Here is a 72089-nt window from a genome sequence, read left to right on the forward strand (position 1 = left end):
GGCATAGTGTACAGAAACATCTGTGCCGAGTATAACCTGGAAGTCCCGAGGTCAAAATGGGAGATGCCCCCAAGGGTGGTGGAGAATGACCGAGCTAAGATCCTGTGGGACTTCCAGATACAGACGGACAAAATGGTGGTGGCTAACCAACCGGACATAGTGGTGGTAGACAAACAGAAGAAGACGGCCGTAGTGATCGATGTAGCGGTTCCCAATGACAGCAATATCAGGAAGAAGGAACACGAGAAGCTGGAGAAATACCAAGGGCTCAGAGAAGAGCTCGAGAGGATGTGGAGGGTGAAGGTAACGGTGGTCCCCGTGGTAATCGGAGCACTAGGTGCGGTGACTCCCAAGCTAGGCGAGTGGCTCCAGCAGATCCCGGGAACAACATCGGAGATCTCTGTCCAGAAGAGCGCAGTCCTGGGAACAGCTAAGATACTGCGCAGGACCCTCAAGCTCCCAGGCCTCTGGTAGAGGACCCGAGCTTGAAGGATAAACCGCCCGCAGGGGCGTGCTGGGTGTTTTATATATATATATATATATATATATATATATATACATACACACACACACACACACACATATAAATACAGAGACAAATATAAATAAAATATACAAAGGGGATAAATAGAATAAATAGGAATAAAAAATAAAAATACAAGTGAATTGCACATTTCAAGTATTGAGTCTATTGCACTGTTGACTATTTACAAAAAGTATTGCACAAGGTATTGTACAGTGAGGTGAAGAGGCACTACAGCTTAGTTGTTCCCCCCTCCTTTGTCCTCCTGTTTCCCCTCCCTCTCCCCTCCAGAGAGGAGTTAAACAGTTTGATGGCGTGTGGGACAAAGGAGTTTTTAAGTCTGTTAGTTCTTGTCTTGGGGAGAAGCAACCTGTCACTGAACAGACTCTTCTGATTGTTTATGGTCGTGTGCAGAGGATGCCTGGCATTGTTCATAATGTCCATCAGTTTCTTTAATGTCCTTTTCTCTGCCACTGTCACCAGAGTGTCCAGCTTCATGCCGACCACAAAGCCAGCCTTCCTGATCAGTTTCTCCAGCCTGGATGAGTCCCTCTTTGCTGTGCTGCTCCCCCAGCACACCACAGCATAGAAAAGTACTCCAGCAACCACCGACTGGTAAAACATCCTCAGGAGCTTCCTGCAGATGTTGAAAGACCTCAGCCTCCTGAGGAAGTACAGTCGGCTTTGGGCTTTTTTATACAGGTGCTCTGTGTTGCATGACCAGTCCAGTTTATTGTCCACCCACAGCCCGAGGTACTTGTACTTGTTGACCACCTCCACCTCCTCCCCCTCTATCTGAACCGGCAGTGGACCTTCTCTGGACCTCCCGAAGTCCACAACCAGTTCCTTAGTCTTTGAGGTGTTGAGTTGCAGGTGGTTTGTGTGACTCCATGCGACAAAGTTCCTCACCAGACTTCTGTACTCCTCTTCCTGATCATCCCAGATACACCCCCAAAAAGGCAAATAGAATAGAATAGAATAGAATAGAATAGAATAGAATAGCCTTTATTGTCATTGTACAGAGTACAACGAAATTGGAGTGCCACTCCCTTGGTGCAAGTTTCAATAATAAATATAAATGTAAAATATAAAAAGTACAAAAAAAAACAATCGTAAGTACTCAAACAATAGTAAGTACAATATATACAGGATAGCAGCATTAATATAATGACAGTATGAATAGCAGCATAATATAATGACAGTGACGGAATGGAATAGGTTCAATTGTTTTTGTGCTTATTTACTACGGTGATAGCTCTGGGAAAGAAGCTATCCCTGAATCTGTTTGTCCTGGTTTTATGTGACCTGTACCGTCGGCCTGACGGTAATAGTTCAAACAGTTGGTTGCTGGGGTGAGAGTGGTCCTTGATGATATTGCCAGCTCTGCTGAGGTACCGAGAGTTTGCAGTGACCTCCAGGCTGGGCAGAGAGCAGCCAGTGATCTTCTGGGCTGTGTTGATGACCCTCTGCAGTACTTTCCTGTCTGCAGCTGAGCACCCTGCATACCATGTTGTTATGCCGTACGTTAGGATGCTCTCTATGGTGGCTCTGTAAAATGTCACCAGCAGCCTCTCCTCCAGGTTGTTCCTCCTGAGCACTCTCAGAAAGTGGAGACGCTGCTGGGCCTTTTTAACCACCGCTGTAGTATTTGCAGTCCAGGAGAGGTCATCAGATATCTGCACGCCCAGAAACCTCATGGAGTGTACCCTCTCCACACAGCTCCCGTGAATGTAAAGTGGGGCCGGGTCTGCTCTGCCCTTCCTGAAGTCCAAGATAAGTTCACGAGATAAATACACGAGAAACAAGTAAGGACAGAGAGATTTCTACTCCTCTGCATATACTTTATATATCACACCTCATCCACTATAATAATCTGTTGATTTTAATAAAAGTATAACACAAATAGCCATAAAATTTTGTGCACAGCAGTATAATTTTTCAATGCACATATTTAATAATGGCACCGAAGACTTGCCGATTTAATATCCTGAAGCTTTGCAAATAGTAATTTAGAAATTGACTTTCAAAGCAGAAGCTGAAATATGAACCCAATTCTGAAAATGTTGGGGTGCTGTGTAAAATTTGAATAAAAACAGAATGTAATGATTTGCAAATCCCATAAACCAATGTTTTATTCATAAAAGAACAGATGAAACTGATCAAATATTTAATGAGACTCTTTAATTAGAAAATATTAGCTCATTTTCTATTTGTTAATTGGCAGCAAAAGGCTGAAAAAGCAAGTGGTACTGAAAAGAAACAGAAACAGTTGGTGAAACATTTTTTCTCTTTTAATTAGGTTAATTGGCAACAGGTCAGTGTGAGTGGCAGAGTTTTTTAAAAAGTGAAGTCAGATAGTTTACCAATTTGCAAAAAATGATATCTACAAAATGTGGAATTACTTCAGAATAATCTAACTCAATGTAAATTGCAAAAAAAAAATGAATCATTTGTATAAAACAAAGAGAATCTAGAGAAATCTCTGTTTCCCAGTGATTGGATGCCAATGATTTTTCAGGTCTGCAGATGGGCACTGCATCAAAAACAGCTATAAATCTGTCATGAAAAATCATTTTATGGGCTCAGGACCACTTGTAGAAATCAATGACTGTGAACCCATCTATAAATGCAGGTTAAAGAAGCCATATGTGAACATTGCCCAGAAATGCTCCCATCTCCTCCGGGCCAACACTTAGTTAAAATGAACTGAGGCAATGAAAAAAGGATCTGTGGTCAGAAGAATTGAAATTCATATTACCAAAAAATTTAACTCATATGATCCTTTGGACTAAAGAGGAGAGGGACCATCTGGCTTGGTTTCAGCATTCAATTCAAAATCCCACATCTCTGATGGGTGCACTAATAGAAATGGCCACACTTTAAAAGGTACCAATAAGGCTGAAAGCTATATACAGGTTTTAGAGCTGCATATGCTCCCATCCAGATGGAGTATTTTTCAGGGAAGGCCTTATTTCAGCAAGATGTCAATAAATCACATATAAATCTATTACAACAAGCATGGCTTCATAGTAGAAGAGTCCAGGTGCTGAACAGGTCTGCCTGCAGTCCAGGCCTTTCATCAACTGTAAATATACGGCCGAAAATGAAATTAAAGGATCCGAAAAAAGTATTTATGCGACACACGGCCCCGTCCCAAATTTTAGGATACCAATCTCAAAATGAGCTTATTTTTTCTTAAAACTGGTTTCCTCAGTTTAAACATTTGATACATTTCATGTGCTTTGTTGTGAATAAAATGAGGGTATATGAGAGTTTTAAATCATTGCATTCTGTTTTCAATTTACATTTTACACAGCAGCACAAAATTTCTTGAATTGGAGTGGTAAATATCTAAATTTCACTGTTATTAAAAAAAAACTCACAATGTTTAGTACTTTATGCAAATTGTATAATGGCTATTTTTTGATAAATTACATAAAAAGCAGAAGATGGAGTAAAAAAGGCTTGCAGGTGCACATCCATAGGACAAGGTTAGATTTATAAATTGTTTCCATCATTTTTTAGGAGACTAAAAACATGTAATGGTTGACTGGCAAACATATGTCTGGGTACCTTCTGCATCTGAAAGTGTCTCCCACACAAATAGTGAAAACAAAAATCATGACCAGGGCTTGGCTTGCTGACAAGCAGGAGTGGGAGGTATGAGCCAAGGACAACAAAAGTAAAGATGATGAGAGACAGGTGAATAATAGGAAGTGTGGTGCAAAGAAAATATATGCAGGGAAAACTTCAAGGGAAAATGAGCAAAAATGAGAACAGAGAGAAAAATTGAAGGACAAAAGAGAAGCAGATAAAGTATCTTAAAACAGGAGTAGTAATCTGATTCATCTTGAGACTTGAATTATTTGTGCAATTTATATTGAAGGATGACTTGAGCAGCAATCCCAGTCCTCTGCAAAGCATGAGGTAATGAAGGCAATGATCAGAAAATCAATGAAAATCAATCATAGTAAAAGACTTGATGTTTGATCAAGGCACCAGATGTAGATAGTGTATTATCAGGCAAGCCTACAATTTAAAAACAAAAATAAATGATCCTGATGTCCTGTAGTATGAAATGTTACAAAATGATCTCTTTTTGAGGAGACTGAAAACTTTTGGTCAAACAAATGCAGGCTAATTTGGTAAGAATCAGACCATAAAGCGTTGCTCAAAAGCTACCATGTAACTACAGATTAAATTAAACCGTGGTGATGTATCCATAATCTTTCATCAAAGTATTGTGATTTATAGTAAAAAAGTACAATAAGAGTACAGTGATTTGTAGTGTAGAATTTGGTCCACCGCTTTACTGTTTATCCACATATAATTTACTGACAAATAATGCTTTCAGATATAAAATTGCTAGATACAAAAATCGAAAATGCTTCATTTAAACTTGATCTTTTATCTTGTAATGACATTTAAAAGACAGAACTCCTCAAATACATGAATTATCATCTTTTCCCCAAATGTGAATTTGGGAGAAGATTTAATAAAAACAATAATATTATTCGATTTTTATTGTTACGCAATTTTGCTTTTTAGTGTAGAGACCGGAAACAATGAAGTACAGTTCCAAAATGATTGTGTCAGACAACCTGTAATGAGCTTTGCTAGCATCACTGCTGTAGACCCAATTAGCTTAAAAGGGGTCTAGTGGTAGACTGGCTGAATAGGATGGATCAGTAGTATATATGTGCTTCCCTGAGAGTGTGTGTTGGGAGTGGAACCACATGTGGGCATCTGTATGTTTGATCATATGCTTGTGGGTGAGCAGGAGCTGTAGTGTTGTGTCAGCACAGATATATTACCCAGATTTATGCTCACTTGTCAGGAACACATGCACACACATCTGCACTGCCAGACACACTTCCTGTCTCTGAGTGTCAGTCTTCCTTTACATCTCTCCCATCAACGACCTCATGCATAGCTGTCAAATCAGAAAAAATAGCTTCAGATCAAAATGGATATTACTTCTACGTTACTGTATAGGAGCCAAGGAAATAATTTATTACATGACTTTAAGAAAACTACACTTGATTTCTTAAATGTTTTGCATAAGTAGTATAGAGTCAGGTCTTGGTCAGCCAGTTTTTACTGTCACGTAAAGTAAAAATACACTTGGTTTGCATCAATGCTTCCACGGCACAGCTGTGAAGCCCTGGTTCAGAAGGCACACCATTTAGATGAATGCTTACAAACCTTGGGGCACAAATTATTCCTTTGACAGGAAAAATACCTGTTAGCCTTGAGAGAGACATGTTTGATTCCCTATCCCTGTGTGTAGACAAGCTGCCTGCGTCCTGAGCACAGTGAAAGTCCAGCACCGAAGCAGCCCTGGCAACTTTAAAACAGCACACTCAGCTCATCTCTTGGTCACAAATTATTTAAGTGCATCTCTTACTCACTTTTCTTCATCCTCCATCTATCCTTACTGTTCTTCAATACAGACATGCTGTTAAAAAAGTGTTATGCTTCATGGCTAACTCACATCACTCAGCGTTCTGTGCAGCGGTGTTATTTTCAAAACGTGCTGTCACTGGTCTGTGTTTCACTAATTATCACGTGCCATGATGTTTGGCCTGTTACCATTCATTTTTGTGTTGTTTGATTATAACCATAAATAAAAATGATGCACAGTTGATACAGCTCCTTATAGGTCATTGTAGCTATTGATATAATACATTTACATGCCGTTCATCCACAAAATACACCTTTCACTGTAGTAAAACAGAGTATTTTTCAGACCTGGAATGTAAATTTGCTTGGCTGAAAATGACTGGAAATGACAAAAAAGACTTATTATGTTCAGACATTTTCATATTTCATGTTTGAGTTTTTCAATTCCAGTCAAATAATTCAACCCATTTTTTCAGTGAGATGAATATATTATTTGAATGTCTGAATGGAGTCTCTTGGTAATCAGTCTGCAACAGTAACAAGCATGATGACCAATAACACTTTAACGTACTGAAGAGCTGACATTTCCCCCACTGTGCAAGCTACCTGGATATTCTTTGCCTCTGTTAAAGGACTTTGCCAGTGACCTCTGTCTCTTTGCCGGGGGTCTGAGTCTGTCTGAGGGATTTCCCTCCTCCTTCTCCTCCTTTTGTTTCTTTTGGATTTCTCTTTTTCACTGGTTTTCATCTGATGTTGCCACAGTAGTGAACAGTCTGCCTACACACATCAGAGTTTGCAATACTTTCATTTACTGTCGTAAGATGTCTCCACACGATGCTCGTCTTTCTCTCTGCCATCACGCTGTTGCTCACTGCAGCCTACACGTGTCATTTCAGCAGCACTGAGTCATGTGACGGCACGACAACAGAATAAGGGAGGGAGAGGAGCAAAATGTGCATGTGAGATGTGAGAGGAGTGATGTTTGCAGACATGTCTACTTTTTGATGAAACTGGAGTAATGCGCTGAATGTAGAAGAGAAAAACTGAAACTGAAGAATCAGTTCGATTATGCAGGTATTGATCCAATACCAACTCTACCAGGAACTGCAAGATGTTTTAGGAAAATACACATTTACAAAATTGTCTCTTAACCTTGTTACTGAGGAAGCTAACATCAGAATTACCAATAAATGAGAAGAATTAACTACCCCCCCCCCCCCCCCCCCCCAAAAAAAACCCCAACAACAACAACAAAAAAACAAAAAAACAAAACGCAGGATAGCCCAACAATTTCATCATCAAAGGTGCACCTAGAATCATTCAAAGACACTGTTTCATAATAGTTTATTATAAAAAACATACTTCTATTTGAATGTCTGTTGTTAATCATGCTCCTTATTTACCACAAACAAACGAGGGCCAAAGAATTTTCAGCTACTATTCCATGCATTGTTTCTTATCAGATTGCTATTACGTTAGGTTTACAAGCAGAATGTAACTTCAACATCTGCCAGAAAATGCTGAGGATTTTCTATGAGTCTGTTGTGGCCAGTGCGATCCTCTATGCTGTTGCATGCTGGGGGAGCAGGCTGAGGGTCGCAGATGCCAACAGACTTAATAAACTGATCCGTAAGGCCAGCAATGTTGTGGGGATGGAGCTGGACTCCCTCAAGGTGGTGTCGGAGAGGCGGATGCTGTCCAAGATAAAGACAATGTTGGATAACACCTCCCACCCACTCCATGACATGCTGGTCAGTCACAGGAGCTCGTTCAGTGAGAGACTGAGATTACCGAAAAGCACCACTGAACGACACAGGAAATCATTCCTGCCTGTGGCCATCTCCCTGTACAACGCATCCACTTAACACACTGTTTGCTGCTACAGCTACACATGTTTCTTTTCCAAATATTTATTTATAAGTGACTTATGTATGTATGTATGTATATATATGTATATATTGTACTATTCTTAGTTAGTGTATTGTCTGTCTTGTCTTAATGTTGGTTTAAAATGGAGCACTGTAACAAAAAATAATTTCCCCCAGGGATCAATAAAGTATTCTGATTCTGATTCTGATTCTGATAAAAAAAAATATATGGGTACAGGGACCAAATTGTCAAAATACCTCTTTGTTCCCCTCTCACTTATTCAATGCATCACTGATTATATTTTGAAACTGTTAAAACAAGGTGCGCTTTGAAGCCTTACACTGTAAAGTGAGAACTTAAAAGAGTCAAAATCTTTGATTAACAGCCCCAGAAGGCAAAGTGCAGCACTAACTGCCTCTCATATATCAGTTTCCTCCAGCACTTAGCTGGGATATACTTAAATACCACCATGCATGGGCATTGAGTCAGCTAAAGTAGCAGAAAAAAAGACAACCAGGCACCAGAAGGAAAGCAGGCAGAAGAGCAGACAAGATAGCCTAAAGGCTCACAGACATTCAGAGAAAAAAAAAAGCCAAGATGATGGGCTTTTAAAGGTAGTGAGGCTGTCAGAATTGCAGATATAAAAGTAATTCAGGCTGAAAACCAATTAGAAAAGCAAATGGAGTACTCACTGTTATAGAAGATTAAAGCATATTCACACATACCACCTGAAGAAAGGTTGAAAGGTAAATTACTTATCGTATATACTGTTATGTATGTCACATTTTTATAATTATGATACCATGTAATATATTAGATTTTGGTGACATGTTGATCATCTCTGTCTTAGTGTGGCTTCAGTTGTATGGGAAGTCTCCATGTCAGTTACAGTATGAGAAAGGAATCAGAAAACAAAAATGTAAGACTTTACCTTCCAGTAAAATTTTACATATGTTTAAATAAGAAACTATATTATACATTGCATATTGTGATAAATATGGAATTAAGTTTCTAAAGGGTGTAACGCATGTAAATGTATAGCCTAGTAGTATTTCCAAACATTAACTGTTTTGTTCATTTGCCTTTGAGAAAAAACATCAGCAGAAATCTTTCATTTCACCCACATTTTGTCTTACATTGTGCATTGTATTACAAGATTTAGTGCAGCAATTTTGACACACAGTAAAAAGGCATGCAAATACAAACTGAACTAAAAGAATCGAGGTGGTCCATACAACCGCACTTTTACATTTCAACCCAATATCACAGCAAAGCGTGTAATAGACACACCCGTCCACCGTGTCCATTTCACACTTTGCCTCTCCAAAACGTGAAATGTATACGCATGCAGAAGTTGCAGTAAATTGCATTCAATTGCAATAACAGCAAAGGGAGATATTTTAGTTCAAGCCAACATGAAAATAATCACAGGAAAGTGTTTAAACAGGCATTATTAACACATTTACATTTATGTACGCTTAATCACCTCTGCCTATTAAGGACTCTGGAACTAACTTAATATGTTTTTTTGCTCACTATCGACTTTGTGGCTTTAACTACAGGGAGTGCAGAATTATTAGGCAAATGAGTATTTTGTCCACATCATCCTCTTTATGCATGTTGTCTTACTCCAAGCTGTATAGGCTCGAAAGCCTACTACCAATTAAGCATATTAGGTGATGTGCATCTCTGTAATGAGAAGGGGTGTGGTCTAATGACATCAACACCCTATATCAGGTGTGCATAATTATTAGGCAACGTCCTTTCCTTTGGCAAAATGGGTCAAAAGAAGGACTTGACAGGCTCAGAAAAGTCAAAAATAGTCTCAAAATTGCAAAGCTTCTGAAGCGTGATCATCGAACAATCAAGCGTTTCATTCAAAATAGTCAACAGGGTCGCAAGAAGCGTGTGGAAAAACCAAGGCGCAAAATAACTGCCCATGAACTGAGAAAAGTCAAGCGTGCAGCTGCCAAGATGCCACTTGCCACCAGTTTGGCCATATTTCAGAGCTGCAACATCACTGGAGTGCCCAAAAGCACAAGGTGTGCAATACTCAGAGACATGGCCAAGGTAAGAAAGGCTGAAAGACGACCACCACTGAACAAGACACACAAGCTGAAACGTCAAGACTGGGCCAAGAAATATCTCAAGACTGGTTTTTCTAAGGTTTTATGGGCTGATGAAATGAGAGTGAGTCTTGATGGGCCAGATGGATGGGCCCGTGGCTGGATTGGTAAAGGGCAGAGAGCTCCAGTCCGACTCAGACGCCAGCAAGGTGGAGGTGGAGTACTGGTTTGGGCTGGTATCATCAAAGATGAGCTTGTGGGGCCTTTTCGGGTTGAGGATGGAGTCAAGCTCAACTCCCAGTCCTACTGCCAGTTTCTGGAAGACACCTTCTTCAAGCAGTGGTACAGGAAGAAGTCTGCATCCTTCAAGAAAAACATGATTTTCATGCAGGACAATGCTCCATCACACGCGTCCAAGTACTCCACAGTGTGGCTGGCAAGAAAGAGTATAAAAGAAGAAAAACTAATGACATGGCCTCCTTGTTCACCTGATCTGAACCCCATTGAGAACCTGTGGTCCATCATCAAATGTGAGATTTACAAACAGTACACCTCTCTGAACAGTGTCTGGGAGGCTGTGGTTGCTGCTGCACGCAATGTTGATGGTGAACAGATCAAAACACTGACAGAATCCATGTATGGCAGGCTTTTGAGTGTCCTTGCAAAGAAAGGTGGCTATATTGGTCGCTGATTTGTTTTTGTTTTGTTTTTGAATGTCAGAAATGTATATTTGTGAATGTGGAGATGTTATATTGGTGTCACTGGTAAAAATAAATAATTGAAATGGGTATATATTTGTTTTTTGTTGAGTTGCCTAATAATTATGCACAGTAATAGTCACCTGCACACACAGATATCCCCCTAAAATAGCTAAAACTAAAAACTACTTCCAAAAACATTCAGCTTTGATATTAATGAGTTTTTTGAGTTCATTGAGAACATGGTTGTTGTTCAATAATAAAATTATTCCTCAAAAATACAACTTGCCTAATAATTCTGCACTCCCTGTATATTATCTCCCCCTGCTAGTAATGCAATTTATGCATGCATTAATGCAACGCTTTGCCCCTCCAAAATGTGACATGGACACAGTGGACTGGTGTGCCTACTACACATTTTACTGTGATACTGGGTCGTATATTTTTATGATGTCTTTGTGTGTGTGTGTGTGTGTTTGCTGCGGTTTGTCATTAGCTCTCTGAGCTCCATGCAAACCCTGATATCATGCTGATATTTTCACAATAGCACATTTAAACTCAATCACTACCCCTGGGCATATAATTTTCTGTTTGTCTTACAGCAAACCATGGCATTCAGGATTTCAGGACTGTCTTGGATGCACCAGAGTTGAACTTTCCTTAAAATTATTCACTTCCACCTTCCACTTATCACCCAGGAGGGTCGGCCTTTCAACACCATCAGGCCGACCCTCCTGGGTGATAAGTTAGCAGCGATGCAGGTGGATGCTTCTCTGGTGTCCTGGATTGTTGATTACCTGACAGGAAGACCACAATATGTACGTCTCCCACAGTGTGTGTCTGACAAGGTGATTAGCAACACAGGGGCACCACAGGGGACTGTCCTCTCCCCCTTCCTCTTCACCCTCTACACGACAGACTTCAGCCACTGCACAGAGACCTGCCATCTTCAGAAGTTTTCTGATGACTCTGCGGTGGTTGGATGCATCAGCAGGGATGATGAGACAGAGTACCGGGCTGTGGTCGACTCCTTTGTCACGTGGTGTGAGCAGAATCATCTGCAGCTCAACGTGGCAAAGACCAAGGAACTGATCGTGGACTTCAGGAAGACCAGGAAACACTTGACCCCTGTTTCAATCCAGGGGGTCAGTGTTGACATTGTGGAGGACTATAAATACCTTGGAGTACACATTGACAATAAACTGGACTGGGCTAAAAACACCACAGCACTTTACAGGAAGGGCCAGAGTCGTCTCTATTTTTTGAGGCGACTGAGGTCCTTCAACATCTGCCAGAAAATGCTGAGGATTTTCTATGAGTCTGTGGTGGCCAGTGCGATCCTCTATGCTGTTGCATGCTGGGGGAGCAGGCTGAGGGTCGCAGATGCCAACAGACTTAATAAACTGATCCGTAAGGCCAGCAATGTTGTGGGGATGGAGCTGGACTCCCTCAAGGTGGTGTCGGAGAGGCGGATGCTGTCCAAGATAAAGACAATGTTGGATAACACCTCCCACCCACTCCATGACATGTTGGTCAGTCACAGGAGCTCGTTCAGCGAGAGACTGAGATTACCGAAAAGCACCACTGAACGACACAGGAAATCATTCCTGCCTGTGGCCATCTCCCTGTACAACGCATCCACTTAACACACTGTTTGCTGCTACAACTACACATGTTTCTTTTCCAAATATTTATTTATAAGTGACTTATGTATGTATGTATGTATGTATGTATGTATGTATGTATGTATGTATGTATGTATGTATATATATGTATATATTGTACTATTCTTAGTTAGCGTATTGTCTGTCTTGTCTTAATGTTGGTTTAAAATGGAGCACTGTAACAAAAAATAATTTCCCCCAGGGATCAATAAAGTATTCTGATTCTGATTCTGATTCTGATTCAATAGACAAGATATTAAAAATACAAAATCCTGCTGTGCTGTGGTGTCACCTGCTGTTTCACGGATTTATATTTCAGAGAGACGGAAGGACTAAAAAAAAGCAGAAGTAATAAAAGAAGACGAGGAAAAGACAGAAGATATTTGCCATGTTTGAAGCAGTTATGGGACTGTCTAGAGTTCAGACTTGTTTTTCTCTTTCTTTAATCCAATGCCATGATGCAGTTGGGGAGAAAGGCGGTGGGGGGAGTTGTCAATTGATCCACTGGGAATTTGACCAAAAGCCAAGAACAACCCGTGGGAGCATTAGCTGGCTGATCGCTGCAGTGCCTTACCAAATTAATTTAGTTAACAGTAACACTGTTAAATTAAATAGTAACAACTGAAATATTTTGTGAAAAAGCCCACTTTGCCTTTTTGTGCTTTTATCATGATCATTAATGAGAAATTATTAGGCATTGGCCTTAAAAGACACTGAAGAGCCCTCAGCACCACTAATTAAAAGATTTAAGAAAATGTGTGTATATCTATACTGACCTTGTGTGGACTAGGCAAAATCCAAATAAATTTAAATTTGTGCACCCAATTCTTGCTTAAAAAAAAAGAAAAAAGAAAAAAAGATGTATGTCGTATACCATTCAACCGGCTCAAAGAAACCATTAAAAGACCAAAATTACCTTGACCGTCATGCCCAAGATGAGTGTATGTAAACTTCTGATCACAACTGCATGTGCAGTTTTACTATCACTAACTCGGAGAGACACCTTTAGTCTTAGTTTTAGCCTTTTTACATGTAACAGCACAAACAGTGGTCCGTTGACATTGTAGGGCTCAAAAGGCACAGTGTACAATTACTTGAGGCATACATAGACATGTAAGATGATAACATAAATGAGACGGGCATACTACAGATTTGACCAGAATTGTTTTAGTTGCTCAAAACTAACTGAAGAAGTCTTTCCTCCAAGATTAATTATTGCCTGCAATGTCTCAGACTTAGCTGCAGAGTCCAACTTTGTATCCCCAAAATGAGGATTTAAGGATATGGCACAACAGAAAGAAATATAATACTAATTAGCTGATACAGAGACAAGATTGGTCAGGACCTAATGATAAATTAGTTAGTTTTACTTTTCTATAAGTCGAACAGAGTCAAAAAGTTACAGCTAATTTAATACACAGCAGCTGCAGACTGACGTCAGATTGGCGTCTAAAATCCAGCAAGGCTGTCGGAAATGTTTATTTTACCGCTCATAAATATCTGCTCTGTTTGTTGAAGTCACAAATAATTTTCACCACCTGAGATCTAAGTCATCATTAGTGATAACTAGCTCCATTAACACACAGTACTAGTACTTGTAGAAAACTGTAGTTGTTGGTCTACCAGAAGGGGCAATGTGCTGTAGCAAGCAGTGAAGCTAGATTAGAAGAGCTAGAAGAGAGATGACAGTCAGTGAGCAGCAGTATGGCTTCATGCTGAGAGAGTACTACAGATGCATTGTTTGCTTTGAGAGTGTTGATGGAGAAACTTGGATACAGAGAAATATGGTAAAAGTTAGAAGGAGTTGCACTGTTTCTTTGTGCATGTAGAGAAAGCATATGATCGGGTGCTAAGAGAGGATCTGTGGTACTGCATGAAGAGTGGCAGAGAACTATGTGAGGCTGGTGCAGGACACGTATGAGGACGGCAAGAGGTCAGAAGGAGAATGACAGTGGATCCAGTATTGACCCTTGTGGAACCCCACAGGTTAGACAAGTAGTGTAAGAGAAGAACTTGCTTGTCCTAACAGAGAATGTCCTTCTAGATAAATAGGAGGAAAACCAGTCTAGTGCTGAACCAGAGATCGAAGCCAGAACCTTGAGCCTATCATGTAAAATAATGCAGCAATCAAAATGCAGAATTATAGAAATAAGAAACAAAATTAAGAAACAAAAGTTCTGCAATCGGTCAAAACCGTAGGGCAAGCCTATTCAAATGGCGGCCCAGAAGCAACCTGCGAGTGGCCCTGCCTGTGGTCCTGGCAGAAACATAGAGAAAATGCAAAAAATTAATTCATTAATTAATTTTAAAAAAATTAAAAATTCCTACAGCGTAGTGTATACTGTGAATGCAACACTCCTAGTAGCCTAGCAATATTTAACCCACAATGCACCGTGATGTAAACATATTAAACAATCATCGTAATATATGATGCAACAACAGCATGTCTTTCTCACTCCAAAAGCGCAAAATTGACAATGAAAACTGTCGGTTTAACCCTGCCTGGACTGACAAATACTTTTTTACTTTTACCGAGTTTAATAATCTTACAACCGGAGTTGTATGACCATGGTGAGGGTCCTGTACAGCCCAAGAGAGAGCTGCAGCATCTTCCCTCCGTGTTTGCTTCTTGGCGAAGAAGAAAAGGCCTTTCACAGATTCTGAAACAGTGAAATACTGCATGCTGGCCGTGGTGGATGCAGTGAAAAGTGATGAAAAAATTAAAGTAAGTGTGAGATCTGCTATTAAAAACGTACCCCTGTAGAACAGTTCAAATATTCGTAGAGTTGAAGTTCTGGTGTCAGAGGAGTTTGAAATGCTGTTAGATGACCTGAAGAAAACTGATGTAATGTCTATAGCAGGAGATCACAGACAGAACTGATAATGCACAGTTGTGCGTATATGTCCGTTTTTTGGATGGGAAATTGCTCGGCTTACTACCGTTAGAGGGACACAAAGCTGGCGAAATGATGGTTGAGAAGATTTCAGCTCTTTTTGAGGAAAATGGTCTGGATATGAAGCGTGTCTGTATACTTGTGACGGATGGGGCTCCATCCATGGCAGGAAAAGAGAGTGGTCAGCGAAATATTTATTTTAATTTGAAAAGGAATTATCAAAATGTTTTCTGTTATTATTATTATTATTATTTCAAATGTGCAAAAAATAGTTTAGTTATAGCTCCCTTTTTTAAATGGACCTTTTGGTGTGCATTTGTGAGAGGTCACCAGATTTACAGGGGAAAAGGAATAAAAAAAATACTTGTTTTTCAATACAGTTGTGTGGGTTTGAAATTGATCATGATCTGCTGCTTACTGGCTTCAAAAAAAAAAAATCTGGCCCAGATAAATTCCTCGGTTTGAAAATCTGGCCCAACTAACTTCGTAGTTGAATAGCCATGTCGTAGGGCTAAAGTCAAGGCAAGTCAGCAAGAACACACAACTTTGAAACAGAACTACTTTGAATTATTCATAATAATAATTATTATTATTGTAAATTATTTCCTTTTGTTTGATGTGGGGTCAACTGAAACTCCCAAATCCCAGGCTAATGTTCAGTCTATTAATTAAACACATGGGGATAAGATGATGTCGGCTAAACATCTGGCACTAAAACAACGCGAACATGTTGACAAAATAATGGATCATTGCTGGAATCAATGACTGCAATGTGCAGATATCTAACTTGAACTCTTCTTACAGTAGTTGAGTTTTACTACTTTATTCATAAAGATATAAATGTTGTTTTGATACTAACACAAGGTAGAAGTGAGAGACCACAGACCCAGTGAGATGTTAAGGTGGAGGTTATTCTACCCCAACTGAGCAGACAACACTTATTTTATTAGATAAGAGAAGGAAGAAAGGACAGGTTTTTATGACTATACAATTTCTAACTGCAGAACCACTGTCAACACATTTCCATCATACTCACATTTGAAATTTACTGATTTATGACAGCAGCAGAATACTGTATATTAAGAATTTGGCATCTAGACTATAGTGAGCTCATCACTTACTGCAAAAACAATACACATAGAAACACCCCCAGGATCCTGGTTTGGTCGTGAGGTTAAACATTTTTTCTGCAGATTAAACAGACCACAAAATTAGGAGGTATGTTGGACAAAGGATAGGGATTTGTGCTTATATGTAGGCAACGCTTAGTGCTGGAATGTTATCTGGTAATTGCTAAGGAAATGAAAGGGAGCAATAAAATGAGTAGTTTTTCTGCATGTAGTTACTTTTTATTTCTTACATAGTTATTCAATAAAGTAAAGATTAATGCTTGTTTTTTTTTTTTTTTCGATTAATGACCCCAACACTGCTGAACGACACCATGAAGAATGTGTGCAACAAGATTCATGTTATCAGGTATTAGCACTTATGAGATTTCACCTATCAAAAAGTATTTATGATTACAATTATCACCAAAGCTGACCCTTTCAACCTTCTACTCCCTGCAGACTATAGCAGTCACAAATACACACTCACACCTACACAAACACACACATACACACCCATCCTCGCACACAAGAATTTCACTCGCATGTGCTGTGCCAGTGTGCCTGCACATGTGATGTGACAATAAAAAGTGATTTGATTTGATTTGATTTGATCCATCTACTTCCATCCGGCTGTGGGCTCTACAAAGTCAGTCCGACAGTCCACTAAATTGTCATTGCAAGGTTCAGATTTTTTTGACAAGAACATGTCAGCTGCGATTGTCTGACAGTTATAGACAGCTTTACAGGCAGGTAAACACAGTGAAAGATAACAAGATGGACAGAAAAGTAGGAGGCTAAATCAATGGATGTGCAGCAAGTTCACTGATCTGACAGATAAAGCAATATCACACATATCCCACCAAAACACAGCAACATTTATTTGTTGATCTTTCTGATCACAAAGACACTTGTACATGGTCCTTAACTGAATTGACATGGCTTCACCTTTTAAACTAGCATCACTGTGTTGCCAACTGGGTTCATCTGACTTGGCAACTTTGCTTCTATATTTAGTGAGCTCCTGGAAACTGTCAAATCTCAAGCTTTTTTGCACAGTTTGATGTTATGTTTACGCGGTGACTCATAAAACATTTGCTGTCTCTTTTGATGACTTCTAAAAGCATACCTGCATGGAAAGTGTTTCAGCAGTATATTTTAGTTTTCACTGTTATATACGTCAGATGGAATGCATATAAAAAGCTCCTATTTTAATCAATCCAGACTCATTTATTTTTTCAGTCCATTTTTCCACCCCATTCCCTCAAGTAGCTGTGTGTCGTAATAATAGGGCATTATTGCTTTAATAATAATCTAGGTAAGCTACTTAGAGACGTGCAGAAAGTTTCAACAACTTAACTTAAAGTTAACTTTACAACCATTACAATTACAGCTCAATACCTTCTTTGTCAAAATAGAAAGACTATGAAAGTTGATCTTTGAATTTTGGTTTTTGTTTTTCTATATATATATTTTTTTTTTTGTTATTTTGGATGAAAAGAAATGCTAATTCAAACATCACATAGGAGCACAATATCTGAGAGCACATCAAAAAGTTCTGAAAAAGTTGCGCATTTGTGATGTTGGTTCTGTTTTGTAGTTTTACAGCGTTCTCGTATTTTTCCCAAATCTCATTCCAATGTAAGACTAAATGATATGCAACTGTACAGAAGTAACACTAGCTTCCCAGTCCAGATCAGTTTTTAACACTTGTCAATGTTGTAATTAAAACATTTTAAGACATCTGGAGCCGTAAAATACAGATCATTGGATTTTACACCTTTCAAATTGCTCAGCATTCCTATTTCATTTCTGCATCGTACCACACTCCTGATTATGAGGTCTGTGAAAAGATCTCTGGCAGGGGTATTTTGAAAACATTACAGCAACGAGGTCTTAGCGGCAGCACGTCATTACAGTAAAAGGCTTTGGTGATCACTGTGAACACCATGAATAAAATTTTCAAGGCTTGGAGAATTGTTGCTGACCAATTATTTCAATATCAATCAATGATTGCAAGTTATTACAAAAACTCACAGAAAATGAGAAGCAATGGGCTCTGTTTAAAGAAAAACAAAGTGTTTAAAAGAAAATACCTCGGTCCATCAAGTCACCTCCACATTAAATTTTACTGGCACTGTTGATGGATGGGAAACTTGTCAGGGATTGTGTTCTTGTCACTACACTGGTGGCTCTAACTGCTTGACCAGAGCGCCTGTGGGAAAAGTAACAGGATCTGGGGGGGTTGCATGAGCTTCTAAGTGCGTCACATCCTCCCAGGAAAGTTTCATTCTGTCAGGTGAAAAGAAGAAGCTGTCAACTCAGTGTTTACCACATGAGAAATGCAGCTGTCCAAACTCTCCACAGAATAACAGCGGGAGCTATTCAACCAGAGCTGCAGTCCACAGGCCAGTGGAGGTTCAAACTGGGAGGAAAAGAGGAAAATTAATTGGTTGGTAGTAAGCATTTGTGCTTAGAACTGGATGAATTTCATTAGTCTTGGCAGTTATATTACATAAAACACTAAGAAGCAGCAGAAAATATGACAGGTCTGGTCATGTCATGAATCTCTCGTCTCAGCGGTTTTGCTGAGTATTTCTCCCTCCCCTATGGACACCTTATGAACCTGTGTTAAGCCCTAATATGATGGGCTCGGCTGGGGATGCAAACTGCTGTCTGTAGGACTTTCAATGCCAGAGGGCAAAGGCCTTGCTGTGGACAAAGTATTGCAAAATTCTGCCAAAACAGATAATGACAGCCATCAGCATGGTGTCTGTCTAATATATAGTTTTGAGGAGAATAGGGTGACTGACGTTGTGTGTGTGTGTGTGTGTGTGTGTGTGTGTGTGTGTGTGTGTGTGTGTGTGTGTGTGTGTGTGTGTGTGTGTGTGTGTGTGTGTGTGTGTGTGTGTGTGTGTGTGTTTGTTTGCCTCATGGCAGGTATTCTTGATAAAAAGTGCACCCTCAGCCATTAAGGATTACGTTCAACTGATGTTTTTGATGGAAGGCAGATTGCAGTGTGTTTACATGTGTATTTGCTCAGCTTGAGTAGTCTTAATAAGAAAAGTCCCTCTCTGCTGAAGAACTATCTAGTTGTGTTTTGCCATATAAAGACCGATTAAACTGATTGAAAATTGAAAATGTCAAACTAACCAATGAACAAAAAAATACTGTGCTGGTTTTCTTTCTGGATTTGTTGAAGGTTTTTGACACAACTGATCATGTCACCTTGGAGGATATTGTATTATAGATTTACCCAAGCAAAACTATAGCTTGGCTTTCAAATTACTTGCCTACTAGAACACAAAAACACACATTTTGCTGGGCCTTCCTTCCTGTATCCAAAAAGGATGCCTCCATATTATTCCGTTCTTTGATGGGCCTTCCTTCTCATCACACCCTTTATCCAACTATATCCCTTGATAGCACCAAAGCTCTTCCCATACATAAAAATGATGTTTTGATTTTAATACATTCATTTATTTCTGCCTTTACCCAGATGATACAGTTCTCTACTGCTCATACCTGTCAATAGAACAGACACTTGGTTTCCTACAGTGTGTCTTATATGTTGCTGAGTCCCAGTAATAGTAGTAGTAGTAATGCTTAGTTATAAATACAGACACATCCAACTTTATACTGTTTTAAAATGGAAAAGAGTCATCATTTAAGATGAGACACCATCATCTACACCCGACTAAAACCCATGCTGTTCTTTTTTGATTTATTTTTATTACTGGGTATAAGAATTGTTAATATCACAACTTTCTCTGTGTTGTTACTAACTGAGCATCTCTGTATGCTCACAGGTTTTTCCATTTGTTCACTTTTATATATAAAAATCTCACCTCAGTTCACTTTTAGAAATATTTTAAATATTCCTAAAATTTCTAATATTTGTTTTCCTGGACTGATCTACAGAAAGACCTGCAAACTTAGTCTAGTGGAATTTAAGTCATTTACAGAGAATCAAAAAATAGAACCGTGGTCAAGGGGATTTCTCTTAAATCTGTGTTTTGTGTAAAATTGTATCTGTTTTTTTATATTGAGTTTCTTAATCACATATGATCTGAATATTGTAAGTAACATCTGTACTGGTTTGTATTTGATTATGTGCATAAATGTTACAATCCCTGCTGTCATCTTAGCCACATCACTTCTCAAAACTTTTATTCCAGTTAAGCTTAAGGAAATGATTAAAGGGTCACTATAGCTTTAAGCCAAACAACATACGCTTTTAATTTAGGATGTTTTATGTGGGTCTTATTCAGACTGTGATAGGCATGGTTGATCTGAGCTCGTTCAGACATGGTTACTTTTTGTGTGCACTGAGGATTTTATGGTTGTCTTTGTTTGCACAGGTTTTTTTTTTTTCAAAGCACTGTTTGGAAACAGCTCTGAGCATGTCTCTCCTATTTCATTGCTATGTTTAAGTCAGAATTGATTTGGGTTTTTTTGTGGGGTTTCATGACCGATGATCAGATCTATCTATTCAAAGGTCAGCCTTGAATGTAATCTATTCCTGTTTGTCGTTTAAGAAACAGAAGAGCTGGTCATTAACATCACTGCAAGATACACATTATTGGCACGTACTCATACTTACACATCAAAAATGCTTTTATCTTAAAGCTGTTGATTAACTGTCAGTATTAGAATTAGAATATTAGAAACAGAAAAAAAACTCAGACAGTGTTTTTCATTGAAATGATATGTAGATATATTTCACATATATCTTCTCACTGTCTGAACTAATCATCAGCAGTAAGAAGGAAACTGAACTAAACAGAATAAAGAAGTTACAGATAACTTAATCAGAGGGAAAGAAAGCTGTGTGTTTCCTTGTGACAGAGGGAGAGAGCAGAGTGCTTCAAGCTGTGTTTTAATTAATTGTGTAGCACAATGCAGTACTTTTAACTGTTCTTTAACAGGTTTTAAAAAGAGGTATCACTCCAATTTAAGTTGACAATGCAGATGAGAGTGACTCTTAGACCCTGGAGCAATGTGAGATGAAACTCTGATATGCACGTACAGGTAAGTAAGTAGATAATATACACCATATAGACAAAAGTACTGAGGCACCTACACATAACATCTACAGGAGCTGCTAGACCAGGGATGGGCAACTCCAGGCCTGGAGGGCCAGTGTCCTACAGGCTTTATATGTGTCCTTGATCCAACACAGCTGATTTAAATGGCTAAATGACCTCCTCAGCATGTCTTGAAGTTCTCCAGAGGCCTGGTAATGAACTAATCATTTGATTCAGGTGTGTTCACCCAAGTGATAGGACACTGGTCCTCCAGTCCTGGAGTTGCCCCCCTTGCTAGACCATGGGATGTCATTAAGTAAACGGTGCACAGTTTGTTGTGTTGATGTTACTGCCAGTGGAGGTTTGGAACTCTGCAGGTACTCAGTTAGCAGAGCATTGGTGACTATACCGCTCAGCACCTCTCTTTAACAGGAAGAAACCTCTGGCAGAAGCAGGCTTAGGGAGAAGCAGCCATCTGCCACTCCAGGTTGGGAGTGAGGGAAAGAAGACTAGATAAAGAGAGCCAGAGATTAAAGATATCTATTATTAATCTCAAATAATAACTAAATGCTATAGTCATGACATAACCAGGAGGGAAAACATTTCACAAACTGATTTATTGCAACACTAGCATCCTATTACAGAACTACCCATACAGAAAAGAAATAGTAAAAACTTATATGTGATTACTCATGAAAGTGGCCACTTTCATGAGTAAATCATATAAGGCTTACATGATTTACTCATGAAAGTGGCCACTTTCTCATTACTTTCATACATTGTTTCATTATATAATTTTTCAAGGGATCTTATATCTGTTTTCACTCTTATATGCTTTTCATACAAGTTTCACACAAGACAGATACAAACTTTATAAGATTTATATATATCTTTTCCATATGGGTATGCTCAAATTTAGTGAGCTCTTAAGTACAACCCATTCTTTCCTAAATGTTTGTAAAATGGCTAGGTGTTTGATTTTATACACCTGCAGCAATTGGACCGAAAACATCTGAATTCAAAGATTAAGACATGTGGCTCATATATCTTGGTGAAAGTTATAGAGGGAATTAAAAGGTACTCAAGTATATAACACAAACTGATCATTGCTAAAGTTATGATTAAGTAAAGTCTTTGAATGAACTCCTACTTGTTTGTGTGAAAATATTAATTAATCTCATTCATCCATGTCAAAATTGCATGCTGTATTTAACTATTCATTCACTCAGCAAGCTCCCTGAGAATTATTCTAGTACTAATCTCACCCTACTTCCACCCACGTTCTTGTCAAGACTCATAATTCATAAGGCAAGCGGAGATCAGAAAAAGGTGAGGATGAAAAAGTAAACATTGTATGCATAAGAGTGCACACTGCTGCATTTGCAGTTATTTTGCTTCTATAATTTAAAACCATCAGTTGAATGAGTGAACTGGTTCTATAAGGCAAACAGTTGCACGGGCTCTTTGTTATCCAGATCATCCAGTGGCCTTCATTGTTATTTCAGTTCCATGGGAGGAGGTGGGAAATGAAGCAGGGATTTGAGGGTGTCTGGGGGTGAATAATTGTGGACAGCTGCAATGTGTGCACTGAAAGTATTATCATTTGATTGTGATGTGTTCCTTTCAGTGGACTGTGATGTGTTTATTCTATTCAGTATGTTTTATGTTTGCTTATCTCGTGTAAGAATGTGACTGTGATTCAAACATAATGAGCAGATGTATAATTGAGGACAACTGAACAAATAGTCACAGCCTGGTTTAAGCATAGTTGGTTCAAGTTAAAAGCGACCCCTGTCATGAGGTAGGGAAAAACCAAAAGGTCTAAAAAATGTGTCAGACAGGAGGAGCTTTGGGAAAACATGGCTCAGCTGACGTTGCCCAGTGTGCTCATCAACAGGAATGCTAAAATCTGAAATGGCAAACCTGACTTTTTGATCCCCTCTAGAGTGCTGCTCAGCTCTCTTGAACCAAGTGAGATGTCAGTTTGATGAGTACATGAGAAGGATAAAAATGTTTGCTGTATCAGAGAACTTGCTCCTGGAAACAGGGATGTAATAATACTCCACAACAGTGGGCATTTTATTAAACAAACTGTTTTTTGGTTTTGGGGGTGTTTTTTTTTTTTTTTTTTGTTCCATACAAACAGTTCACAGTGTGACATTAAAACTGCCTAATATTGAGTAGGCTCGTGGGGTTTCAGCAATCTTAGTTTTATTGCAGTCCTGTATAAAATAAGAAACTTTGATATGACATAAAGTTGGATGTAAATAGACAACAGGAGGTAGAAAGTTTTGACAGCAAACAGAGAAAATATAAAAGCAATGATTTAAAACGTGAAATAGCATTTTACTGTAGAAGGCTCATGAGTCAGTGTCTTAATAAAATGTGAAATCAGAATGAAATGAAACAAAAAACAAACAAACAAAAAAACAACAACATATGAGTCCCAAGTCCCAAGCTTGAAGGTTTGTTCACATTGTTTATATAAAAAAATGTTTTTTGTATGTACATTTGTGTATTTGTGAATGTGCTTTTGTTAAAACCAAAGTCAAAGCATGGTTGAATGTGTTGCTTCTTGTTATGTCTGATGAATTTATTGATGTAATATTTGTTTTCTTAAAAAGAAATGTCTTTACTGACAGGTGACAAACGTCTGTGGCCGAAACGATTGATATACATGAAATAATGATAACAACAACAACAATAACAACAACAACAAAGAAACTGTTTATAAAATAATTTCACACTGTATCATCAAAATTGTTACTTTTAAATTACCTGAATAATTTCATTATAGATCTTTTTTTTTTCCAAAATCAAGCTGAAATGGCACATTTACAAGTTACAGAATTCAGAATCAGAATACTACAGTTATTATGCTTGTTAGTTTTCCCTGTTTAAAAACATTTATTTAAAACCTTGTCTTTAAAACCATAAGTGCTTAACGCAGTCTTCTCTCTCTCTAACCTACCATTGTTGCTCTCTCTGCACTGTCTACATCCTTAAAATATCTCAGGACTAAAATATTGTTCATTTTCAAGTAACTAAGTAACAAACAGTGATCAAACAAATGCTACTGACAGTAGTTTGATCCCTGATCACATGTCATGTGGCTTGCAGTTAAAATTCCCAAGCTACAAGCTGCCAGGCTTCATCATTTAGTCGCAAAAGATTAAAAATAAGATTGTAACCTCCTTCCAACTAGGGAAAAATCAGTGGTTGCCTGAGGACTGCAGTGCAATCTTTTGCTGCCAGAGACTGATGGAAATTAGTTGTGGGAACCAGCTGGTCATCCAGAGGTTGAGAACAACCCAACAACTGGGTGACCACTTTATATCACAAGGGAGGCAACCTGTCTCCATGCACCAGCTTGCACCAGTAACCAGCTGCATCAGCAATGCAGCTCTTTATGATGGAGGATTTGACTTAACTGGTTGGTACTGAGTTGTACTCTAGTTTATTGGTGTCTCGATTTACTAACGTTGCTTTTAAAAGGCAGCTGACTCCAAATGGCAGCAGACCTGGTGCTCATCTGCAAAGCAGATATTTCAAAGTCCATGTGACTGTTTTCTAGTAAGTCTTTTTTTTTTAAACCTAGCAGGGATTGACCTACTTATGAAGAGAAATGAAAGGCTAAAAATAATGTGGTTGTTTCTGTAAGATAGCTACCTATGTTAGTTTCTCTCCATGTCACAATGCTAAGGTACTTAATACATTTTACTGGGCATATTTACCTACAAGCTACATATATTAACTTACCTTTAGCTCTGTTGTGACGAGGCACTTGTTCATGGTAGAGGTGGGTTGAAGGTTTTGTGAAAGGTTTCCTTTTGATGTCACTGGATCAGTGACATCAAAAGACTCAGTTACATGTTTGTGTTGTTCTAAAACTCTTACTGACCCATGTTATTTTTTGTGGACCGTATCATGGATTAAAACACATTTAAGGACAATTAGCCCCATGTATAGCAAAGGTAATGAGTGTGTGTTACCAAATCTGATATAAAATATATTGCTCATGCTTGATTTAATCAAACTCAAATTAGTAAATGTGTTTAATTTTTTTTTTTTTTTTTCAAAATACAGATGACTGTTGTCCAGGCCTTAGATAAATCATTCAGTGCCAATCGTTCCTCCATGTCAGGAAAAACCTTTGGCTGTGTCCACCACAAGCATCAACTGACACTGCTCCTGGACTGCTTATTACTCCCTTTTGTTAAGCTATCTGTAACATTATTAATAAACCTTTGATGGGTAAAATTATGAGACCATGAGAAAACATCTTAATGTTTATTTTTTGCTCTTTATTTTAAAGCAAACTGTTGTGAAATCAGCAACAGCTTTACTTTAGCTGTGTAATAAATAGATGCTTTTGTTTGTTTTTTTCTTCTTCTTCTTTTTTTCCCTAACCAGAGGAGCACTTTCTCTAAACATCTGTCAAAGACTGTTAGCTAAATAGGCTTTTTGGTAAACTGAGGCAGGATCCTCAACTGATGAAAGCTGACTAACACAGGAGAATTAGATTTTACATTGGAAGTACTACGCTCCTCAAAAACAGAGCTTTTCTTTTTCCATCTCTGCCTTAATCAGCTGTGTTAGAGTTTATATTTTGATTGCAAATCAGCGCATCATAAAGCTGCTTTCTGCCTTATTAATTGGCCAGCCATAGTGTCACATGCTTCACCACTGTATCACACAATAAGAGCTTATAAGATGCACCCAAACCCAGACGAACATAAACATTTGGCCATACAATATGTACATATTAATTGAATGCATTAAATGACATTTCAGATGGTCACAGTCACATTTGTTTTATCCATAATATTACAGATACATATACACACGCAAGAGTAAATTGTGTCTTAGATTTTGTATTAGGTTTACTTTAGGTTAGGTTCATTGATTTTAGTAAATACATTGCCCTTTAGTAAAATGAAAGAATTTTCATTTATCAATCTATATATCTGTACATTCAGCAACCTTTAGCAGTTATTGACTTCTTCAAATAACCTTACCTTACTTTTCTTGTAGAATTCTGATGGAGGCTTCTGACTGAGAAATATTTCAAGTTCTGTGTTTGACAAAAATTAAAGTCTCTTAGTATTAAAATCAATTAAGAAAAACCTTTTAGGGTGACAATTACCTCAAGGCTGGGAACATTAAGAAATAGTCCAGATGAGACAAATGCTGAAAGACATCAGAATGTTAATAAAATTCAAGGCAGCTCACCAAAAGTACGAAAATTCAAGCTAAACACTGGTTTGCACAACTCTCCACAAGGGAACTGCAGCATGCAAGGCTGATGAATAAGAAATACTAACTAGTCACCAACTTACTTCAACACTTTACCCACCAGAGTGTTTGAACTTTTCATTTGTAATTCACTAATCACTGAAAAAAAATCCCCTTTTTTCTTTTTACTATACAGAGCAGAAACGTTTTACACTATCACATAACATGAAAACACCAATTGCTGGAGTATTTTATTATTGGCAGAGAAAGCTTTAAGAAAAACCACCAATAGATTAAAAGCCAGAAAAGTATTTTATTAATATCGATTTTAATAAGTTAATAGTCTGTATCCTCCGAGTTTGTGTTTGTTTTTATAGACTTTTGTCTTTATGCTGTCCAGAATTTAATGAAGCTTAGTTGATCCTTTGTTGGTTTGTTTCAGCATCCTGGCTGTGAATCATTGTTCACTGTTGTTGTTGTTTTTTTCTTGTAGTTTGCTTGTTTCCTGTACCTCCCAGAGGCCTTTAGTTTGTTCCAGAGTCTGAAATCTTCCGGTGCTGCACCTTTCTTATTAATCTTCTTGTGTACCAGTATTTTCAGAATTTTTTTCGGCCACCTCGTTTTCACATTTGTATTGTATTGGGCTTCTTTTTATTTTTTATCATTTTATGTATTTATACATAGATTTATTCCTGGACATTATGCAAGTATGCATCTATTCATTGACTTTACTTTTGATCTTCATATGCATCATATTGGCTGTAAAAGCAAACCAAAACAAAAAAGAAGACAATAAGAGATGAACATACAAGTCAACATGTCAATGCAAAGGAATGCTTAGGCAGATTATGTGCTTGTGTAAGTATGTGGCCCACTGCCATATTGATTGTTTTACAAGATGCATGCTCAGGGTTTGAAGTGTCTTTGTGTATGGAATCTACCGTCCTTTGCCATCTCATGCAATATATGCATCTGGGGGAGAAAAAAAGTAGGACACTGTACAGATAGGCCAAATATCAGAATAAGTTACAAAAAAAAGAAAACATGAGAAATTGAAAGACTGGAAGTAAAAGTGTAGGGAAAAAAATAGGACAAATAGGGAAGAAAAAAATCTCATCTTCTGAACAAGGGCCAGATGTAGAATTAAAATCCCCCTTTTTGTGTTTAGTATGCTAAACACGTTGTCGATCACTCATCACTATCCAACTGCCTTGGCACTTAGGGCAGCTCTATCTCTCCCTCTCTCCGAGCCTTTGATGCCAGCTGAGCAGGAGAACAGGATGGGATGGGGGGAGAGCACGCGGTGCAGATGTTAAGTGTGAAGTTGAGTTGACATGCTGTGTGCAAAATATATCACAAGTGAGCTCACATGGAGGAGGAGATTGTTGTGCAAAAGCTTGCAAAACAAGAAGTGGCACGCAGCTTTGCTGATGAGGGGTGACACAGAAGCTCATCAGTCAAAAGCTTTTGAGCTCTTGAGGTGATTTAGGCTTTTAGCTTATATCAACTTGAAAGCATACAAAGATGCACGATGAATATTTGGGAAGGACATGCTGGCACAACAAAAGCGTCAAACAATGTTTATTTCCTTTTTGCATTAATCAATGGTGTTTTTGTCTAAAACAGGGGTGTCCAAACTCCGGCCCGCGGGCCAACTGTGGCAGTTATGAAAGAGTATAATGTACGACGTCATTATGAAACCAAACATCAGGCCTATGCATCCTACACTGGTGCTGAGCGAGAGCAGAAAGGATAGCTCTTCTGCGGGGTCAGCAACAGTATTTTTTTCGTGCTCGAAGGGTCCAGGAAAAGGCTCCAATAGCCAGCTATGAGGTCGACCAACTCATCGCAAGACATGGTAAGCCTTTTTCAGATGGAGACCTCATAAAGCACTGCCTTGTTAAAGTCACCGAAATAATGTGCCCGGAAAAAGTGCAGGACATCAACAATGTCAGCGTGTCCAGAAATCCAGTTGTCCAGAAACTGCAACTGTCTGATAAAGCTGTGCTTTTGATTTGATTTGATTTGATTTGATTTTATTTTATTTTATTTTTGCCTGTCCCGTTTGGCTCTTTTGCCATCAGAATTGTTGTCTAAAGGCAAAGAAAGATGCCCAACAGATTTACTTTACCAAATTGACCATCCCAGCCTTGCCGTAATGGTCCATTTGATTCACCTTTTATTGTTTATTTTATTTTCACTTACTGAATATGGGACAGACTTGACTGGGGGAAAGAAAGAGGGAAAGAGAAACAGCTGAGAAGAGGGACGGGGGAGAAGGGCAAAAAACAAAAACCAACAGAATGAGCAGAAAAAAAAAGAAGAAAAAGAAATGCATATATCGATCACCTGGGTCACCTGCTGAGAAAGAAAAAAGAAAGCAAGCAGAAGAGAACAAGAGTAATAGAATAAACAACATCACAATGATATATGGGAATATGACAGTAAATACTAAATATTAAACATTATTGTGCAGCACATAAGATCAACAGAACACAGTGTGCTTTGAGGTAGGAGCCAAAAAGGGTGTAGTTTGTGGGTGTGATCACCCGTGTGTACACCTGTGAGCATGGACGCGCTTGTTTTTTGTTTTTTAAAAGGTTCCTTCATGTAATAATCTGCTAGAGGGTGTGGGGGGCCACAGCCCCGTCCTCCAGGGCATGAAGCAGGTATGGAGGAGATCAAAACTCCAGACATCCAGAGGCCCTCAGAACACAAGAGACCAAGGAAGACCAACAGAGGGGCAGCCGCGCCACTGTCCCAGAAAGAGCTGAGGAGAGTCCCAGATGAGGGCTCACTCAGCAGCCGCGGAGCAGAAGCCAGGGGGAGTTGCAGTGACGCGCCCGTGAGCTCCGCCGGCAGCCAGCCGTGCCTGAGTGACCGAGCCCCAGGCCGAGAGGCCGGGGGCACCCCACCTCCGAAGTGGCCCGAGCGAGCCCCAGGCTCCAGGCCCCGATAAGCGGCCGCCAAGGAGTGAGCCGGTGTGTACCTGGACGCCCATCCCCGGACACAAAGAACCACCAACGCACCGATGTCTGAGGGAGTCCGCCACTGGCAGGGGAAGTGGTGGTAGGGGGAGATAGGCCTCCATACCTTGGAGGGCCTAAGATGTCCCCAGAGAGGTGGCGCCTGACACCCAACCTGACATATAGACACAGAAATGCAGGCACACACATATACAAACATCCATTCCCACCCTCATGCTCTCATATGGCTGTAGCTCAGGTGGCAGAGCAGGTCAGCCACTAATCAGAAGGTCGGTGGTTCGATCCCAGGCTGCCTCCTGGCTGCATGCCAAATATCCTTGGGCAAGATACTAACCCCATGTTTGCCTACTGGTGGTGGTCAGAGGGCCCGGTGGCGCCAGTGTCCGGCAGCCTCGCCTCTGTCAGTGCGCCCCAGGGCAGCTGTGGCTACAATGTAGCTTGCCATCGCCAGTGTGTGAATGTGTGTGTGAATGGGTGAATGACTGAATGTAGTGTGAAGTGCTTTGGGGTCCTTAGGGACTAGAAAAGCGCTATACAAATGCAGGCCATTTACCATTTACCATTTACTCAGCACTCACCCAACGTGGGGACAGACATAAAGAGACACTGTACATTCATTCACACTCCCCAAGCGTACTCTAAGCCCCGGGTCTAGGTACCCTTGCCCCTGGAGGGGGGGAACTGCACCCAGACCCAGGTGGTGTTACCCTTTTCCCTGCGGTGGGGGGAGGCAGACCGCCCCGACTCCGCAGCAGCAGGGAGGCCCCACACTCCAGACCGCAGTCGGACGGCCAACTCCTCCTCCTAGCCCCCCCGCTCCAGCAGGTCGCAGAGAATGGGGGTGAGAGAAGACTCCAAACCTCCCTCCACCCGCTCATTGTAGTGTTGATGCATGTGTGTTCTGAGGTGCATTTAAAACCCAGGAGGGCATGGAGCTACCTGCCAGAGAGCAGCAGGTAAGCGCATAGCCCCTCCTGCTGGCCCTCAATGTCTACGTGTATTTAACATTGAGAGGTGGGCAACGACGCCAGGGGTGGGGTGTACACCCTGATGGTACTTTGGATTTGCTTTTGATTTTTACTCCATCGCATGCGATGAGAGCACCGATGCCACAGACACCGCACAGCTGCAATTTTTTTGCGGGGAGTGGACAAGAGCACGAGCACTTTAGGTGAGTAAAAATATATTCCACAGTACCCGTGTGTTAATAATAGAGATGGCACGATACCACTTTTTTATGTCCGATACCGATATCATAAATTTGGTTATCTGCCGATACCGATATGAATCCGATATAGTGTTTTTTAATCAACAAAACTGTTTTTTTAAATATCTTGCTGCATTTTGTATAAGTTCATACTCAAGTTTAAAACAACAACTACACTAAAGCTATTCTGTTATACCTGTATGCAAAAAAAAAAAAAATTCATAGTTCAGCAATACTGATCAATCTAATAAACTTAAACCTACACCATCCTCCCTATTCTGGTATTTTAAAGAGTACTTAGCATAAATATTAAGCAACCTAACTAATAGGGTTCCAACTCCCAGCAACAACAAAAATAAATAAATAAAAAATAGGGAACCACCCCTCACACTCCACCTCATGATGCTTAATCGACGTAATCAACCTTAATTTGATTCAGTGTGAAAAAAAATGCACAGAAATCAATTATTTTTCAAGAAATATTAAATAGATTCAACATCTTTCTTCAACAAAATTGCAGACTGCACAGATGGTACCTTTCCAAAGGAAAAAGTACTATAGCTTACTAGGGTATATATATTAGACTTAATAGTCACTATATACTATATACAGTAATTGACTTCTATTCATTTTACATCAAATTAAAACTTTGGGTGTAAGATTCGGATAATTATTTATTAAAAGCTAGACATTTTAAATGAGAATAAGAAAGAAAAGTATGTCTTTGTGCCCCCTTTTCCCTGTTAATGCCCTATCGGCCCCCCTGGCTAAACTTTGCTAGATCCGCCCCTGCACAGTTACCAGCCGTCAGCTACGTAGAAAAAGATCCTCGAGTAGAAAGTAATATTAAATAAATTCTAACAACAGCTTATCAAGCTCAAACGTGCTGCTGTTGTTCAGCCACTGGTTTCCTCTTTCTGGTGCAAAGTGGGCCAAAAACAAACCAGAGAGACGGACTCACTCGCGACCAGGGGCGGAGCATGGGGGTGGCTTACGGGGCTTAAGCCCGGGTTGTTTTGTCAGAAGCCCGGGGTCTTTTGGAGTGTAATTTTTTCATAGTTAGATGCCTGGCTGACAACTGTATAAAACAAAAAGTACACACAATATTCGAAGCACATAGCGTACAGTCGTAAATTCCTATGTGCTTCGAATATTGTGTGTACTTTTTGTTTTATACAGTTGTCAGCCAGGCATCTAACTATGAAAAAATTACACTCCAAAAGACCCCGGGCTTCTGACAAAACAACCCGGGCTTAAGCCCCGTAAGCCACCCCCATGCTCCGCCCCTGGTGCACACTGTGGGAATTTACGACTGTGCGTGAATCCCCCCCTGATATTGGTATGATCCAAGCTCAGGCACTAAGCGACTGAGCGAGGGGGCGGGGGGAGCTGCTGCCCGTGAGTGCGCTGTTGGAGAGACGGAGCCAGCCATACTAAGGAGAGCTTAAGTTTGAGCAGGTACCAAAGCAAATCATTCGTACCGTACAAATAATGTAAATATGACGGTGCATCACGAAAGATTGATATGAAACTGATCACTTGACCAATATTATTTTACTTGCGCTTCAAGTGAATCAACAAATGGCGAAATGAAAAGCCGAACAAATGCTATTTTTTAGAGAGTCTTAGCTTACGTGTGTTTATTTCATATTTTCAGTTCTTACCCTCCCCGACTAATTCGGTTTCAGTTATGTACTGAAATATAAGAATGGACATTAGAGGCTTCTTTCAAAGAAAAAACTCAGGTAAATGTTATTTTATATATTATGCTTTGTATGTTGTTCAGTATATTTGTATGCAAAACAAGAGGAATTTCAGTACACAGCAGGATATTCACATTTGTAACCAGATATTTACACTTTAGGGAGAAAACATAAAACATTTTTACTGTACAACATCAATTTAGAGTAAACTTTTGTTTTAGATAAATATTGAAATATATTTTGAATTAGTTAAATGTCAGAATAAAGAGAGACAGAGCTGTCTATTTATTATCACTTTCATCATATTAAGGAGTACATGTACACTAAGTTTATTGTTAATTAATAAGAAACTCCAGACGATTCCATTCTGAGCTGAAGAAGCTTCTGATAGGTTAGTAGAGTCCATGTGAGTAAATTGGTGGCACAGCTGTGGATGCATATAAGGCAAAACACAGAGCCTGTTTCTTTGACATGGGAAAATCAAGAGATGTCAACCAAAACACCAGGAAAAGAATCGTGGAGCTCCATAAGTGTGGCTCAGTTTGAATACAATTTGGTGCCATTTACAATTAAGAAATACAGATAGTTTCTCTCTTTACTCTTAAAGTTAACAAATATGTTTTTATATTTATCAATCTAAAAAAATAAACATTTAGTCTGATTTGATGTTACAATTAAAAAAGTGTTTGTGTTTTGATCTGAAGAGTGTGTAAATATCTGGTTTCAACTGTATATTTGATGATTGTCAGCACAAAGAGGGAGAGAGAGGAGCAGAGATTGAGATGGAGAATGAGGACAGAACAGAGATGAACAAGAGCAGGTGAGACACACATGTTAGTCAAATGGTTGCTTACTAAAAGTATCACTGTATCATAGGTACTCATGTATCTCGTACCTAGTGTTTCTTTTTAGGTTTGCTATTTTTCAAATTCTATATTTATTAAGTTCTGCAGGCTTGTTTGCACAACAAGGCTAAATAATTATATAAACTTTTCTCAATCTAAATATTGTACTTTGGTAGAATTAAATAAATAAGTGTAGTGCAGGTCTATGATGATTTTTAGTGCTACTATCATCTAGTTCTGATTGTGGTTATGTCTTGGTTAAGTCCTCAGTAATCCTGCTTTTGAACTGTTGTAGTCCTGTTTTAATTCTGGATCAGTTCTGGGTCTGGTTGAATTGGGGTTTAGTCCCTGTGTCTTGATACAGCCCCGACTTCGTTCTGTCTTGCTGCTCAATTAAAAAACTAGTTTAAGGTGTCCTGCACGTGTGCCATATATATTTCCCTATATGAAGTCATTCTTTTTTGAACAAAACTCAAAACAGAGCCTATTAATCTTTCAGTCATTTCTACACCCCCCCCCCCCCCCCCCTCAAAAAAAAAAAAAAAAAAAATCCCACATGCATACTACCCTTTAGGGCTAAGCCCCGGGTGTTTCAAATGTCTGGCTCCTCCTCTGCTCGCGACAGAAAAGCCGATCAGCTGATCATTAAGCACACTCTAAAAAGTGTATTTCAGCAGTAGTTGAAGTTATGTAAAGTTCAGAGTCAGTTTCATTAAGATTTCTGCTTTAGTGGAGCCAGTCTAAATTTGTGGAGTATATCAACTTGTTATTACGTGTTGTTCCCTCAGTACACATGTAACCTGCTATTCTCATTAGAGTCAACCTGCATCAATTAGGTTTCTCCTGACGCAGTGCATCTGATGTCATGACGTCTCCGCCTTCTCCAGAATTTTCTACTTGCGGTTGAGAACAACAATTTGAGAGGCACTTGGCTGCAGGCAGGACCTCGTGAACAATTTGGTCAATAAGGTAACGAAGATATTACTTTTTCCATAGTCCTTGAAGGTAAGTCAAATGTAGAACACATATTTTAATATATTAGATATAAAAATATTCCAACTGTATTGTTAAGTTTGTTAAGTGTTTAGTAAACTGACCTGACCAAACCGCTATCATTCAGCCCTGCTAACATTAGCGAAATGTCAGACCTGTTGGTAGTTTGTGCTTGGACATGTAGGTTAAGTTAGTAGTTTTCCGGCGGTACTCTCTTGTTTTAATATCGTAACGCTAGCTTAAAGTTGTGTATTCATGCAGTGTGTCGGTGTTGGCTTACTGTTAGTTATTCATTAGCATTAGCACATTATAGCGGCAAGCTGGGCCGCGGTTCTCTTCAGAATACGTTACTTCGGGCGCGCGCATTTATACACGAGTGGTTGTTCGCAGTATGCCTGTCGGCGCGAATAGTTCACGCGGTCACGGCCACGGGTGATGTAGGAGGTAAAGTTTAGCTGTGGTGGCTCCAGGAAGCATGCATTTACTGCCGCTTGCATTGCTTTCAATGTACATAACGTTAAGAAGGCGAGGAGAAAGGGTGCGTGCAGCGCTCGTACACGCACGGATCAGCCGTGTGAGAGGGAGATGGTGTGCGGCAGAAAATCAAAATTAGAAATCATAGAAGAAAGTATTACGCTATTGAACACAGAAAATACAGCCATCAGATTTCTTGTAGACCTAGCACACTTCTGGTCTGTGTCTGAATACATATATAAGTACATAGATGCAGATGAACACTGTAAACATGATGAAAGATCGACAGACTAACTCGAACATATCTTTAATCTTTAGGACTTTGGGTAGCGCTTCCTTTCCTTCCTGTCAACCTCTCCAGAGGGGTGTCTGCTGATGGCAGAAAGATTACATCACCTCTGGTTGGAACCCTGGACAGTGCCACAACCTTTGGCTTGGTGTCCAATGTGATGCCCCATCGCCACCTTCTGACCTAACTTCTTCTCAGCTCTGTGACTACTTCAAGAGGGGCATTCCTGTGTGGAGGCGTGCCAGGCAGCTCGTTTTACCTGTGAACTTGCGTACTTTCAGTTTATCAACAACAAAGGTATGCAAGTTCAAAATAGTAATGTCTCATTTAAACTTAATTCAGTTTTACACTGAACAGGAATCGGCTTTATATATAAAACAATTGCAAAAAAAAAAAATGTACCTATGGGCATTTGGGTTTTGTTTTTAAACTTTTGTTTTGAACTTATCCCTTTAAAATCTAATTAGAGAGGGCTGGCTACATTTGATGAATACATTTTGTGTTTAAATGATTCGCTTTGTGTTGGGCAATGTGGCAAAAAGCTGAGATGAGATCCAGTCTCATATCACCATATTGATATATTGTAATATTGCCCAACTCTCCCTCTGTGTTTTCTCAAATTATTTATATACACCCAGTAAAGCGTGTCTCTTTGTTCCTCCAGTGCTATGCTTCATGTGGAGATGCAAGGACTGTGGGACAACATTAACAAAAAGATCTGAATTGCTCAAACACTACAAACTGATTCATAGGCATTACGGACGAGGCCACTCATATCCATGCACTTATTTAAATTGTGCATGTAGGTTCAAGACTTGGAACGCCCTACTGAGCCATCTATCAAGAAATCACCCTGCCCAACAAGCAGTCTCCAAAGCTGCGTCCACATTCACTTGCCATATTTGTGGCCATAATCAACTCTCCACAGAAAGAGAATATTTTCAACATATCTATCAGCATCTTAAAAATAAGGAGACTGTAACATGTGTGTTCCAAAACTGTGAATATAAAACCAATGTCTATGAGAACTTCAAAAGTCATAAATACAGAAAACACTCTGGTACAGTGAACACATTTAAGCCTGGAATAAGTTCTGTTGATGAATCTTTTGCCAGTGTTGCCAGTGATATTTCAGATGTGGAAATTATAGAGAGTGATGTAAATTTAAATTCTGCTTTTGACAATGGGTATTCTGAAAACTTAGAGAAGGATATTGAGCTTAAAATTGCTTCAGTGCTCCTTAAGTTGGAACACATCTTTCTTGTGTCTAATGCAGCTGTAGATGAGCTTTTGCAGGAGTTAAACTATTTGATTGGTTCTGTTTCTGTGGCGATTACCCAAAAGACTATTAGCCAAGTATTACAAGACAACGGATGCCAATTTGACCAGTCAGTTGTTGAAAAGCTAGCCAGTGTACTCTGTGAGACAAACCCTGTAAAAAAAGCAATTGGAGATAAAGGTCCACTTTCCAGTCCTTGGAGACGAAAAGCATACTATAAGAGCCACTTTAAAGTAGTGGAACCAGTGGAATATATACTTGACCGAAAAAATAACAAGTCATTCCAATATATTTCAATTTTAAAGTCTTTGCAGCATATTCTTGACTGCCAGACAATCTTGGATCAGGCTGTTAATTTGAATACTGTAGATAATCAGCCTCAAAAAACTTATGTGCACTACAAAACTATCTTCGATGGTGACTTCTTCCATGAAAATGGACTGTTGTCCAAGCAGGAAAGCATTTCATTGATATTATACATTGATGAATTCGAAATATGTAATCCCCTTGGTACATCACGGAGGAAGCATAAAATTTGTGGATTGTACTGGGTTTTGGGTAATTTGCCACCAGGCTGTAATTCTGCTTTAACCTCAATCTATTTGGCTGCTTTAATCAAAAGTAATGATCTGAAGTGCTATGGGTATGAGAAAGTGTTAAAACCTGTAATTAATGATCTTGTAATTTTGGAACAGAGTGGGATATTTCTGTCAAAGTTGGGCAGAACAGTAAAAGGCACTGTTCAGTGTGTTGTTGCCGACAACCTTGGTGCACACAGTATTGCTGGATTCTTTGAAAATTTCTCAGGGACATACGTATGTAGATTTTGCACTGCAGAAACATCAGAGTTCCAGACTATTGAAGTCAGAAGTGAAGTCTTTACTTTAAGAACAAAAGACATTCATGCAGATCATTTACGAATTATCGAGGAAAACAAATGGCCCAGTTATTATGGTGTGAAATCAAAGTGTATTTTGTCAAAGCACCTCTCACATTTTGATGTTACCACTGGGTTTCCACCTGATGTTGTACATGATCTTTTTGAGGGAATTGTTCCTTTTGAACTTGCGCTTTGCCTCAATTTGTTAATCAAAAAAAAGTATTTCACATTATGTACATTGAATGAAGCAATATCATCTTTCAACTTTAAGTGGGCTGACAAAACAAATCGACCTAATCCTGTGGCTCTCAGTTTTGCATCCAAAAAAAGTGTAGGAGGGAATGCACACGAGAACTGGAGTCTTATCAGATTTTTGCCTTTGTTCGTTGGGCAGAGTGTACCCTGTGAGGAGCCTGCTTGGCACATCTTAACAGACTTGAAGGACATTGTTGATCTTGTTGTCAGTCCTGTTCATACTGAGGACTCCATTGCATATCTTGGTTTTAAGATCTCCGAGCACAGAATCAAGTTTCAAGAGGTTTTCCCAGATGTTAATCTTAAACCAAAGCACCACTACTTGGAACATTATCCATACTTGATCCGTAAGTTTGGGCCACTGGTTGCACTATGGACTATGCGATTCGAAGCAAAGCATAGTTTTTTTAAAAGAGTTGCAAGGAACATCAGATGCTTCAAAAATGTACTTCTTTCCCTTTCACAGAGACATCAGTATCAGATTGCATATCATTTGCATGCAATTAGCTTTGCCAAACCCCCACTGGAAGTAACAGATGTTTCCACTGTTCACATTGATGTTCTTAACAAGGACATCTCAAATGCACTGAGACAGAAGTCTCCAGATATGGACAATGTGTGCTTGGCTAAAAGTGTAGCATATAATGGAATAATCTACAAGTGTGGGATGATCTTGATCCACGGCTCACTGGGAGGACTGCCAGAGTTTGGTGAAATCATCCAAATGGTGATACTGCAGGACAAACTAATCTTCATTCTGAAAAAGCTTAGCGGATGGTATATGGAACACTACAGAGCTTATGATCTCAAAACATCACCAAGCAAAGAAGTGGAACTTGTTGAGCCACAAGAACTGCATGATACCTACCCACTGGCAGACTACAATATTAGAGGGATGCGTCTTGTCACCTTGAAAAGATATGTCCATGTTTAAATGGTGAGGCCTCAAAATATGATAAAGTATTTTCTTAAGTGGGAAAACAAAACCCAGACCCATACAATACTAATGTGTTCTCAGAACATATTTATTTTATACTGCAAGCCAAAGTGGTGTGATGATGTCATTGGCAATTCATCAGTTATGTCATTTTTTTTAATGCAGGTCGCTGGATTCCAGTCAGTGAATGCTAATCCTATGCTCTCCCCCCTTCTGCTTCTCTTCTCTTTTTCTTCTTTCCTCTCCTTATTGTCTCCTATATTCTCCTCACCTCCTCTCCTTCTCTCTTCTCTTCAATGTCTCCCATATTCTCGCCATCTCTCTTCTCCTCCCTTCTCCTCTTCGGTTTGCCTTCTCTCCTCGCTGCCTCAGCTGATCTCCACCTCTCCTCTTCATTTTCTCCTCCCCTTTCCTCCTCTCTTTGCCTTCTCTCTTTTCCTCTAGTTTGACATTAAATTCTCCTAATTGGAAATGTCAGTGGTTTACATGTTGATCCTCACTAACTGTGCTTGTGCTTTGTTCTCAGACCACCATGGCTGGTTCAACACCTGCAAGACTGAAGGTGATTTTAGGAGAGAACAACATTGAAAAGCTGACTCTTCCAAATGGCATCCCAGAGTCACTTGAAGACCTTCTCAGCACGATAAAGACTACCTTTGGGTTAAAAGGTAACTTCAGACTGCAATACATGGACCAAGACTTTGGCAACGACTTCTTTAATCTGAATTCTACCACCGAACTTCGGAATTTGGGGACAATCAAAGTGATCCACCAGCAAACAAATCCACCTTTGATCAGTGCCGATCAGTCCACTTCATCTCTGTCTCTTTCATTTGAGTCTGATGACGGTATTTCGGTGGCATCAAATGACACAATTATCCTCTCATCCCCTGAATCTATGTCATCTCGAACACAACAGTGGCCAGAAGACTTTGCAATTCCCCAATTTTCATATGACACAGAGCTACAGCTAGAGAGGGGGAATACTGAGTACCGTGTGAGCCAAAAAATGTTGACTTTAAGCGCCCGAATGCTGTCTGATATCCTGAAAAGAGTTGCAGAAGAAATTTACCGTTACAAGGCCTATCCAGAGGATGCACATTTCTGCGCAGCTGCAGAGGCCCTTATCAAAAAGCACCCATGTTTGAAAGAACCTGGATCATTCAATGGCTGCTACGGTTGGAAACAACGACTGAAGTACAAAATGGCAAACTACAGGACCCAGCTCAAATTACAGGGGTGTCCAGAGCTGTGTGTAAACTCACTGAAATCTAAAGCTACTACAGATGCTTTCCCTGCTAAAAAAGTGAAGAAGCCAAAACGTTCTGAAGCTAACTTTTATCCATCCTTTCCTACTGGTGAGACTCTGGACAGCATGGAAAAAGTGAGACTAGAACTTCTGACAGAGATCGGGATAAGGGACAATGAAAGGGTCATCGCAGACAAAATGGCTAACACGTTTGCCTACAGACGACATGAGGTGGTAAACCAAGAACCAAGCATTCAGGAACTGAAGGACAGATGGCCTGCACTCTTCACACAGAAAGAGGTAAGAATGGAACTGAAGTGATCGAAGTCTGTATGCTTCGGGATTTATTGCAGTTAACTTTCATGAATCGGTCATAACTTGATTTGGTTGAGATTTTATAACACTGAACTTAATGAAAGAATTTACATTTTGAATTCCCATATATGTTGTACTTTTTGGGATATAGACATTTTGGCATACAATCAGTTTCAGCATTTTGTTCCATAATACAATATCTACTGTCATTTGTGTTTTGTTTTTAGATAAATACAGAGTTCCAGAGGCTCATGGCTGTTCCTCTTGAGTGGAAGTTCATGGCCCAGTTAGACATGCACTCAAGTCAGCTGATCAAAGTCATACGTGCCAAAGGAGGAGCAACACGCCAAAAGATTGCGAACATCTTGGACACATTGGACCAGGTAAATCTGTACCATCAAACAAGATGCTTCGTAACTAAGAGGGCTGTCAAAATATATCTGAATCCAAAAAAATATATATATATTTAACTGAATCTTTCATAAAGACAATATGGGCAGGCCAATGCTAATCATGGCTTTCATATGCATGAATGTTTTTAGCGACTCCACTGAACTCATCCCCTTTTCTTTCTGTAATGAATCTCTGGGCTTGTGAATTACTGTTTTTAAATAAAGTACATGTAAGTTAAGCAATAAGAGTAAGGATGTCTGTCTTATGAAATTTAGAGTTTAAAATTACTCAACATTTGTTGTTCTAGACTGTGGACATTAATCATCGGAGGGAATGTGTGCTGAAAGCCCTCACCATCTTCCTGGGAGAAGATGCAGATGGCCTGATCAAGGAATACCTTGATCAGGCCATCTGCATCTTCCTGGGAGAAGATGCAGATGGCCTGATCAAGGAATACCTTGTAAGTTTCAACAGTTTGTCAGCACATCTTGTCAAAGGGACACAAAAAAGTTAACTGTTAGAACAAACATAACACGTGAACCCTAGTTGGATTGCTGACATGTATTTATTATCATGACCATATTGGACATTATGTAATTCCCAGCAACAACACATTACATATCGGATTGACTTTGTTTTAAGTAAGACGGGCTTACTTGATTATTTAAGTTCAAAGGAATAGTTTGACATGTTGAGAAATCTTATCTTTCTTGCTTACAATTTGATTAGAGTCAGATTGATACACCTCTCTCTGCTGTTTCTGGTGTGTGATGACACCCAGCCAAGAAATAGCCCAGCACATAACACATATTGGTACATCACCCAAACACTTAATCACAGTAAGAAGTGAGGCTAATGATGATTTGTGTTTGTGTCTTGTACCCCTCTGTAGGACTGTGGAGCAGATGATGTTCAGAGGGACCTGGAGGAGGTCACCATGGCAGTGTATGTGATTCGGAAGGAGGGGGAGGGACTGCAGGAGCCACCTGAAGACATTGGCATTGTCATTGAGGGTGTGGAAGTGTTGCATGAACTAACTTCAGTTGCCTCAGCTTGTGCCCTGCTTCTAGGTTTGATCTATGCACTCAACCTAGCTTATCCAAAACCCTTTCGCTTCACTTTTGAAGTGCTCCAAAAAATCTTCATGCAGCTTGATCAGCACAAGATGTCCCCCAAAGTCCAAAATCTGTATATCAAACTTCAAAGCTCCCAGTAATGGCACAGAACAATGACCAACAAATGGCCCTGTGCCATAATGCGAAGGAACAACTGTGTTTGGACATATAGCATGTAAAATATGTAGTCTCTTTTGGATGTTGGGCCTTTTTTATGCTCCAAGAGACCTCAAACCCCAATTTAATGTGCTTTTATGGTATTTTTATTTATTTTTTAATTTTTTTTTCAGACATATTTGCCTTCGTTTCAAGGGAAAGGTTGCATTTCAGGTTTGATGTGCTCAGTTATACAACAAACTGTTGTGACATTCTAAAACTCTAGAGGAGTGTTTATATTTTTTCATCCCCATTGGTCAGCTACACTGTTCAGATATTTATTCATTGGCTATAGCTGAAGAGAAGTTTCTGTATACTCTTGGGGCACTTTTTCATAGTTGACACTGTATGTGTTAAGATTGATATTTGTGTAATACTGTGTTGCACTTTACACTTTGTTGACAACTTTGTGGTCCTACTAAGCATTACTTGCATTTTGTGCATATGTGTTTCAAAAAGGACAAATGTGTAATGTATTTGACCAAAAGCTGTGTTGGTTGCCATAAAGGTAATACTTTATTACATTTATACAATAAAGCATTTAAAAAAAAAAAACATTGGATTTTGAATTTTTGAAAAATATTTTCAGGCAACTTAAAATTTTGATTTAAGCTTTATTATACAAACTAAAATTTCATTTTAGAGTCACTACAAAAAGTAATTTACACTAAACCACATTATTAGGTTAGCAAAGAGCAATATTTTACTTTTGGGTTATGCAAATTATTGGGTTGGAAAAACTGAAAACTTTAAGTTGAAATGTCTTAATTTTAAGTTGGATTAATGCAAAATGTTTATTTGACAGCAATTAATTTATTAAGTACATGTAACTTAAATCAGTTGTGTTAATTTAATGTATTAACTTAATTTCAAAGAACTTAATTAAATTTGGTGTTACCAATTGAAATAATTCAATTAAGTTGGTTCAACTATTTTCTTTTTTCAGTGCAGTTTCATGATTGAAGTAGCAGCAAGAAGAGGCAGTCGCTTGTTAAGCTTAACGCAGGAATGCTTTACATACATTCAGAGATGGACTTACACACTTGCTTTACTTCTCTCGGGGATAACTTTGTCGGAGATGACATGCCGGGTTGGTAGCGAAGCTCCAAATGGTATCCAGATCACGTGATGCATACTGCTCCGACGTGCTAACGTTCTGAGGTGAGTTACGGCGTGTTGCAAGTTTTGTGAGGTGCTTTCGTGATATTTAATGGATCGGATTACATTTTTTATTTTTCTCCGATATCCGATCCAGTAATTTAGGTCAGTATCGGACCGATACCGATACGTAATATCGGATCGGTCCATCTCTAGTTAATAAGCATGCATGTGCAGGTACACATACTTCAAATATCAATAATGCGCATCAATTCTGTCACTACCCTGCTTTCGCGCACCACTTTCTTATATGCGTTTTTCTTGTTAACACACAGAGTGCACACCGCTGTGCACAGCGCACACACGCAAAGTCAGCTGATCTCATCTGATGCAGATTTGCTCCTTGATCAAGTGACATTTGTCCGGATTTTTGGCACGAGTGGTGATCAGCACCGCAGCTGGATGGCCCGATTTACATACCCAGCGCAGCTGATACTCACCAGAATAATTTACTAAAATTATGCACTCCTGTTATTAAGTCCAGTTCAGTCTGTTAATGTTGATAACGGTTTCAAACAAACGTTAATAGGTGTGTTGCTAAGCCTAATAACTTAAATAACAAACTTGAAATTTACCCGTCCCATTTTCTCCTTTATTGTTTATTTTCTCTGCGCTGTAAATCTTCTGTCTAAGAAGAAATCTGAGGCTGCTGTTCTGAGAATGAGCTACCAAAGCTTTTTCTGAATAAATCCATAAAGATCCATTTAAGCTGTGATGAGTTTTGTCTTTAATTATATTCAACAATATAACATATTCGACCACTTTTAAGTGATTTTTCTAACTTTAATACACTAAAGTTAAGAATATATATACTTAATTTCTAGTAAGTGGCCCTATATTTTTATGTATGTGGCCCTCAGTGAAAAAAGTTTGGACACTCCTGGTCTAAAATATAGAACTTTTCAATAAATAACGTTCAGATCTCAGTAATGGACTATAATTATCTTTTACATGTCTGGATAAAGTGCATGATGAGCAGCATTTTATTTTTGCCAGTTGTGTTTGCCAAGACCCAACTGAACATAATTTACAGTAATTGCAAAGACTGTTTTTCCTATTTGAGCAATTAGTTAATAAATGTATATTTTTTTAATAATATATCCTTTATCATCTTAGATCACTCTCCTGAATGCCGAGGCATCTACAAAACTGACAGTATTACAAATACCTTTGTAACACATTCTGTAATTTAATATTTAAAGGATACCTTAGTTTGTTTATTTGTTTTTTCCTTGCTATACTTTGGAAAACTCAGTTATGCAGTAGCTTATCTGCATCAACTTGAAAAAAAAAAGGTTTCTAAATTTGCTCTTTAGTTAAAATCAATTGTGACTATCTTCCCTAACATTTTATGCTTTTACATCCACAAAGAATATATATTTTTCTATTATTTGATTCACACAATGTGACACAGGCCATTTATGTCCCCATTTTAAGAACTGCAAGAAGGGGGAAAAGTTTTCCATAAGGATCACTGAGGAGCTCAGCAGAGGTCCGTTGTACTAATCAGGATGAGAACAGACAAGATAAGATAGCGTCTCCTTTTGCCTAACAGCTATTATTGTAGCCCTTTTAAAGAAAGCTATTTTGATGGTAATCACAGCTCAGCTAAACCTAAAGATAGAAGATGCCCAGTGTATGGTTGTGTGTGTGTGTGCGTGTGTGCACAGATGCATGTGTGGGTGTGTGCCTTCATGGTGTAGTAAGGAACTGAATACAAAGGAAAAGGAAAAAGTGCAGGAAAGAATAAGAAATAAGTGAAAGTAGGGATTTATCAAAGGACATACACACCTGTTGATGTTCAGTGTACCAAAGTTGATTTTTCTGACAGGCTGGAATTCCAATTAGCACACAAGGGAATGCAACTATTGGTAAAACAATCCAATTACAGTTGAAGCAGATGTTCTTTCTAGAAAACAACAGGCAGCAAGAGACTGTTTAGTCATTAGTGCTGTGGCCTCTGGAGCAACAACAATATATGTTTAAAGTGAACGTCTCTAAATCCTCTCACACTCCAAATCCGCCTTTCCAGTTTTTAACTGCCCTCACTTACCTGTCTCCCCTGGTTTCCTTTCTATGTCTCATGCACTTTCTCTACTAATTACATGTCCTTATCATGCAAAGTTCCCACCTCTGCAAACTTTGTATTGACAAATATCTTTTGTTAAAATAACCTAAATTCATATATCGTCATAATATCATCTTCCCAACATCCATTTTCTTTGGCAATAATCTAGAGCTATGCTTATTTCGTAGATTGTGAGAACACAAAGAAATTCAAGTAATTCAGTGTTAGCTTTTAATAAAACACCCTGAGGTGAACATCCAAAATCTGGCCACATGCTGACAGCATTTCAGACAACAGGAAATCAGTGACAGAGAGGTAGATGACAGATAATTAGTGGGGCAAGAAGGAGGTCTGGAAAACTGTGCGGTTATCGATCGGGCATGCTGTACGGTAATGGCTTTGCTGCCTCTATTTAACCTGCCTGTCTCATGATAGACACACACACACACACACACACGTACAACAGAAATGCACACTCTGATCCTCTTACACTCTCACACGCGTACACACACACACACACACACACCATCAGCGGGAGAGGCAAGCTATTTCTGTCTCTCTTAGATGTTCTGAGGAGCTGATCATCTTACCCATCTTACTCTACCAGGGTTCCCATCGGGCTTTCTAATTGCTCGACAAGGTTTCTAACAGGATTTCCCTCACAGAGAAAGTCCACCTCGGATTGGTTACATCGTCCTAGGGGGGAGACTGGAACATGGCAGGTCAGAGGTGTCCAAATTATAAGAAACAAAGAGGAGAGGAAGAAAGCAACATATGTCATTTACTCACACAAATTTACAGAGACAAATGGCTTTTGTGGGATCATATTTCACACAGGGGAAAGCAGAAGCAGTGTGTCTTATCAAGCTGCAAGACAGACATCCTTGAATGATTGAGCAAATTAGTGTTTTTCTCCATGTGTTCTGTTTGTTAGTGTTTTCATATACATGCAGATCTAAGCTTGTGCTCATTTTCTTTTACTCTTTACTTACACTTATTACAGCTTTTTTAAAATTTGACTTTTCCTTTCCTTTAGAGTTAAGGTTAAAAAAATATTGTGCATGTAAACGTAATATAAGGATAAGAGAGTAGGTATTGCCCAAGTATAATTCAGTGTAGTATATGTGCACAATAGTGTTTGAATTTTTGAATGTGTAACAGTGTGTATGCTGTCATAATTTGTGTGTGTTTGTGTGCACTGTACGCCTATGTGTGAGGCTATATTATACAGTATGTATGCATCTAAGCATAATTTTTGACCCCAGTATACATATGCATGCTTGACTGTCTCTATTATGGATGTATTTGCTCTATACTCTTTTTATGTTTGTTTCTTAAATTGCACAAACAGTATGTCCATATTGTACCACCTCTCTCTACATTTGTTTTGAATTTAGCATAGACTTGGTGCAAAACACACCAGCAGCACAGGTACAGAGTGAAGAGGCCCAGTTTCATGACTCAAAGGAATGGATGAGGCCTAGTAGGTGGTGAGCTGCTCTGCATACCTGTGTCAGGACGCCTGTCAATCAACATTTCCATATCCCTAACTTCAGATAACAGGGGGATAAATTGCAAACAGAAGTTCACCCCACTCAGAGTTGTTCTGAAGGGGAAACTATCCTTAGAGGCCAAAACTGTTTTTAGTATCAGGCTGTAAACATGCTTTTTGATGCTGCAATTTCATGCGGGCATTTTAATATGGGATTCAGTTCCTTTTGGAGACAGCCTCAAGTGGAACCTTGAGGAACTGCGGTTTTTGTCGTCCTTGTTGGCTTCATTTTTCCGCTCTGGAGGTTGCCCTCTGGTGTTCAGCTGCATGTGTGTGTGCATGTGTATATGCATGTGTCTTAGCAGGCCCCCAAGTGGCAGGACTTCTGTCTGTCACAGTGATAGAAGCTGACAGCAGGGTCTTCTTCAATGAGCTCATTGGAGCTCAGCCAACAACCTGCTCGCCACTGCAGTTAGTGCTTCATCCTTTTTTACTTCCCCTTCCCCTTGTGTATACCTCTCTCTACCTCCTGTGGCTTAATTTCTTTCCTTCTCATTTATATTCTCTTTCTTCCTGGTTTTCGTCTCTCCCCTTTTAACCCCCTTCTTACCTTTTGAAGGGTATTTTGCCGGCATATAATGAGAGCGTAAACGAGTGAAGAAGAAAAGTCCTTCATGTTTTCTTGTTCTCCCTTGGTCACACAGTGTCAACATACCTAAGGGGACATTTCCATTATAAGAGGTTGATACTTGACAACAAACACTGGGAAATTCCACCAGGAACAAGGCTTTGAAAACACAGCTAAATTACATATGAATTATAAAGATGCAGCTGCCATCCAGCCAGATACTGCACAAGCAAACATCAGATGGAGAATTCAGAAAGTACACGAAAACAAGATGAAACGCTGTGAAACCTTTCTGTTCTACAAATACAACAGATAAATAAACAACAACAATTTACAATAGGGATACGATTATTACTGTTATTTATAAAGTATATAGTAAAACACACACACATACAATGTTAATTCTTTGAAAAATCAAATATTTAGATCATTGTTCATGGAGTCACCCATAGATTAAAGGCCAGTATGCTTTGCAAGTACTGCTAGTTGGATTGTTTGATAACAGCATCCTTCAAACACCTCTGCAGCATTGGTCTTTGGGCTCTGGGTCTGACTCCGTCTGTGCATTCCCCTAATCCAATGCTCTGACAGGGTGAAAAAAAAAGATTTAAATTTCTCTGTCCAGATGTCTGTTTTCATTCTCGACCCAACTGCGTCTGTCTCTTTTTATATGAGGTTCACAATATGAATAACACCAAGTGAGGTGATACTTCTTTCTGAGGTATAATCAAATGTAAGCAAAGTAGTGTTGCTAAAAATCTGTCCAAACATGTTACTGCTTGTTTCCTTGTTGGATTATTGTTGTTGCTATTATTGATTTTCAGCATTCAGTAATTGTATACCTGATGTTATAGCTGAAAAGAAAACAGTTGAAATGCTTTGAGGAATTCATGTGGACATCCAATTAAAGGTAAAATAATAAGAAAATTTGTCACACTTGGTTCTTCTTAAATTAAGCATGTCAAACAGTTTAAAATCCATGAAATTCAAAGACTCCACTTTTAGAAGAGGTATTACCAACATTTCTGCTGAAATGCACAAAAGGATTACTTGGTATGTGCTTCATACACTAACTACTACTTCTACACCAGCTTACAATGGAACGATTAGTGCATCTGAAGTACACACGTCTGCTCTTCATTCAGACATTAAGATATTGGTTTGTCCAAGGTAGGTTAGGTCATTTTATTTGCTTCATTTTCTTTGTCATGTAAATTGTGAAATATTATTCATGTTCCTCTGTAAAGACGGTACTTAAGCTAGTGACACATCACATAAGTCATATAACTTACTACACTAGAAGGACAGTATCTGTAGTCTCTACAAATAAAATTCTATATATGGAATTATACATGTGCCCATTCTAATAGCATGTCTATTAAAGCTGCAAGTTTCAGCTATTTCTTTTTTAAATCACATTTTCTACAAACAGTGCACAATTGCAACAGCCCAAAAAATAATGGTATTTTTGGTCCATATGTTACGAAACATCAAAAGTCAGTAACATGTGACACGCCTTTCCTTCTTCCGTTCTGTATCTGCACACTGTTATAAAATATGATTCCTAAGCCGTTTAGAGTTTGTTGAATTTGTGCTGAGGCAGTGAGCTCACAGAAGAAATGCTTTGTTGTGCAACCCCACTTCCTCATATTGATCGAGTCAATCAAAATGATTAACTAAAATAGAGTGAGATGGGTTGTGGGAGGGGTTGATCAGAAGAACAAATAAAATCAAATTAAGGATGGGAAGATAGGGGTGGAAGAGGGAATCAGGAGAAAGTAAAAACAATGAGTAAGATGTCAGAGCAAGGATGGGCATACAAAAGGAACATAAGGCAGCTCAGTGAGCAACGAATTGGACTTGTTTATACAGAAAACAAAATGGAGTAAAGTGGAACACATTGCTAAATTTCTGAATCATTAATTGTCCACATGAGAGCTTAATCATATGTTCTCTGATATGTTGTGTAGGAAAGTTAGTCTGAATTAGCAGTTTTCATAGAAACTCTGAATAATATGTATTCAAACCAAGTGAGTGGGTTCATCCGATCAAAGAGACAGAGAATATACCTGTGCATCTGTGCCCCACTACTTTAAGAATGAGCCAAAGAATGAACAAATACATAAATGCTCTGTTGATATTTATTGCATCCTCAAGCTAATTACTATTTCAATTCTACCAGCTCCTGCATTCAAAATGCCCAATAATTTGCGCTTTCCTTGTATTATGTTGGACTGATGTGTTGTCTCTTTGATGCATGTAACAAGTTCTCTAAGCAATTACAACATCACAGTAAAACATTACCTGTCCTCTTTTATTTCATGAGATGTTCAGGTTTTTTTGTTTGTTACACAAAAACTTTGAAATACTTGTGCTGGTAGAGGGAATTCCAGGTTTAATCCTCTTGGGACAGCAAAAACTTGTAATATGTTACAAGTTGTTGAGCTCGTTTAATTGTTCTAGAAAAGAAGAACCAAAATGAAATAATCTAACATTGCCATTATTATATGGAGATGTTTGGGTTTTTTTTTTGTTTTTTTACTTTTCTCACATACCCATTAGATTTTAAGAAAAAGCATGTTCATATAAAGTCTGGCTGTTTTATATCTAGAAAATAATTCAATAAATTCTGCACGGATTGGATGTGGATGTAAGTATATGCCATTGACCAAAACTGCCATCAAAGCCACACATCATCTCTAAAATTAAAAAAGAGCCATACAAGTCACATAATGGGTAAAAATGTTATGATTGTTATGATATTTGTTTGATGTGGCACTTCTCACTCCTATCTTCAGAGCTTATGTTTGGTTATGAGCAAGTGGGGCCAGGTGTTGGCCAATTCAAAGAGACTGCTTCCACTGAGTTGGAACAGTGGATGACAGCAGCCTTTGTAAACTCCATCTGACATCCACCTTTCACTCTCTCCATCTTAGGCACTTCCAACAATGAGCCAGCACATAGTTCTCAGTGTTGACACGAAAATGTATTTCCAAACAGGGGAACTTTTGGAAAGTTAGTTTAATCCTACACTTGCAACTGGAAAACTGGAAAAAATTCATATTTATAATTAGTATTTTACCATAAACGCAGAGGACCCATTGGTGCATTTGCAGGAGGAAAAGAATGCCCAAATTCTTTAACACTTTCTTTTTTTTTTCCCTTTTGTATTCTGTTAGGAAAATTTAGATTTTCTTAAGTTGAAAAAGGTTCTAAAATGTTCTAAAATGGCTGGGTGCCACACACCATGTAAAGATTTTTCCTAAAGAAGATTTAAAGAATAAAATTCTATTCGGGTTTTATAACTGCAGCAACTGAGTGCACTCATTTGTTACTAAATATAAATATAATATAATTAGGTTAAATTCCTTCTGTGTGAAAAGCTGAGGGAAAGGAGTTTGTTTGGTGAGCCAGGTCCTTTAGATGGAAGTGAGCCAGGTTCTCTGACTGATACTCCTGTGAGACCTCCAAGTCAAATTAGTCACATAGCATGCTAATTCAAAGTTTCCACTTGAATGAAGTTTTAACAAGAGCTACAGAATGTTACCAAATGTGTATTTTAAGATTTAGTATCAAGTCATTGTCTTTCAAAGTCAATAATATATCCTGATTATTTTCACTCTTAAGTAACCTGCACACATAAGCAAAATAACTCTCAAAAAAGAATTACCAGTCAATTATAGTTATAGGAAAGCATGTAAATGAATGACATATGCAGCTAAAAGGGAACTTGTAAAACAGCACACTTCTGCTGTCTGCTGAAGCGGCACATAAGAGACTCGGTTTAGCAAAGCGTATGCGCGGTCACATACACATATGCTCTGGCAATGTTTCTTGTGAACACAATTTGTGGTAAATTTTGTAAAGCTCCATTTGGCAAGCCAAAGTGTTATATAAATATAGCTGACTTAGAATTTGGACTTGATAGCTTCTTACCCCTTGAGGTAAGAGATATAAATATAAGTACATAAAAAGAGAATATTTGTCAGGGATGCATGACTCATTTCAACAACGTCAGTTCATGAAAATGTGGGAAAGATGTAGATCGTTTATATTGAAACTGATGACTAATACATATATGATGACGCCTACTGAGGATTATGTTTTAAAAAAAGAACTCAGAAAGTTTTAATTAGACTAATTTATATCAAAAATGCATTTATAGTTGAATTATTATAGCCTGAGAGATCATTTTCAAAATACTTGGCAAGCTAAGTTTCGAGTTGCAAAGGCCTAGAGACCGTCAGCAAACACCTGGCAACCAGTGGAAAAATGTGCATTCCAATTCCCATGGTTGCATTGAAGGCACCTCTCTGCAAACACACAACTGCTCACTGAGCATTGGTGAAACTTAAAAAGTTGCAACACAAATTGGAGACAGAGAATAATATATTTAATTTTCACTACTATTTGGCTTGTAGTTGGCAAGTGTTTGCAGACCAGATGGCATCTTTCACACAGACTATGTGCACAAATAGACAAATGAGGACATTTTGGCCAGTCCTCACTTTGTGACATCTTAAAAACCATGTCCGAGAGATAACATCTGGTTTTACGGCAGAGATTACAATTACAATTTGGTTACAATAAGGGTCGAGGAAAGTCATTTTGGTTTTGATGGATAAAATACTAAGGAATAGATTATGTCGGTGTTTGTCCTAGACAGATGGAAGTGCAGATATATTCAGACTGTTATGTGTGTGGACAGGCCAGTGAACTCCATTACTTCTTTCCTTCTGTGAACCCCAAGTGTCCTCGATAATATTTTCCTCGATAAGTGTGCCAAACCTTCCTGCAACACTATCTGATGGTTAGTTCAATAAGACCCCAGACAAACTCAGACATGAACCTTTTTGTACATCCAAAGCTGAATGCAACAAATGTGTTGCAAAAAAACACTCTCACAAACCATTACACACACACACACACACACACACACACACGCACGCACGCACGCGCACACACACACACACACACACACTTTTAAAAGCTTATGTATGAGAAAGAAATTCATGCTGGGAAAAAAGGGTGGCGTACAAAGACAGGAACAAGCCCAAAGAAATATATTAATCACAAAGTGTTGCCCAGCATGTGATGTAGTTAAGAAAACCAGCAGGAGCCCACATTCATGATAGCAAGTAATCCACTGAACGTAAAGACACTCGTGCAGAGTACAAGAGTTGATGCATCATTTACCAGGATTTCCTAGCTATGCTGACACATGGTGTGCGAGAAAAACTGAAGTGTATGTTGGTGCTTAAATGTAGATCTATATGTTTTAATATCATATGCTTGTGAATATTTTCAGTGTTAAACTACATGAAATATGGAACCAAATAATTAGATGTGGAGAATGAGGTAGTGCGAAGGGCAGTAAGGGGGTGCAAAGAAAGAAAGAAAGTGAAAAGAATGTAAAAGGGAGACTGAGATTTGGCTTCAGGCAACTCACGAAACTCTTTGCTTCCTCCTCGCAGCAATGATGGCACGATTGTTGTTGAGTAGGTGAAGATAGAGGAACAGTAACAAATGATCCAGTGCATCCTACCTGATGCCGATACTGTAGAAATAAGAGGTAACAGTAATACATAGGTAACTCTGCCACCTGTCTCCTCTTGCTTATGTTATAAAACCAGTATCGTATTATAACGGCATGAAAAATAAAACAATAAATAAAAGTGACTTCCAGTTATTCCCAGAACACTTCTAGGGCTTTCCCCTCGAAATAAAATTTCAAATGTAATTTGCTTAATCTTGTCGACATCCATGAAAATAGTGACTCAGGCAGCTGGTTTGCCACCATGCCAAGCTTATGACAAATCAGTTAGATAATTAACTACATTATGTGGCCTGCCTTCAGCTCCTTATTGGTCAAGAACTGGACAAAAGATAGCAAAAACAGTTTTTATTTGTATTTTTTTTGCATGTTTTTCACTAATTGTAACTACATGTGAGCAATTTTCCCTGAAAAACAAACACGTGTTAGGGCCTCATTTATCAAAGGTCTTACACTTATACACAATAGTTTGTTCATGCTTATTTCATAAAAAGGTGTTGAGGGTAACCTGCTAATTAAATCCCAAGATCTTTACCTGATAATTCACATTTATCACACGTGCATGAGACTTGGATGCATTTTTGTCCCAAATTGCAATGGCATTTACATCAAGTCAATGCTTTAAACACTTTAGAAATAATATTTTTAAAGTCAAAGTAATGCTTTTTTATGTAACTAAATATGCCTGAATTGATTGATGTAACACCCTTTTTTTTTTTAAAAAGAGAGAAGCACCTTTACATGTGCTATTTTTCCTGGAGACAAGTCATACAACATCCTTGAAAAGACTTCTTTGAATTCACTCTTTGGAAACACATCACATCTGTCACCAAGCAACACACAAGCACAACTCTTTCATAAGTCTCTGTTCCACCTGCAGCATCTGCAGCTTAAATTTGTTAGAACGCTCTCACTGCCAAGTGCACAGCATAGCAAACACATGTCCCATGGGTCAGACAGGAAGGTTAAATAGGTATAGAAGAGGAGAAGACGAGGGAGGTCACCGCAGCTTATCTTCTTTTCTGTCATTCTGCCTGCCGCCCCTCAGGCCTAAGAAGACAGCACACGCACACATACGCATGTACATAAAACCACAGAGACATGTACCTGCATACCCATGCAGTGTATGCCATGGTGATTGACCCACAACAGCAGTATAAATTGTGAGAGACGGATTGCATATTACTTGCCCCACAAGAAGAAAGATTGTTCTTACATAGATATACATGACTGGCTTCCTACCTTCATTTTTGTAAGACATTTGTAAGGAAAAACAATAATGCATTTTTAACTCTCATATAGGAGAGTGAGGCTTAAATTTTCACCCTACTTTTACTTTTGAGGCATCGTAACTGGTTTGTGTCATTCAGATTTTTGATCTTTTACATGCTTCAGTACAACAGCATGTAGGAACAACCGTCGCCGTGTGTAAAAGCCAACTCAGCTGTGCATAAAAGAGTTTATGAGTCAGTAGAGTGAGAGTGCATGCTGCTCACAGCTTTCTCTCACTCTTCATAATTTCAACTAGAAGTGTACTTTAATTTACTGCCAGGACAAATGTGTACGTTTGATGTTCAGTGGTGTGTTCATGGGGACAGATGTTTGGAGGAAATATTTTCAACACAGCTGGTTATGCGACTTGGAATCGTGTCATTACTTTGATTATGACAGCCAGTTGTCAGATGACAAATGGCTATCAAAATGAAATTCATTGTAGGATGAAGGCATTGTGTAGCCCTGCTCTTTTAGATGCCACCGAGCTGAGGCCTGTTTTCAGGAACTCTTTGGGGAATTATTATTCTCTTTATGGGGTTTAAGGGACACTGAGGTTTGTATGTCACGTTCTAGAATCGCCTGCACTGATAGTTACGTTATTTATTCTCCAGGATGTAGTTATATGTATTACTTCGTTAGAGTTATTTGATACTATGTCTTGCACTATCCTACTGTATATTAATGCATACTACTATTCTTATTGTATATATTGTATATCTTATTCATCTGTTCCTCTGTCTCTCCTGCTGCTTTGAGGTTGTACATGACAAAAGAATTTCCCTCGGGATAAATAAAGTTATTCTTATTCTTATTATTCATCCCTGTTTGTACATATATGTTGAAAGCATATAAAGAGTGAAAGAGTTAATATTTTTTATGTGAAGTGGAGCAGTACATGTGTAGCATTCATTTTAAGGTGTAGTAAATTTGTTTAATAAATATTTAGTAATAAATATCAAATGAAAATCTTTTGAGCACAGGTTTATTTTGTTTTCCAAAAATGCATACTTACTCAGGAATATTGTACATGTATTCAATTTGTATTCAATTATTATGTATTAATATTATTATTACTTGTTACTGTAATGCATGTAGCAAAGTCATAATAAAATAATGTGACATTTAAAATGTCCACATATCATTCCCTATATGTGTATATGTTGTCAGCACAAATTTTTCCCCTGTGTTTCTTCTGCTGATTCCTGTTGTCCTGTCCCCCTCCCCTCTCCTTTATGGTTCTCAGTCTGTCATGTTACCTCTTTGTCATCTTTTCTTAAATAAAAATTTCCTTTCTTACATAATACCACGCTTACATAATCTCGCATAGGCAAAAACACTGACAGACAAATAGTGACTGCCCTGTCTGCAGCTCTGCTTCAACTGTTGTTACTGTTTACAAAAGATGAGAAATAGTTTAGAGCAGATGTTGTCGTTTTTTACGATTCGTTTTACTTAAGGTTTGTGAGCTGGACTACAGATCACTGGACAGTGAAAACACTCGTGCAGTTTGACCCATGTATATTTCCTTAGCATCTGAGTGTACAAAATCTAAATTTTTCCCTGGCATATTTTGGTGTTATATGAGTTTACAGAAACTTTCATAGAAGTTCCAATACAGCCATACTCTTTGACAGCAAGCCTTAACAAAAATACAAACAACCACCAGCACACATACAGGCAAGTTCATTTGCACCAAATACAGTATTACTAGGTCACAGTGTGAGTAGGCTCGGGTGTTTTTTAGTTTATTTTAAAGACATTCTTCATAGCAACAGGTTATATTTACTTAAAGTTCATTTACTTTTCACTCGTTGAGCTTTTAGTTTGTCTACTCTGCCTGCACTGCTGTTACACTCACCAAACCACATTATTCCTGTATTTATCCCTGTACGTAGTGGCTCTGGGTACAAGGGTTATTATGTTAGAATATTCATGAATTGTATCAGATAATGATGAGCAAAATCCTGGAAACAAATTCCCCCTACTGAACCAGCCTATTCAAGAGCCCTGTAGTCTATGTCTCACAGTAATCCCCCAACAAAAGCTACAAGAGAGAGAGAGACAAAACCCAATGACAACAACAACAACAGCTAGAGTGTAAAAAGACAAAGAGCAAGTAAGTAACATAGCCCCTATCCTTTATTATTTTTTAAAATCATCTTTAAAACTGTCATTTATAAACATGAACATTGTAAAAAAAACAACAACATTATATTGTTGAATTATATTAAATATATAGCTAAGTTTTTACTGTACCATTGTCCATGGCTGAGTGTGCTGCCTGGCTTCTGTCACATATATGACAGAGAATTCAGGTAAGTCCAGTTTTGCTTTCCTGATCATCCTCATTTATTCATTTCCCAGCAGCCTGAAGCTCAAACAACAGTCCAGGGAGAATGTAGTTCTGCCTTCAGTCCGCGCTTTGTCTGTTTTTTGAATAACTATCGAATAATTCAGGTAAAGTACAAGGATGTTGTTTTTCCATTCTTAGTTTCTTATAATAACTTAACCAGTATCTGTCCACTCTAGTCTTATGCCACTCTAAATAGTAATAATACTATGCACACTGAAGCCTAGGGTAATAACTATAATTTAACTATAATTTAAAATATATTTTCCTTTATATCTTTTCCATCAACACAGGAGCACCTCAGGGATGTGTCCTCTCGCCACTGCTCTACTCCCTCTACACTTCAGACTGTGTGGCCACCCATGGCTCCAACACCATTGTGAAGTTTGCTGGCGACACAGTGGTGTTGGGTGCCATCTCCAACAACGATGAGGCGGCCTACATGGAAGAAGTGAAGAATCTGGCATCGTGGTGCCAGGACAACCACCTCCAGCTGAACGTCAGCAAGACCAAGGAGCTGGTGGTGGACTTCAGAAGGGGTCAGCACAGAGACTACAAGCCCATTATCATCAATGGAGCTCCAGTGGAGAGGGTGCAGTCCTTCAAGTATCTTGGTGTCCACATCTCCTCAGACCTGACATGGGCTGCCCACATTCAGGTCCAGACCAAAAAGGCTAGGCAGCGCCTGTATCACCTACGACAACTGAGGAAGTTCAGGGTCTCTCCAAAGATCCTCAGGATTTTCTATACAGGCGCTGTGGAGAGCATCCTCACACAGAACATGACATCGTGGTTCGGGAACAGCTGTGTGAAGGACCAAAAAGCTCTCCAGAGAGTGATCCGTACAGCAGAACGCTGCTGCAGGATTGCTCTCCCCCCGCTTCAGGACACCTACACCAGGAGATGCCGGACTAGAGCAGCGCAGATACTGAAGGACCCGTCCCATCCTGGCAACAAACTGTTCCAACTTCTGCAATCTGGTAGAAGGTTCAGCATCTTCCGGGCAAGGACAGAGAGACTCAAGAGGAGCTTCTATCCCCAAGCCATCCGTGCCCTAAACACACACACCCGCCCTCTCACATCATCTATAATTGACTGAGTCAGGACTCTCTTCCAGACACTAAACCAAGGCACAATGTACATTTCAAATTCCTTTAATTTTAAATATGTTTATATTGTCTATCCTGTAAAATAGTCAGATGTCTATTCATATTAATGTACAGAATTCACCTGCTTGCTGCTACTACTGCACATTCACCCAGTGTATATACTATATATATATATATATATATATATATATATATATATATATATATATATATATAATGTTCTTCCTCTACCCCCCCCCCCCCCCAAAAAAAAAATAATTTTTGCACATGTCGAGGAGCGTGTCAGGCTACATTTCACTGTGTGTTATACTTGTATAACTATGCATGTGACAAATAAAGAACCTTGAACCTTGAACCTTGAATAAGCATCAAATTGAGTTTTTATGCTGTTAAAGAATCCCTGAGTGGAATTAAAATATCAAACACATTAGAGGCCATAATGTCATCCTTATTTAAGTTTTCTTTAAGTTTATTTGCAAGTTCTCTTAAGTTTCATGCAAGTTTTCTTAATGCCATAAATAAATATATCACATGCATTTGTCCTTTGGGACAGTTTAAATGCATAACAAACCCGACATTTAAACTTTTTTTTTTAAATTATTTGCCATTTAGACTGGAAAATTGTCTATAATTTCCATAAAAATGGGCCAAATGCCAAACTGAAATAGCTTACATACATTAAAATCAAACCTGCTCAGGTTTGATTTTCCACTAAATCAAATGCCTAAATCATGCCTCACACCATACGTCATTTTCTGCTAAATCAAACCTGGGTTTAGTTCAGGATTCAGACAAAAGTAAATTTTGTTAAAGTATTTTAAAAATACTTTTTTGGGGGGTGGTCCATAAGACTAGAGGCTTTTGGTGCAAACCCAGAAAAACAAAAGTTAAATAAAAATGAAAGAATAATTGAAATGGTTTCTTATGATGAAACACAGTTACAAACTGGAACTTAACGACAATATATTCACACAACCTACACACAGAAAACAGTAAATATGTGAACCCCAAAACACACAAACTGTTAAGTGCATCAATCCTGAAATCTACCAGGTTTTCAAAGAGAAGAGCAGTCAGACTGGCCTCCTTCAGAGCAACCGTTTCCGATTCTTCTGTCAACATCCACTCAAATACAGTCAGTTCATGGAGAAAAACCCCACACCATGCGTGAATTAAATGCCCCTTAATGTCCCTAAGTTGATATTGAGTTCAAAACACAAAGCTTGAAATGATATCCACTTTTTGAGAACAGCTTGCATTCTCTGGAGACATGAAATTACTTTTAATGTTACCACTACAAACCTCTCTTTTCACACTGCTTTCCAACAACAAGAGTGGCACTTCAAAGGGGTCAGTGTCATCTGGAGATGTGACCAAAAACAATGGGACCCCAGGTATATATAATATACATACATAATGTTTAAGACAGATGCTAATATATTAGTTGTAAAATGAAACAAGAGAAACGAGATTGAGAAAAGTGGAGAAAACCCAGAGTAGAGAAACAAAGGGACAAAATGTTTCTTTTTTCATTTTTTCTTTTTTTTAAACACTCTCAGGTAGTGCTGTGACAGTACTGCCAATTTGATGCCAATTCTAATTAGAAAAAATAGCTCCAAACAACAGTTCCAAAAATAAAATGTCAATGATCAATAGAATTAAAAATATCTAACATTTAAAATCAAAAGCTTCCAATAGCAGACATGTTTTACTGAAGTCTGTTAAACACTCCACTTTGACATTATCATTATTATCATTATTTTATGACATGTTTATTACTGTATTTGATTCTTTTTTGTATTAGATTTTTTAGTTCATCCAACAAGAAGTAAATTACACTGAGATATTTCATTCCACTCAGGAACGTGAGCTCTTCTAATGAGTAATGCTCTTCAAGATTCATCAAAGCTAATAAGTAGAAATTCTTCTGAACTAAAAGTCGGCTTACAGTGAGGCAAAAAGGTATTTAGTCAGCCACCGATTGTGCAAGTTCCCCCACTTAAAATAATGACAGAGGTCAGTAATTTGCACCAGAGGTACACTTCAACTGTGAGAGACAGAATGTGAAAAAAAATCCATGAATTCACATGGTAGGATTTGTAAAGAATTTATTCGTAAATCAGGGTGGAAAATAAGTATTTGGTCACCTCAAACAAGGAAAATCTCTGGCTCTCACAGACCTGTAACGTCTTCTGTAAGAAGCTTTTCTGTCCCCCACTCGTTACCTGTATGAATGGCACCTGTTTGAACTCATCATCTGTATAAAAGACACCTGTCCACAGCCTCAAACAGTCAGACTCCAAACTCCGCCATGGCCAAGACCAAAGAGCTTTCAAAGGACACCAGGAAAAGTATTGTAGACCTGCACCAGACTGGGAAGAGTGAATCTACAATAGGCAAGCAGCTTGGTGTGAAGAAATCAACTGTGGGAGCAATCATCAGAAAATGGAAGACATACAAGACCACTGATAATCTCCCTCGATCTGGGGCTCCACGCAAGATCTCATCCCGTGGGGTCAAAATGATCATGAGAACGGTGAGCAAAGATCCCAGAACCACACGGGGGGACCTGGTGAATGACCTGCAGAGAGCTGGGACCAAAGTAACAAAGGTCACCATCAGTAACACACTACAACGGCAGGGAATCAAATCTCGCAGTGCCAGACGTGTTCCGCTGCTGAAGCCAGTGCATGTCCAGGCCCGTCTGAAGTTTGCCAGAGAGCACATGGATGATACAGCAGAGGATTGGGAGAATGTCATGTGGTCAGATGAAACCAAAGTAGAACTTTTTGGTATAAACTCAACTCGTCGTGTTTGGAGGAAGAAGAATACTGAGTTGCATCCCAAGAACACCATACCTACTGTGAAGCATGGGGGTGGAAACATCATGCTATGGGGCTGTTTTTCTGCCAAGGGGACAGGACGACTGATCCGTGTTAAGGACAGAATGAATGGGGCCATGTATGGTGAGATTTTGAGCCAAAACCTCCTTCCATCAGTGAGAACTTTGAAGATGAAACGAGGCTGGGTCTTCCAACATGACAATGATCCAAAACACACCGCCCGGGCAACAAAGGAGTGGCTCCGTAAGAAGCATTTGAAAGTCCTGGAGTGGCCTAGCCAGTCTCCAGACCTCAACCCCATAGAAAATCTGTGGCGGGAGTTGAAAGTCCGTGTTGCTCGGCGACAGCCCCAAAACATCACTGCTCTCGAGAAGATCTGCATGGAGGAATGGGCCAAAATACCAGCTACTGTGTGTGCAAACCTGGTAAAGACCTATAGTAAACGTTTGACCTCTGTTATTGCCAACAAAGGTTATGTTACAAAGTATTGAGTTGTATTTTTGTTATTGACCAAATACTTATTTTCCACCCTGATTTACGAATAAATTCTTTACAAATCCTACCATGTGGATTCATGGATTTTTTTTTTTCACATTCTGTCTCTCACAGTTGAAGTGTACCTCTGGTGCAAATTACTGACCTCTGTCATCATTTTAGGTGGGGGAACTTGCACAATCGGTGGCTGACCCACTGTATATAACAATTGCTACGTAATCACTAACAAGGTAATATACAATATTAGTAATATTCAGTAACCTTAGGTTTCAGTTTAAATTTCCAGCACCTATTCCACTCTAAAATCATGGTGAATGTCTTTCTTTTACAGCAGATGAACTATCATTAGTCGAGATTTAAAATGAAATGAGTCAGCCTGTGGGTAGGTAATGGCATTTCAGTTAAGCCTTTTTTGCTTCAAATTAGAGTAATACCCTTACGACCAGTGGGCAAGAGTCTTGACAGTCTTCTCTACACAAAAGAAAAAAAAGAAAGAAAGAAGAAGAATCAAGAAAGTCCTTAGATTTACTTAAAGAAAAAGTGCTTCTAGACGACAACAATTAAGAGACAAATACTTTTTTCTGTGTGTCATCCTCATAACTGCATAATCCTACAGTTACTTCCAAAAGCTGCTTCATAATAAACCTCAGTTTTCCGAGTGTGTTTCAGCATGCCGTTTCTGTGAAATTTTTTTCTCATAAATATATTGCTACAACAGCAAGCTATCTCAGCTCATAGTTCATTATGTTAAGGTACTCCATCAATCCATTTTCTTTCATTTATGTCGGGCCGGGTTGTGAAGTAGCAGCCTAAGCAGAGAGGCCCATAGCCATCTCCTCCAGCTTCCAACACCGAAGCATTCCCAGGCCAGTTGAGAGATATAATCTCTCCAGCATGTCCTGGGTCTGCTCTGGTAGCACATGCCTGGAACAACTCACCCAGGAGGCAGCCACCTCAACTGGCTCCTTTCGATGTGGAGGAGTAGCAGGTCTACCTGTGCATCACTCGGATTACTGAACTCCTCATTCGATGTCTAAGGAAGAGACCAGCCACCTTTCGAACAAAGCTCCATTCTGCTGCTCGTATCTCTGATCTTGTCCTTTTGGTCACTACCCAGAGCTCGTGAATGGAAGTCAGAGTGGGGACCTGGATTGATTGGATTGACTGCATTGATCCTCTTTTATCTAAGGTTTGACTACAAATAACTTTTACTCTTAATGCTGAATCACCTACATTTAGCTGACGTCAATCTTGTATAGCACAAAGAATATTTATTAAGTAGTTTGGAGTGTAAACATGTGACCTTTAGGAGTTACTCTATAAATGGCATTCATTTTAAAACACTGCGTGGCAGATAAGGAAAGCCCAATGCACACCACGAGAGGGTCACATCTGACTGGTATGAGTTATGTTTTATAGTTACATAAGCTTTGCCTCTAAACAAATGTTGTACAATTACTTTGTGTAGATGAATGTTGATTTTCACATCCAGTTAGAGATAAATGGATCATGTAATTATAATATTAAACAGGGCAAAATTGAAAAAAGGGCCTATGACCTTATATGCATGTAATTCATTTGAGATGTTTTATTAAATTTGCCAGTTTATGATTTACTTCAAGTGACTAATTTGCATCAGCTGTCAGTAACAGCTCATACTCTAATGTATCAGTCATAGAAGCTGTCATGTGTGACTGCATAGCTGATGTAATGTTCATCATCATTATTACTAGCCTCCAGTATTGCCCATTCTCCTGCCCACACACACACATACACACAATTGTTTTAGAGTGATTTCATCTGCTCCATCATAATGACTGACACATACTCACATAATTATACTACACTGGGTTGTGGCATGTCTATATCAACGTTGGCATGGTGTGGTGGCAAATTTTCCACATAATTCCCAGAACAAAAAAGTTAAATGTTATAAATGGTTGGTTTTATGTCAGGGTTCTATAGAGTGAATTTACACAGATGATCTGCCTCCACATCCACGTCTATTTCCATACCCTAATCAGCCAAAATTCTTTTAAAAATTCACTGTTTCTTGTTATGGTATGTTATAGCCCATTATGCAAAGCTAAAAAAATAAATCCCATTCTCTTAACCAGCTATTTAGTACTAAACCAAGTTAACAGATGCTATTTATATATCTTATTCTCATGCACTAAATCCAATACATGCCAGTTCAGAATGCAGGGCTGGCAGGAGCTAGTTGGTAGGTTGATGCCAACAAATGATGTAAACAATCTAGAGACATGGGAAGAAAGAGCGTCTGCAAGAAGTGTTTGACAAGGAGGAAGAGAGGAGAGAGGGAGAGGAGAATAAGACCCAAGCTTAATTCATACTCATGGACTTAGACACACACTCCCACTAAGACTGGGTGCTTAGGGCTGTCCCACCTTCAAAATGTCAAGTGCATGACGTCTTCATTGCATTCATTTTAGCTCACTTTCCCCAAGTCTGTTTTTCCTGCAAACTTTGCCTGAGGGAATTACCCATAGTTCATAGCGTTGTGATGTTAAAGACAGAGTTAGGGAACCCTGAAACCATAAAAACACTGACAACAGTAAACAAGGAATTGTGGAAAGAGCAGCTTACAAAAAGATTACTAGAAGGAAATCCAAGGAATGCACCAAAGACATACTAAATTACACAATACTGCTAAAATAATATTTTTTGTGTATGTCTATATAATTCTTAAACTATGCAGCATCACACACAGTAATTAGAGTGTGATAAATGCTCAGTAGCAGTTTTAATTTAAGGTCTCATGTTTACACTTTTAATTTGCACAGTTGGTACAATTTGCTCATTTGGACTGTCCATTTTTTTTCTCCAAAGCCTGCCTTAACACTTTTTTTGTTAAATAAATCACTAAATGCATTCATTTTGGCGCTGCTGTCTGCATTTCTGTCCAATTCCTTGTGCACCAGTTAGCCTACAAGCACCAATTATAGCAATTCCAGCTCAACTTTTGCGACCCACATTTTAACCTTTAATGTGAAGAACAGTACTAAAAACCATCTTTCCTCCCTTTCCTACAGTACCACAATCCTTTGACCAACTGCAGTTTATTTTAAAGTAACAATAATACCTCAGGCCCTCCAAGGTTTGGAGGCCTATCTCCACCCACCACCACTTCCCCTGCCGGTGGCGGACTCCCTCAGGTGTCGGTGTGTTGGTGGTTCTTTGTGTCTGGGGGTGGGCGTCCGGGTACACACCGGCTCACTCCTTGGCGGCCGCTTGTCGGGGCCTGGGGCCTGGGGCTCGCTCGGGCCCCTTTGGAGGTGGGGTGCCCCCGGCCTCTCGGCCTAGGGCTCGGTCACTCAGGCGCAGCTGGGGGCCGGCGGAGCTCACGGGCGCGTCACTGCAACTCCCCCTGACTTCTGCTCCGCGGCTGCTGGGCGAGCCCTCATCTGGGACTCTCCTCAGCTCTTACTGGGACAGTGGCGCGGCTGCCCCTCTGTTGGTCTTCCATGGTCTCTTGTGTTCTGGGGGCCTCTGGATGTCTGGAGTTTTGATCTCCTCCATACCCGCTTCACACCCTGGAGGACGGGGCTGTGGCCCCCCCACACTCCCTAACAGATCATTACATGGAGAAACCTTTGGAATGCAAGCATGCTGATCCACACAGGTATGCACACATGGGTATTCACAGACGCGGACTAAAGCTTTCTTGGCTGCTGCCTCAAAGCACACTGTGCGCTGTCTATCTTGCGTGCTGCACAATATCGTTTATTATTTAGTAAATATTGATATCTATGACTAGCTAGTTTATTGTGATGGTGCTTTGTTTTCTCTATTATTATGTTGCTCTTTGTTGTTTGCTGTCTCCTCTGTTTGTTTTTTTTGTTTGTTTGTTTTTTTTTCTCCATACAGGTGACCCAGGAGTTCTTTTTTTTCTCTCTCTCTTCCCCCCCCTTCTCACCGTCTCTTCTCCCCTTTGGTTTTCTTTCTTTCTCTCCCCCTCTTTCTCTCATTCATTCCCCCTGTCCTATTTATTAAAAAAAAAAAAAAAAAAAAAAAAAAAAATGACAAAGGATGAACTGAAGCTCTGCCATCACGTAATGTCGCATACTGCTGTTTCTGATGTCATTTAGAAAAAAAAAAATAAAAAAAAATAAATAAATAAAGTAACAATAATGCTTAATGCAAATGTATTTTTCTTGTTTTAAATTATCAAAGCATCCATCCAGTTCCAAAAGTTCACTGTAAAAACTCCCTACGTAGACCACTTTATACACCATTAATTTTTCTAAATAAAATCAAATCCCTCTTAAATAATCTCAACTATACATCTGGTTTTAAACAGAAGAATGTTATCTCCAGTTATATGTATTCGATATTTCAACACTTTGAGAAGACTGAAAATCAATATTAAGGCAAGATTTGAAATATAAACTCAAATGTATTTAGTGCAGAGAGCCACTGTCACATGAGGGCAATTTAGCTTAGAGGTTAGACTTATGAAAAATATTTAATATCTGCAACAGATATCACATGAGCAGAAATTCAATGATAAGTACAAGCAATGAAAACCCAGCCTTTGCTTTACATTCCCCGCAGACACTCATTAGTTTCTGAAATGTTCTGGTAAGAATGTCAGTCTTTTATTTCTTTTGTTTCACTGTCAGAATTACTGCAATGATATACCTCACCCTTTGGCAGACACCATGCCCTTAGGGTGAACAGTCTCTATCTACGTTTGGTTAGACAATCAGATGAAAAGTTAAAGACAAAAAGGCAATGATGAAATGGCACAAATGGACATAAATACAATTTGAACAGTCTATGCAAATAAATATTCCAGTAATCAACACAAGGTGATAAAGGTAGTCAAGACATTGGGCAGTTGGAAGAACTGCATTCCCATGTTGCACTGGGTGAAAAGACGAAAGCTTGTTTGAACAGTATGAGCGTGCACAGAATAACTCAGAGATTTGTGTTTCAACTCAAAAACACACAGGGACAGAAAAAACAAAATTTAAACAAAATTTAAAACATAAATCTGTATGCATACATGACAGTCCCACATTCATATGTAGTCTCAAGGACGTAAAGTGCTTCATAAACCTCTCTTTTTGGTTTTGCATCCTCTTTGCGGAGAGATTTTAGGAGCTGCCTCAATAAAAGTCTATGATTTGTAAGAGAGGCCAAGTAAATCACTTGCAGGCGAGGCCATGTAGCCTGTTAAACATTTGTACACGTTACACCTAAAATGATAAGACTTTAACATTTTATATTGTACTTATGTAACAAAATTACACCGAAAGTTTATATGTAATGAAAATTCTAACATTTTATTGAATCTGGTTGAATTAAAATTGATTGATTCATATTCTGTTTATGCTAAAGATATTTTCCTCAATGATTTGATTTGATATATTTCAGTTGTTTTTTACAAAACATTACAGCTTCCTGTTTACAAGTGCAAATAATCTTTTTTTTCATTTGTTCTTGACTCTGTTTATATTTGCTGCCAGAACATACAAATTATGGCATAATTATGAATGAATGTGCTATTAACAAGGCCCGATCGTGCTATAATTAAACTACTCATAATTTCAGAAATCCTGAAGTGATTCTCTATTGTTCCTGTGTGTGAACAAATTTTTTTCTTTTTCTTTTTGTTCACAGTTACATAAGAAAGAGAAACAAAACATAGATAAGCCAGTAAGAGAGGTCCAAACTGACTAATTTGTAATTTCTAAAATGATCTAATCAGATTTTGTTGGGTTTTTCTCATAAAATTATTATATCCCCCCCCCCCCCCCCCCCCCCCCCTTAACTCAAGTTCCCGTAAGCCATTTGCCCTCCTAGACCATGAGATCACTTTAAACAGATTACTTTAACCTTTCATATATGGTACCAATTTTCCTTGTTTCCCTCTTTCTCCATTGCTTCGTACTCCCCTATTTGTCTGCAGTCACAGCCCAACAAGGCTTTCTTTATTTTACCCTCTGGTCTGTCTCTTTTCATCTGTTCCCTCATCATTTTCTTCCAACTTGTCCCCTGTTACTCAATACTAATATCTTTTGAGTGCCAACACAAATGAGTCTATAGACCTGAGAAAATGAGTAAAGATGTAAAAAAAATGTACCCATATCCCCTTTCTCTTCTTTTCCTTCCCCAGTGTCTTACTTTGTCACACTGAATACTTTTCCATATAGCTCTTTCAGCCTTCTTTATGCCCTCTACAAAGTTTGCGTTTTATCTCTTCTTACGGTTTTATTATATGCGCATCTTCTTGACAATACAATACCTTTAAATCTGCCTCTTTTATCACCAAAGTTTACATTCAGCAGACAAATCTGTAGAGCTTTCAGAGGCAGTAAAACACCAAAAAGTTAGTAATGCTAGCATCAGGAGGATTTTATGTAATAGTAAAAATTTCTTAGCATTTCTCACAATGCTAACCAAACATAGTCACAAAGCTAACTAGCTTACTGTGCTATAACATTTGAGGATTAGCACCAAAACATTTCCTAGTACGTAGCAATGAACCATTAGAGTAATTATTTTTTAAGGTCATGACACAAATCAAAAGTTTGGAATTAATACATCCCATATACGCTAGTTTGGTTAGCTAGTTAGTTTGTTTTCAACCAATGTTTTTAAAACACTTAATAGGAAGAAATTTCACTCAAACACATTCTAATAAAGGCAGTGTTGGCTTTTTAAAACCACAGCTGTGATAATTTCCAAAGAATACCATACAGATGTTATACATTAACATTACAAATGAAAATGTAGGCTGACTCTACCTACCATTGACATAAAGTTGGCAAGTACAATTACTGTAGGTGTCTCTGTTTTTGATTTCTCTTTTTAGATTAATTTGGCTGGTTGTTCTGCCATCAAATTGTCTGGATATTTATTGAAGTTTTCAACCTGCAGGCAATAGAACATTTTATTCTTCTTTTTCATTAGAATTCACCTCGGCTTGTCTTACCTTCCTGCCTCTGAGCAGCTTCTGAAGCCTCATTTAAAATTAAATGCAACATTTTTGCAAAATTAGTCCACATATTTTGAGAATTCACCCTCTTTTTATTTTATTTCTGGTCCTCATTCTGCTTCCTTCTATTGGGATATAATCATTTAAAAAAAAATTGCACTGTCTCCCCTATATCAACGTTATATGCCTTCCTCATTACTATTCCCCTTTCCTTTCCACCTGTTCTCCAGATTTTCACCCATTTGTTATCAGTTTCAGTTGTTTAATGTTTCATCACTGACCGTTTTCAACCTCCCTAACATCTCATGCTATGTATGCCCTTCCATGTCAGTTACAGTTAAATATTGCAGTACTAATTCCTCCACCTGAATTTCGTGTTCTGGCTTTTTTGTGAAAAGAAAAAGATTGTTTTTCTGAAATACGTTACAGTTTTTAAGCATAGTGACCCTCCTCACCTGCTTCTTTTATTGCCCTGCTCTTAAACCTTTGAAGAAGTAATCAATCAAAAAAAGGAAAAAGCTTTTATTGATGTTATTCATCATACCATCTTATTTAAGTTTTATTAGGCCACAAATATGTTCTTCCCTATGCATTCATCTTCTGTCCTTTTGAATTCAAATCAATCAAATTTTTAGTATGCCTATAAAACTTTGTATACACAATTAATTTTGCGCCTACTCTGTGGCTTGTATGCAGAACATATTCTCACTTAGACCACAAATCTGTCTTATCAGCAGAAATTGGCACATATACAACTTTATATTATCATAATATAATAATGCATACATGAAAGCACAAGTAAATCATATATACAATACCAGCTGTTTTGCTGACCCATCTGTCCTTCACTCAAACATCTGGGAAGCACCCTGACAACAATGTCTCCATTCAGCATTAAATTAGTGTTTTTGGATGACTGTTTGCTTGTATGCAAGTGTCCAAACCTTTGCTATTGGAGAGGTTTTTAGGATTCAGCAACAGCAGCTGGCACGCTCAGATGTAAGAAAAAGGAATGAGGTAGAGGTGGGCTGAGGAAATGTCTAATGGTGTGGATTGGATGTAAACACTTCTAAAGCACAAAAGATCGAAGTTTCTTTTTAAACCAGGCTGCCTCCACTGGCAGTGCCACAGTACTTTTATTCTACCGAGGGAACAATTACTACTCGCTTGATCTTTCCATCTTAATCTATTTGTTCCTATCTTTCAGTGATGTATTTTTCTATCCATCTCTCCCTTTTACTTCAGTTTTTGTCTAGCAATTTCTTCTGACTTCTATGTCTTCTTTTTTTCCCCCACTAATTTTGTTGGCATTTCTGAGATTCATCCCATTTTTATCTGCTAGTATAAGAGCCCTTCTATAGCTAGTGGGCTGCTCATTATTCACTGCAGGAGTGTTACTGAATATAATGCATTCGCTTAACAAAAAAAAGCTTTGCTCAAGATATTCAAGTAATGTTTACTTGCTCTGAGCCCTAGAATTTGTGTGTGGCATCAAGTGCAGGTGTTTACAGTGCAATGAGTGATGCACCGTGTGGAGTCAGAGAGATGCATGACCAGACATTTCTGTTATGACCGATAGCAATGAAAAACCACTTCTCAGCTAGCACCAACTATTGACATTGCCTTCTTGTGCCATCATTCTTGTGTCAAGCAGTAAATTACTCACACTGAATACACATTGCAAAAGCCGAGTGGCATGGTGGCGTTTAGGCCAATGATTCAGGCAACTCTGAAGTCTTTTTGCTCAAGACTATTTTTTAAATGTGTATGCTTTTTTTCTTGCTTATTCAATATTTGAAAATTATGCTATCCCACCTTTAATGAGATCCAAAAGCTTAAAAAATGTTCATTGTCTAATAAGTGAAGTTAATCCATCACTTTGACACAAAGCAGGTGTACTGAGTCTGATGCAGTACATTTCAATGAAAAGCACAAATTGTGTAAACTAATTTCCACAAACCAATTAGTGCAGATGAAAATACCACTCTACTATGACTGGCTTCTGTCCAACTTTCTTTAGCATCCCTGATATAATATTATGTAACCAGTAGGAATGACTGATGGTTATGCCAACTGGGAATTTACCTGCTGCTGCAGGAACAAATACCGGTGCTACGTGCTTTACCTTACACTTCCTCTTCCTGCCTGTTATGGCTCTACGGAGGCTTTTGAAATTAAGGCACATCACAATGTTAGGTTGCTAAGAATTACAATAAAGTAGCCCTGAATTCAGCAAGTTGTAAAGAATGGCTTTGTATTATTCTCTACAGAGATTCTTCGGCACTGTTGTTGTTTGAATCAGAATGTTGCTCTTGTACATTCAGATCATAAACAGCTGTTAGTTTTCATCCAACACTGTATTTGGTTTATATTCTTCTCTTTTATAGCTTTTTTATAGTCTTATTGGCTAAAAAGTAAATAATTTATCCTGATCGCTAAAGGCTTAAGATACAAAATAAGAACATGAAAATCTAATTTAGCAACAAACACACTTGAAACCAAAGAGAAAGAGTAATTATAAGCAAAAATCCAAAGTCTCAAATAAACCCAAAATTCAGGGTCAAAGACCCAGGACCATGACTGATCCATGATCACATAATACAAAGCTCATGCAACAGTGCCAACCAGGTTTAATGTTGACCTACATAGATAGCTGTGAAGAAACATCAGCAGTGGACATCGACATTACCACTCTACAGTATGTAAAATCATTTTTTAGCCTGCTAACTATCATTGAACACAAGCATGGTTTTGATTTACAAGCCTTAAAACAAGCAAGACCAGATCTAAAAGGTAACATCACACACACCAGCACACACTGTGTTAGCACAGCAGTGTTATCAGAGTGGATTAGTCACACATGGCAAAAGAACCAGAATGATGGAAGACAGAGAGTGAAGAGCATGGAACAGAATGGGGCCATGAAATAGAGATAAAGGTGACAGGGTTAACAGAGATCGAGACACACGAGAGAAGGCAGAGTGGTCTGCTGATAACCTGTCTTTGTTTGGGTGAAGAAAAAATTCAAAAGCAAAAAACAGTCACACAGAAGAACCAGACCAGGGGCCTCATTTGTAAAAATGCTTTCAGATTTATATTTGAACTTTGTAGGACAGTGGGCTTGTGTCCAATTTGTAAAAGAATATCCATCATCAGAAACCTTACTGATGCTGAGGACCAAGAATTATTTGAGAACCCTTTTATGCATGTACCATCCTCTCTGTAGCTACAGTACATTTGTCACACACTCAAAGGCAATTCACACTTTAAACCCTGATGTTGACAAATATTTACAGATTAAAATAGCATTAACTTTATTTTGAGGCTACAAGAAGCACACAGATTTAGTGACATTACTAAATAGATTGTAACAATCAAACTCAGATGCAACAGGGTTTTTTTCCTTTTGGATGTAGATGGTAAAATAAAAAGCTTTAAAAAGAGGTTACACTGTCCCTCATTTTAAAAGTCTTTGTCTTAAGAACTCAACAACAAAAGGCTTTATTGCCCTTACAGGCATATGATTTTACTTTTCTCCCCATCTCACCAACAGGTAGGGATGGGAATCAAGAACCGGTTGTTTTACATAACTGTAGTTCAGTTCCTTGGAATCCATTCCAATTATTGGGTATTGGATTTGCATTACAATCTGCTGAATTCAGTCAAATCTGAGGCCATGGTCCTCAGCCGGAAAAGGGTGGAGTGCCCACTCCGGGTCAGGGACGAGACCCTGCCCCAAGTGGAGGAGATTAAGTATCTTGGGGTCTTGTTCATGAGTGATGGGAGAAGAGAGCGGGAGATCGACAGACGGATTGGTGCAGCAGCTGCAGTGATGCGGACGTTGTACTGGTAGATCTACGTCCCTACCCTCACCTATGGTCACGAGCTGTGGGTAGTGACCGAAAGAACGAGATCGTGAATACAAGCGGCAGAAATGGGTTTCCTCCGAAGGGTGGCTGGCCTCTCCCTTAGAGATAGGGTGAGAAGTTTGGCCATTCGGGAGGGGCTCAGAGTAGAGCCGCTGCTCCTCCACATCGAAAGGAGCCAGCTGAGGTGGTTCGGGCATCTGACAAGGATGTCCCCTGGGCGCCTCCTGGGCGAGGTTTTCCAGGGCATGTCCCACCAGGAGGAGGCCCCAGGGCAGATCCAGGACACGCTGGAGAGATTATATCTCTCGGCTGGCCTCGGAATGCCTTGGTGTTCCCCCGGATAAGCTGGAGGAGGTGGCTGGGGAGAGGGAGGTCTGGGCTTTTCTGCTTGGGCTGCTGCCCCCGCGACCCAATCCCGGATAAAGCGGAAGAAAATGGATGGATGGATGGATGATTTCAGTTTGTGTGTGGGAGGAGAAAAACAGCAGCACAGTGTACAGCGTGTATATGGACATTACTTTTATAGTTATTACACAAAAGGATTACTGCAAACTACTGCATGCTAATGCTAAGTTAGCCAAAAACACAGAGTGATGTTAAAGCCAAGTGGATGATGACCCCAGCCCAACAGCCAGACCCTGAAAGAGAAATGCAAAAGTGTTATAACAGGTCATAATTTTGTATTGATTTTGTTCCTCCACACCTGACAGTGGTAGCAATGT

The 72089-nt window shown here is 38.9% G+C and overlaps 1 protein-coding gene and 1 long non-coding RNA gene across 2 annotated transcripts; both read left to right on the forward strand.

The window, feature by feature from the left end:
• The first annotated feature begins 34047 nt into the window (after positions 1-34047).
• LOC146665848 (uncharacterized) lies at positions 34048-39022 on the forward strand. The gene is made up of 3 exons (XR_014912677.1): positions 34048-34196; positions 35013-35280; positions 38861-39022. It is a non-coding gene; the product is annotated as an uncharacterized LOC146665848 (long non-coding RNA).
• A 91-nt stretch (positions 39023-39113) lies between these two features.
• LOC146665849 (uncharacterized) lies at positions 39114-41520 on the forward strand. Its single transcript, XM_085413623.1, has 4 exons — positions 39114-39883; positions 40126-40281; positions 40599-40697; positions 41184-41520. Exons 1-4 carry the CDS (start codon positions 39233-39235, stop codon positions 41505-41507), a joined length of 1230 nt encoding a protein of 409 aa, XP_085269749.1. The 5' UTR covers positions 39114-39232; the 3' UTR covers positions 41508-41520.
• Positions 41521-72089: the final 30569 nt, after the last annotated feature.

The sequence above is a fragment of the Rhamphochromis longiceps genome, linkage group LG7 (genome assembly GCF_057381845.1).
Source record: "Rhamphochromis longiceps isolate RC_006_pf linkage group LG7, R_longiceps_female_GT1.1, whole genome shotgun sequence".
Classification (NCBI taxonomy): Eukaryota; Metazoa; Chordata; class Actinopteri; order Cichliformes; family Cichlidae; genus Rhamphochromis; species Rhamphochromis longiceps.

Coding starts and splice junctions, on each gene's coding strand:
- LOC146665849 (XM_085413623.1), top strand. CDS start 39,233: ATGTCATCTCGAACACAACAGTGGCCAGAAGACTTTGCAATTCCCCAA. Junction 40,282..40,598: donor TCTTGGACACATTGGACCAG/GTAAATCTGTAC, acceptor TTGTTGTTCTAG/ACTGTGGACATTAATCATCG. Junction 40,698..41,183: donor TCAAGGAATACCTTGATCAG/GCCATCTGCATC, acceptor ACCCCTCTGTAG/GACTGTGGAGCAGATGATGT.